The 65,534-nt window shown below is 37.1% G+C and overlaps 2 protein-coding genes across 2 annotated transcripts; both read right to left on the bottom strand.

Annotated features, from left to right (window-relative positions):
• Nucleotides 1–5,007: 5,007 nt before the first annotated feature.
• Nucleotides 5,008–39,447, bottom strand: LOC129747804 (homeobox protein BarH-like 1). The gene is made up of 3 exons (XM_055742161.1): nt 39,203–39,447; nt 6,447–6,748; nt 5,008–5,185 (listed from the first exon to the last, which is right to left on the bottom strand). The coding sequence occupies exons 1-3, from the start codon at nt 39,402–39,404 to the stop codon at nt 5,015–5,017; spliced, it is 675 nt and encodes a 224-aa protein (XP_055598136.1). The 5' UTR covers nt 39,405–39,447; the 3' UTR covers nt 5,008–5,014.
• Nucleotides 39,448–45,650: 6,203 nt separating this feature from the next.
• LOC129745147 (nuclear factor related to kappa-B-binding protein) lies at nt 45,651–56,338 on the bottom strand. The gene is made up of 10 exons (XM_055738061.1): nt 55,847–56,338; nt 55,004–55,760; nt 54,767–54,940; nt 51,951–54,704; nt 50,816–51,821; nt 50,510–50,747; nt 50,230–50,428; nt 49,858–50,142; nt 49,624–49,792; nt 45,651–45,929 (listed from the first exon to the last, which is right to left on the bottom strand). The coding sequence occupies exons 2-10, from the start codon at nt 55,757–55,759 to the stop codon at nt 45,724–45,726; spliced, it is 5,787 nt and encodes a 1,928-aa protein (XP_055594036.1). The 5' UTR covers nt 55,760; nt 55,847–56,338; the 3' UTR covers nt 45,651–45,723.
• Between the last annotated feature and the right edge of the window lie 9,196 nt (nt 56,339–65,534).

Below are 65,534 nucleotides of genomic sequence, written 5' to 3'. Positions count from 1 at the left end.
TGCGATTACCAGTTTTGATCTAGAACTGGAAGCACTGAGTGATTTGATAGCTGCTTGGCTATCTGAACAGAAATAAATTGTTCTGAACATAATCTTCTTTTGAAGTGCAATTTGCACTCCATACATAATAGCATATAGCTCAGCCTGAAAGACTGTACAATATTTTCCTAGAGGTTGAGCATATTCTATGTTCAACTCGTGACAGTAAATTCCTGCACCTGCACGGCCGTTTGATAATGAACCGTCAGTATAGAATACAATATGAGAGGACATTTGGTCCTCTACGAAACCTGATAACCATTCTTGAGGAGAAGGAAATTTGGCTTTAAACCCCATGTAGGGAAAACTACTCGAGAGTGTTAAATCGTTTGGCGCTAGATTAAACTTGTTTAATCTAACTAATTCAGGCCACACATTTGTATGACTCGATGATCTTTCGATATTTCCTGACAGCCAGAGACCAACTGCTTGTAGACGAAAAGCACATGAGAAGGCTTCCTGTTTTAGGAACAAGTGTAGAGGTTTGATAGAAAACAGAGCCTCTAGTGCTGCAGTAGGAATTGTAGTGAACGATCCGGACATCCCCAAAAGACACATTCTTTGAAGGTGATTTAGTTTAGTCCGAACTGTTGCAACTTCTCCTTTCTGCCACCACACTAGACACCCATAGGCCAGAATTGGTCTTACTATTGTGGAATAAATCCAGTGAATATGTTTAGGTTTGAGTCCCCAGTTTTTTCCGATTGCACGTCGGCATTGCCCGAAGGCCATGCATGCTTTTTTGATTCTGAATTCGATGTGATCAGACCAGTTTAATTTGGAGTCAAGAATGACACCCAAATATTTAACTTGATTAGACACGGTGATTTCGGAACCATAAAACAGCAGAGGGCGCACCCCGCGGGTGATACGTTTTTTAGTAAATAAAACAATATTAGTTTTTAGAGGATTAACTGAAAGTTCTACATGAGAACACCATCGTTCAACAGAGCGCAGAGCTTGTTGCATTATATCAAATAATGTGCTTATGCACAAACCTCTTACCAGCAGAAGATAATCATCTGCGAATCCATAGGTTGGTATTCCACGGTCATTGAGTTTTCTCAACAAACCGTCTGCAACTAGGTTCCACAAAAGAGGTGATAGTACACCTCCCTGTGGGCAACCACGTGTGCTAACTTTTGTTATTGAAGCCTGTCTTAACCTTCCCATGCCGTTCGGGTCAATATGACCCGAAGCGCACATTTAAAATCTCTTATCTTCATTCCAATATACTGAAGAACTTGGAATTTTGACTGACCAAGTATGTTCTATGAAAATAATGATCAAATTAACGTCAAAAAATTAAAATTTGCGTTTTGAAAATCGGTTCATTGGGAAATGAAATATAGCTAAGCAAAACAAAAATTTGATATCTTTTTTTTAAGTTAGATTTGTTTTCTACCGGAAGATCTGAGATAGCGGTCAAAACTTTCATTGGACCCCAACATATCTATACACTGTCGGAAAGATGGATTCTTGACGATTTCAAACATCAATGAAACACTTAAATACAGAAAAGCTGTCAAAAGTTATGAGCATTTTAAAAATAAAATTGATTTTTCGGACTTTTTACTTTCTGAACCAGTTTCTGATAACTTGGTAATACATATCGACTTTATTTTAAAATTTTGAGTAAAAAGAACAAATTACCTACACAATGAATATAATATCATCAAAATCGGTTAACATTTACAGTCAGGAGAACGAAATCAAACTACAACTCAAATTTCCCGGAAACGGAAATTTTGCGAACGGCATGGGAAGGTTAAAGACGAATGAAGATTTCTGTTACTTAGCATTGCGCTAATCCAGTTAGTTATAACACTAGGCACTCCATGAAGTAGTGCCGCATCCATTATTGATGTAAACGAGACATTATCAAATGCTCCTTCTATGTCTAGAAATGCTCCTAGACATGATTCTTTCTGTGAAAAACTATTTTCAATATTATGTACTACGTTGTGCAGAAGAGTTAATGTTGATTTTCCTGTTTGGTATGCATGTTGTGTCGCATTAAGCGGATGTTGGACAAGGCATTCTTGCCTGATATGATGATCAATTAAACGTTCAAGTGCTTTTAATAGAAATGAACTTAGACTAATAGGACGAAAGCTTTTGGCTTCGTCGTATGATGATCGCCCCCCTTTAGGGATGAATTTCACGGCTATCTGCCGCCAAAGTTTAGGAATATATCCATGAGCAAAACTGCTTATCATTATTTTTCTTAATATGTGTTTGAAATGATCGAAACCTTTTTGAAGCAAAACTGGAAATAAACCGTCACTTCCAGGAGATTTGTATTGAGCAAAACCATTGATTGCCCATTTGATCGATTCTGTAGTAACTATTTTCCGAGCAAAATGCAAGGAATCTAGACTTCCAGAAAAGAACTCAGGCTCTATCGATGAATCTTGATCAACACATCCTGGAAAGTGAGTATTGAATAGACAACTTAATGTTTCTTCGTCGTTTGATGTCAAATCACCACTAGGGGTTTTAAGGTATGAAACCTGATAATCTTTTGATTTGGCTAAGACTTTATTTAACCTACTTGCTTCGTGCAAGCTTGAAATGTTTGTGCAGTAGTTCTGCCAACTTGAGCGTTCGGCAGCTCTTGTTGCTTTCCGGTAAGCTCTGCGAGCCAACTTGAAGGCATCAAAACCTTCCGTGCGCCTTCGGTTCCAAGAGCGTCTGCAGTTTTTTCGTAATTTACTGAGATTTGAGTTCCACCATGGTGTACTGTTTTTGTTGAATTTCAACGTTCGTAAGGGACACGCTTCTTCATAAGAATTAAAAATAATTTCGGTGGTTTTTGCAACCACTTCATCCAACTCAGAAGGAGTAGTAATTTCAGGTGTATATCCATGAAATTTAATAGCAATATGCTCCAAATATAGGTCCCAATTAGTTGTTCTTGGATTTCTGAATGTAATTGTTTCTAAAAACTCACCTGAGTGTTCAAAAGAGATAAACCTGTGGTCAGAAATCGATTCTTCATGCCAATTTGAAATTTCCTGAGAAATTGTTCTAGAACAAAGTGTGATGTCAATCACCTCTTCTCTGTCACACCTAACAAAAGTTGGTTTATTTCCTACATTTAGAATTCCTAATTCAGTGCTGCTTAAATATTCCATTAAATTTAAGCCTCTCAGATTGATATCTGAGCTACCCCATACAAAATGATGGGCATTGGCATCACAGCCAATTACAAGAGGTATATTTTGTGATTCACAGAATGAAATGACATTTTTTAAATCATCCGTAGGGGATGATTGTTCATATGGTGAGTATGCTGAACAGTAGATGTATTTTCTATCAGGCAGCGAAACCTGAACGACGCAAATGTCTCTTGTTGTTAGATTGGGTATAAGTGTTGCATTTAAAGAATTGTTTATCAATATACATGCACGAGGCATTATTCGGGCACTAGTCATTCCAATTACACTGAACACAGTAAAGTTTGGTTTGAGCAAATTCCCTAAGTAAAAAGTTCCATTTCGGAAATAGGGTTCTTGGACCAAGGCGATTGATGCAGTTCCATTAAGGATTAAACGACATAAGTTAAGTGTAGCAGTTCTTTTGTGCTGCAGATTTATCTGTGCAACCTTAATAGAAAGCATTTCTATCAAAGAATTCCACACATATTTCCATCACACAAAAGAATCACTGCACCTTCATATCAACGCATGAAGCGGGGTATCCCATACAGGATGAAAATTTAAAAATCGTGTGTATAATCTGAATCCCACGAGTTGCCAGGAAAAATACGGCCCTTTGCACCAGTGCCTGGCTATAGTGCAGACCTTAACAACGTTCTGCTTAAGATAGGATTATTATACACCCTCCTACCCCCACTTTGGGGCCCGCAGGCACAGAACCACCTTGAAGCGGGTGTTTACAAAATTTAGGAGAATACAACTCGTGCATGCGCATTAATAGCAATAAGCACAATTGGTGAATCCTCCCTGAAGAAACTTGGCTTGGAACCAAGCCAAGGTTCCCCCCTCCCAATGTGATAGTCGCATTTGAAGAATGACTAACGCATATGGGAAGTACTGGATAAGTCGCCTTTTACGACGTGGACCAGTATCCCAGTGGTAGTATTCTATAAGCCGCCACCACACAGCCATGAATTTTAGTCGAATAGTTGATTTTCAGCTGTTTTTTGAGTCTCCAACTGAGACTTTCGTGAATTTTTCGTGATTCTGCCCAAAAAATTTATTCAATGACCTTCTGTATTGGACGATATCTCAAAAACCACTAGCCGTTCTGGGGTCACAAAAATTTGCACATGTAAACATTACACTAGTAAGTAGCATCATTGAAAATTTTACCAAATTTCATTCATGCAAGCAAAAGTTATTGACAAAAAAAAGTGTTACTTTTTTCGAAAAAACTCCTTATACACATTTTACCCAATATATTCAAGAAAGGTCAAGCTTACGAGTTTTCGGATGAGATAAAAAAAATATGCAATATGTCATAATACGGCTGAGATGTGACCGATATTTTTTTTATGATTTTGAGGAGGTGATCCAAAACTTATGACCGTGACACGACTGAGGCTAACTGACTCAAATTTTATCTACTAAATTCTCATCCGGTTCCAATTTTACCTTCTGAACGTTGTTGATGATAGTTTAATTTGAAAAACTTTGATTTGAACAAAATTCGGTAACACGATTAGAATGCTTGGAATAACAGAGACTGCTTAACAAGTCGTATAATTGATTAGAATTCAAACTCTTGGATAAGAAATAAATAAGAACATAAAATATGCAGAAACTGAAAGAATTTCGGAAAAGTTTGGATAAAGGCATACTTTAAGTTCTACCATCAAATAACTTTAGATGTGTCATACAATTTTTTATTCAAACTAACAATATTAAGGCAACTGAGAATAACTTTACAGCTGTAAAATATACTTACTTCTATATTGACTTTTTCGCATTGACTGTGCTTTATTTGGACTTCAATCGATAATAAGTTCTTCATCACTCTCATCTTCACTTGAAGATTCTGGAGTTTTTCCACTCATTTGATACGTACATTCGCTGCTATCCGACTTGGTGGTCTTTGAGCCATACATGGGTTTAATAGATTTACGCCATTTCATTCGTCTATTCTGGAACCAAACTTTTACCTAAAAGAGGATTATGAAAAATGAAACTATCAACAATTTTATCAACCATGGGGTCCTGAAATTGAAATCTGAATTCTCAAATTTAAATCTGAAATACGAATATGAAGTCTGAAATCTGAATAGGATATTTGAATCTGAAATCTGAATCTACAACTTTAAATTTGAATCGAAATCTGAATCTTAAATCTGAAATCTGAATCTGAAATCTGAATCTGAAATTTGAATCCTGAATCTGACATCTGAATTGAAATCTGAATCTGAATTCTGAATCTGAAATCTGAATCTGAAATCTGAATCTGAAATCTGAATCTGAAATCTGAATCTGAAATCTGAATCTGAATCTGAAATCTGAATCTGAAATCTGAATCTGAAATCTGAATCTGAAATCTGAATCTGAAATCTGAATCTGAAATCTGAATCTGAAATCTGAATCTGAAATCTGAATCTGAAATCTGAATCAGAAATCTGAATCTGAAATCTGAATCTGAAATCTGAATCTGAAATCTGAATCTGAAATCTGAATCTGAAATCTGAATCTGAAATCTGAATCTGAAATCTGAATCTGAAATCTGAATCTGAAATCTGAATCTGAAATCTGAATCTGAAATCTGAATCTGAAATCTGAATCAGAAATCTGAATCTGAAATCTGAATCTGAAATCTGAATCTGAAATCTGAATCTGAAATCTGAATCTGAAATCTGAATCTGAAATCTGAATCTGAAATCTGAATCTGAAATCTGAATCTGAAATCTGAATCTGAAATCTGAATCTGAAATCTGAATCTGAAATCTGAATCTGAAATCTGAATCTGAAATCTGAATCTGAAATCTGAATCTGAAATCTGAATCTGAAATCTGAATCTGAAATCTGAATCTGAAATCTGAATCTGAAATCTGAATCTGAAATCTGAATCTGAAATCTGAATCTGAAATCTGAATCTGAAATCTGAATCTGAAATCTGAATCTGAAATCTGAATCTGAATCTGAATCTGAAATCTGAAATCTGAAATCTGAATCTGAAATCTGAATCTGAAATCTGAATTTTAAATTTGAATTTGAAATTCGAAATATGAATCTGATTAATGATTTTAAAATCTGAATCAGAAAATTTTATTAAAATTGTGGATTTTGTTCAAATGAGCGAATCAATGATTTCATCATCTGATCGTAAAGTTCAATAAGTTGTGCATAATAAGTAGTGCATTGAGGTTAACAGAAAAAACAAATAAAAAACTGATAACTATTACCTATATTACCTACTTGTGAATCGTGTAATCCTAGATTTGCAGCGAGTCTCTTCCGGTCCGGGTTTGTAATGTACTTTTGCTTCTGAAACGTTCGCTCGAGTCCTTTCTTTTGAAGATTGCTGAAGACCGCACGAGACCAGGATCGTTTTCCCTTGGAGTAGCTGTGATTCGCATTTTCTCGACTAGGTTGAGAACCTAGCAGCGAAGTTCGTTGACGCTGAACACCAAATAAGCAACTGACCGTTTCGCTTCCTATGTCTAGGCCGGAAGAGTGAAAGATAGTTTTGTGCTTATTTGGAATTTCTAAAGGGTCGTCTGAAAAAAAACAGGTAGATTTTAAATATTAAAAAATCTTCAATGAAAAATTTGTTTAAACACTATACACACATTACACACTATACTGCAGCAGCTAAAAAATGAAGAATGCTGATCAGCTTTTCAAACTTTTCATTCAAAAATCTAAGAGCAAGTTCACTGGTGTTGGGAAAAAGTGGTAGACATTTTTTCACTTTTTGCACATTTTGAAAATTTTGCCATGCAAAAACATTTTCAAGATCAGTGGCCTTCAAGTTTTTTAACAACACGTGTTGCAGTTTTGCATGCTGTGATACAAAAATAGCAATATTTCTATCACATATGGCTGAAATGGAAAAAGTGCTGTAAAAAAATACAACGCCCAAAGATCTTGAAAACAGTTTTGCATGGTAAAATTTTCAAAATGTCAAAATTTCTACCACTTTTTCCCAACACCAGTGAACTTGCTCTAAGAGTATGAGTGGGGAAGTTTCATTTCGAATTCATTTAATTTGTGAAAATATGGCATTTAGCTTTTCACAGTTTTTACATGATGAAATATCAAAGCAAACCGTGAATTTTGAAAAATCAAGTAAGTTAACTTCTTTTCTCTATTCCTGAAAAGCAGAAGGGTTAACCTATAATTTGCTTCGTTTTTCTGGTAACTAATTTCAATTTCATCCGAAAAAAGTATTTACTTACTTATGTTAATAAATGTACATATTTATAACCTACTAGGAAGAAATATTCGAATTTAAACAAATTGCTGCAGATAATTGTATCAGTTTAAATTTATTTCCACGCGTTTCTGAGTTAACCTAATTAAAGCTGAGTTTTCGTCAATTGATGAATGGTACGAATATTCAAAACAATTGAAGCGTAAATAAACTAAACTGGCGTGCCTACCTATAATAAGTCACCGGAGAATGTTTTTTACACTTGTTACATATCTTTCCCGACACAGAGCTGAACTCTAGTTCATGTAGAGTGATCTCGCATGCTCTATCTCTCTCCACCTGCCTTCTACTCTATGGGTAACATTCGGATGGTGTCAAGTATCATTCTACGCCTCTTTATTTATTTACTCACTTTTTCCCCTCATTAAACAAATATTCGGATAGCAAAACGGACCAATTGAGTGGTCGTAAGATTCAATTCTTCGTGGTAAGATTCAATCCGTAGATACTTACTAACCTAACTCTATGATGGCCTTTGATAAATATGAAAGTGATTACAATAGAAGAGGCGTGGAACAGGTTGACTTCAACAATTCTTTGACACATTGTTGAAATTAATTTTTGTCTAATTTTCATATTCAATATCAAATTTACGGTTGCACACATCAATGAAAATTTTTATTCATCATCCAAATCAAGAGTTAGACATTCCTTTTTGTAAAATAAATCAACAAAATCAATCGATGGTTCCTTTCTGGTTTTGTTGAAATCTTTTTTCTTTAGATGGCGACCGTCAAACATTGGCACTAAATACTTAAGAAGTAATAATCTTTTCTACTCATGGATCATTATTTCATTTGTCTACTTACTCAATTGATCCAGCTGTTTTTTTTTAAACAATGCCGTTATAATTCATTTTTTAAACACAACTTTTTGTCCCGATCATTATTTTTTTACTAGCTGACCCGGTAGACTTTGTTCTTTCATATATCTACTAAATATATGAAATAACAAGACTATTATTTAGTGAACAGGTTTTCATGTTGAGATGTTGGGTTTTTTTTGGCTGGAAAATTTTCAAGACTCTGGAAACATAAATTCAAAAGTTTCATTTGTGCCTGAAAGTTATGAAATGTGACAAGAAGCACATGTTTAATTCGATTTACTGTCAAGAAATTATCAGACAACTGGAACGTTATCCAGATGGTGTTCACTTCTTAATTGCTGTTCACACTAAACGGGGCGAAAACGTTGGGAGTGAACTGTTCATGTTCTGTAGGAAATATTGAAGCTAAGTATTTCCTACATATAATATGTTGGAAATTTAGTTTCAACATAACAATATTTTTAGTTAGTTCATAAATATTTGTGCTTCGTTAACAATTTGCATAAATTTTGATGAAATTTAGATGTTTTATCATCTTGAGTTTTCATTGGTGATCTTTTGAAATTCTTGGCGTTATTTCAGTAAGTTAAAAACATTGAATTCAAAATATAATTCCAATGAGTTTATTCATAGAATTTTGGCATTTTTTCAATAGACTTTCTTTTTCCATCATAATCAGGTTATTAGAGGGTTTTTTGAACTTTTATGTTTTGAACTCAAAGGAATTGTGTGTTCAATTTTTGAGAAACTACGAATTAATTATTTTTCTACGGTTTTGATAAGCCGGAAAGAATGCCTCGTATATTAAATAGTAATGTTTAAGTGAAACACTTTGCGTTCTTTTTTTTTATTTGAAATCCTATATAAGTTGTGATATTTTTGTACATTAAAGATTTCAATCAAAAGAACAAAACTAGACAAGTTCATTTTCAGAAAAGAGATTAAGGTTCGTGTTTAGGTTACTTTCCAGAAAAATACCATCTTCTGTGTAATTTTATCAAAATTGAAACATTGAAGATTTTTCTAGAAACTTACTTTTAAGATTGTCTATAACTGATGTTTAAATGACTTGATTTTTTTTTGTATTTGAAATTCGATCGAATAAAATGCGTTCAGAAGTACCGTAAATTGACGGAACTTAGTTCACCGGGGTAACTTTGATCAACATGAATATTGTGAAGATAATCATCATTATCTAAGTGAAGTTAAAATATCTGAAAACTGTTTTCTACATTTGAGAGCCTATGAATTGAGTTTTAAATAGGCTAAATTCGGTTTGAAGTTGGAGATTATCTATATTACTTAAAAAAGTAATTTTAAAGTTTTAAAATATCTGTTTTTGAAGACTCACAAAAAACACCTCTCCTGGTAAAATGATCGCATTTAGAAGCGAATGGGTTGTTTCATGTGAAGGTTTAACTTTTATTCCTTTGTATAGGTATAGTTTTAGTGTTATTTTTATGGTAATTCTGTGATAATTTTTGGATATTAAAAAAAGGACATTTTTATATGAGAATGCCTGTTTAGAACAAATGACTAAAAACTCTATCAAATAGTTAATTTTGAAGCAGAAAAAAAAACATGGAAACAGGAGGACCTAGAGAATTGCATGAAGGTAAAATTTCATTTAGGTTTGAGGCCAAAAAATTCAATTGAGTCCAAACAGAAAATTACTGTTCATGATGTTTCAACCTTCTGTGCTAAATAGTATCAAACCAATAATTTTGAAGATGTTGAGATACGTTAAAACCATAGTGATCAAAGTTACCCCGAAACATGGAACCTGGTATTGTAACAAACATTTAGTTATTGACACCAATGTCGTTTGAATATTCTGCTATCAATGATAATGATTTATACTCCTTACCTCAGTAAGTAATTTAAAACTTAAGTGTTACAAAAAAGTAACCCTTTGCGAAATGATGAACTATTATAATCAACACTGTGAAGCCATTGACTTTACAACATCTCGGCATAAACTCAAAGAGTATTTTAAGTCATTGAACTCATGAACATAATTATTTTTATATTTTTGTATAGTTTTTTAAGCCAAACCAACAATGTATGTGTCTACTAATGATTGACGAAATAAATAGAAATATTCGAAAATGAATTAAAAAGGTGATCAATGTTTCCCCAGTTTACGGTAATAAAATCAATCAATTATTAACACAATTATTCAAGCGTTTGTAATTTTTCAATCAAATTAGTAAATTATAATAATATTTGTGATTGGTTTGCGAAAAATTTCAAAATTCGTTAAACAATTATTCAATTCGATCCATAAATTTATTGTTTTTATTTGAGAAATAAATCATTAATTCTAAATATTTACAAAATGAATTTAGGTTTTCCAGTAGTGACAAATAATGTTAGATTAAGATAGGGAATAATAATAAATATGAAAAAGATATCAACTTATTTCATTAGGCGAAAGTAGGGGGTAGAAGAATACCCAAGTAACCAAAAGTTCCATAGAATGGTCTCTTAGAAGCTTACTCAGCCCTGATTGAAGGCTTTATAGCGTTCTATACAGCCGAAATTTTAAGTTCTTATTGATACTTTGAAGTCCCATAAACAAAGCTGAGTAGAAGGCTATTCAGCTTTAAACTTTGAAAAAAAAAAATCATTCAAAAATAAAAAAGGATTTTAAGCCGTTTTTCTTGCTTTGAATTCTTATTGAATTTTTATCTTGTTATTTATATGTGATTCTGTTTTCAACAATTTTAAACTTACTTGAAAAATTTTCCTCTTATAGATTTGAACTTGAACCTGCGGGATGAAAGCTGAGCACCTTACCTTTGTACCATGGCTGTTTTCTGATTTAATGGTATTTGAAACATGTATTTGAAATAATTTACGGATTATCTTTTTAAAAGTAGGCGGGATTAAAAATGGTAAACAACAAGAAGTTGTAAACATGAGCCGCCGTACGAAAAAAAATCCTTGCCTTCAAATTTGCAAACCATGAAACGAGATCACCGTGTGAGTAATCAATTTTTCCCGTGTCGAACCCGCAATATTTGCCATTAAACGTTAGTGCGCGAACTGAATGTTAGTTTTTTGTGATATTTGTATCTCATTGTATAACGTTTATTTGCAGTTCAAGAAAGGAATATACCTAAATATGAGGGCCGTCAACATGCCGCTGCAATTTCCATTACAATCCCATTTCGAAGAGCTGCAGAAACAGATTCAATAGGAGGAAGTTAAAATTTGTTTATCGTTTTTTATGTTTTTAACAGAAAATATCTGTATGGGAGAGTGAGGAATCATGGGCCACTTTTTTCGTTATTCCATAACTTTTTTATTATAAAAGATAAAATAAAAACAAAAAATGGTATGGTTTTTTACATTTTCAAGTTATCGTAAGGTATTTTTTAAAAAATTTTTAATAAGTTATTTTCTCCAAATTCTGACTGTTTTAAATAAAGCAATATTTTTTGGATTTTGAAAAATGGTGTAGAATCGTGGGCCACCAAATCCAAATTGACTAAATAACATGCAAAATTTATGAGTTGACCCAAATCTGTGATTTCCTAATTCATTTCGTTATTTTAAAGCAATTTCAGATGATGAAATAAAAAAGAGAGCTGTGTAGATTCCAAAACCTGGCTGGCGAACGTTTTGGCTAAATTTCTTACATGGGATGGACAAAATATTTTCATAACTCTTCATTTGGCATAAGAAAACTTTACCGATAGGTAAAATGTATTTTAAGTTCTGAATGTGTATAAAAACATAAAAACATAGGTGGTCCAAGATGTGTGGCCCACGATTCCCCACAAGCTATGATTTGCAAATTGGTTGCGTTTGTGTGACTGATTGATGTTTCATCAAAAATTCCTTTTCCATGTGAAAGATCATGACAAAACTAAGATCATAAGCGTATGAGCATATTTTTGTTATGCACTTTAGGTTCCCCAGCGATGAAATTAGCGGGTGTTTATTTTTAATTATGTAAGTAAATTTTTCTAACTTTTTTTAGCTTGATAAATAAAGGAAGCATATGATGCGTATTTCAGTCAACAACATATAGGAACATATGCTCACGCAAAGCGACGACGATGACAGTTGGTTTGAGATTTTTATCTCAACACACATCTGAGATATTAAAAGTGGCCCACGTTTCCCCATGGCCCACGATACCCCACTCTCCCCTACATTTTAGATTGGCTGAAACCAGAAAACAAAACTTAAAAAATAATCATAATGGCATGCTTTTACGGGAAATCTTCGAATTCAACATTGAATAATATGAGTTCAATTGACCCACATTTTAAAAGTGTCCATCGATGAATTTCCCGTCGCGATAACTTGCCTTTGATACCAACTGTTTGTTGTAATGTACTAGGATGTGTCGATGCTGTTGCTGTGAGAGTTGCTTTTATCGAGAAGGAAAATAAGAAGAGTCGGAGTCCGAATTACTATGTTTCTACTAATGCGGTAAACGTATTAACTATGAAATGTAGACGATAGTGAATACTCATAAGTAATTTAAATATAAAAGCTATGAATATCGCTGATAAATATACATTTCCAAAAAAATTTAACTTTTTTTTATGTTTTCCCTGCCCCCATTGTCCATCGACGTAAAGGATTTTTTTTTTTTTTGGGAAAACATCTTAATGAACATGACAGATTGAACTGCCACCAATTATGAAAGGCTTTGAAAAAAATCCTTTGCGAATGTGAAAAAATCATGTAAAAATATTCGCACAACTCGGACAACACACAAAGTCTATAAAAGTTCTGCATGGAACTAAAAAGTTCATTAGAAGTTCCATATGGAACTTAAAAGTTCGTTGGAAGTTCCGCATGGATCTAAAAAGTTTGTAAAAGGTTCATTAGAAAGCACGATATTCAAATATAATTTTCAAATTTTGAAAGTCGTTAAGAACGCACAAAAATAATCTATGATACTTCTAAGGACTTTCCTGGTTCGTTAAGAAGTCTAAATTGAGCATTTTTGAAAAATTGTTGTTTTTCCTCTCGAGTACCTTTTACTCAGCCAAATGTGAACTTTGAATGCACACGATTAAGTAACTATGCGACTTTTGGTTACTTGGGATAGGCTTGATAGTTTTTATCACACTAGTCAAAAATGTCTCCCGATTATGTCCTTTAACCGAAAACTCCAAACCAAAATATTTTTGCTAGAACACAGCAAACATTTTTGTAGGTGTATTGCGCAACGAACTTCTTTACGTTTCGTACGAACGTTTCATTTATATTATAGAATCATCGCATTAAACTCGAAAAACAGCATTTACCTACCAAAGTGGAGGCGATATTCATACATATTTTTAACTTCTGGCTTAAGCGATAAGAATTATACAAATTTGACGATATCCAACACCTTGTTATACATCCTAAAAGTATGAGAGAGCGAGAGCAAGTTTTGCTCTCAATGCATGCAAACCGTTGCCAGCGACAATATTTGCTGCTTCTCTCATTGGACAATTTTTCCAAATGGAACATCTGATTTTAGCAATCTGGTTGACCTGCTATCACAGAGAGAACAACAAGGTTGTTTTCTCACTTGAATCCCGCGCGGTAGAACAAATTTGTAAACATGGCGGACTTTTTATCATTTCCGATTTATACCGACTTTAAGCAACGATTTTTACGATCGTTTACTTATTTGGTAGAAATTTGGTGGTAATCTATCTACACACAAAATTTTCGAGGCCGGAAATTAGCAAAATTTTGCTCAAATTTGACCAGCTAGAAACTTAGCAATCAATTTAGCAATATTTTTTAACTAAAATTTTAGCAAACGAGTACAAAAGTTAACCGCCGCAGTTTTTACTCAAATTTCTAGCAAAAACCGGAGAAAAAGATTGCCCGGATCCGTAATTTCATGTTTCTTTATTTTTTCTCTGGAGAATCAGGGGAATGTTTGAATATTGAATAAAATACACAAATTTCATTCACTTATAATTTATTTTTCACATTTTTTATATTTTTTTTCACACTTTTCCTATTTTGGGAACGCACCTACTGGCGAGCGAAATGCCATGCCACCTTCGTCAAAGAAAGCACCGGGGTGTTTGCCGGATGCAGCTTGTTGAATTTCCAGTTGTGGTCCTTCTTCATTACCGGCCTGTGGCGCGCTTCATGTTGCGGTTTTATCCTGGTAGAAAAAAAAAACAAACACACAAATTAGAAATTGAGAAATTATAGAATCTGAACACTTTAAGATCAGACCTTACCCTGTAAGCATCCGGTGTCGATTCAGCTACCATTTCGTTGTGGAGTTTGCCACCACAAGAACCATCAGCAACGAACATCCGGAACCGCACTTAATCGCGACAGCTTTTTATTTTTCTCCCTACTGGCGCGGCGGTTGGTGTCTGTGAACAAAGCGGCTGAAAAACCTTCGTTTTACTAAAATCAAGTAAAATGACTTTTTTTATTACTAAAATCAAGTAAATTTAGCTTTTTGCTAACTCAACAGTAAAAAAATATTTTTGCTAACGGGAAGTAACAGCGAAATTTTGCTAAGTGGAGCCCCGAAAGTTTTGTGTGTATGGACTACTATTATAGAACGTGGCTGGCGCCGTTATTGATTTTTAAAGAGAAAGCATCAGGTTTGAGCATTGTGAATGTGCTGCCAATCCCAAGTTCCATTCATTTGCTCTTTGAACAAAACTGATGGCCTCGGTCAATCAACCATTGGTGGGTGATGTGGAACTTGTTCTATTTACTGAGCCACGCCTGGGATCGTGGAATTCGAAATGATTTTATTTTCATAACGATATTTTTCAAACAAAAAAAAAATAATTTAAACTTGCATTGTAAATTCATAAGAAAGAAATTGTTGCATTTCGGATTCAATGATTAAAGGTGGATGTTAGTGATGTTAGTAGACAATCAAGTTAAGCTAAGCTAACAGGTTTTAATGTTGAGCTGTTCATTTATGCGTCTTTTCTCTCTTTACTCGTCTGCTAAGAAGCATTCCGTGGATCATTCAGTAGATTTCTGTATACAATGGCGTTATATATTTATAAAGAAATTCTCCTGTAGCGTTTTATGACAGTTAATCCTTCGAATGTTTGAAAATCTTATCAATTTCGTGGACAGAAGTCTTTCAAGATTTTCAATACTCTTTTGTTCATTTTATTTAGAAGTAGAATGCAAAACGGACCCATGTTGTGTGTCGTTCCTGATTTTCGAGTGATAAATTTCTTCAAATCATCTCGTAACAACCCACTTTGAAACTCATCGTTATCACCAAAAATTCTGAAGATAACCTCAGCCTTTATCCATATATGTACTTGTAGATATGTTTAACATGCAACCAACATTTGCAGCCAGAAATTCGTTTAAAAAATATTCAAGTTATTGAACATTAGCTTAGCAGGTAAACTCTTTTTTTTTAAGTGTAAGAAGTTGGACAATCAAATGGATAATCTATGCAACTTGTAATGTCAAACATGTTTGTGTTTCACATTTAATCATAATCTCTTGAAAAATGTGCGCATTATGTCGTATTTCGTATTGATTTTAATTTGAACTTCTTAGTTTGAAAACTGCAAATGTGTCGATGTAATAAATCAGCTTGGTATGCCAAATTTTATGAAAATTGTGAGTGAGCTGCTAATCCCAAGCAATTCATCTGACCTCTGAACAAAATTGATGGCCTCGGTCAATCACGCACAGTAAATTTTTGCCTCGGTTTCCAGCAAAAAAAAAATTGCTGGAAACGTTCAGCAATCCAAATGTTTGCTAGAAACCGCAGCCGCAGCCCGTGGCGTAGAGGGTAGCCTTCAAGTCTTCTAAGCCAGCGAGCATGAGATCGAATCCCGGTCACGGCATACAAAGTACACTTTCTGTGGGTTGGTGGTTTTAGCATTTGTAAGATGCTAGCCATCATATCCTCGAAAGATGTACGTTTAGAGTTAAGAATAAGGAATCTCTTCGAGGAAACATCAAGTTTCATTGAGATCCTGTATGTGTTAAAAAAAAAAAAACAGCAATCGGTTTTCAAATTGCTGGACTTTCCAGCAATTGATCTAGTTTGCTGGAAAATCAGCAATCGAGTTGTCACATTGGAGTTTGTTTGTTTTCGTACGCTGAAGCAAGGTGAGACTCTACACACAAAATTTTCGAGGCCGAAAATTAGCAAAATTTTGCTCAAATTTGACCAGCTAGAAATTTAGCAATCAATTTAGCAATATTTTTTTGCTAAAATATCAGCAAATATGGGAAAAAGTTAGCCGCCGGAATGTTTTACTGAAATTTTAGCAAAAACCGGTGATAAAGATCGTGCAGGATTTGAGCCTGCAAGATTTATTATTTTTCTTCTGGAAACACATGGAATGTATAATATTTTCAATCAAATACAAAAACTGTGTGATTTTCATATTATTTTTATTTTTTTCGGAATTTGCACTAAACACTTTTTTGTCACTAACATTTCGATAACTTTCCAGCGGGGAACGGGTTATTTAACGCCTATTTTCGGATGGTTACATCTACGGCCTACATGAACCATTCTTTCCGTACATTCGCGTTGATGAAGTACCGTCACTAGCAGCAGCAATCTAGTCGAAAAAATAGAGAATTAAACACATTAAAACCGGAAAATCTATTTTCCGAATGTAATGTTACCTGTATGCTTCCGTTGTCGATTTGGCCACCTTTTCGTTGTCCACTTGGCCACCAAAGGAACCGTCGGTATCAAACTTCCAAACAGCACTGACTTTTTTCTTAGCGGCGGCAAAAACGGCTGCTGCCAAAATCAGAAAGCGGCCAACGAACTTAGTTTTTACTAAAATCAAGCAAAAATCCCTTTTTGCTATCGTGTCAGTAAAACGAGTCCAATTGCTAATCGAAAGTAATCGACTATTTTTGCTAAGTGGAGGCTCAGAAATTTTGTGTGTACACACAAAATTTTCGAGGCCGGAAATTAGCAAAAATTTGCTCAAATTTGACCAGCATTGCTAAGTTACGCAATCAATTTAGCAAAATTTGCGAACTGAAATTTTAGCAAACGAGAGAAAAAATTAGCCGCCGCAATTTTTGCTCACTTTTTTAGCAAAAACCGGTAGAAAAGAGCCCCGGATCTGAAATTTCAAAATTTATAGTTTTTCCTCTGCTAATTCGAAGGGAATGCTTGATCATTAAATAGAATGCACGAATAATTTCACTTTTAATTTATTTTTCACATTTTTTCGGAAGTTCATTTACCACTTTTCGTTGAATTGAAAGTAATTCGTTCCGTTCCTGAACGCACCTTCCGGCGAGCGAAATGCCAAGGGCCGACCCTCATCAACGAATGCACCTGGGTTGTGTCGGATGCAGCGCGTTGACATGCCAGTTGTTGTTGTTGTTGTTGTAGTTTGAGTGATTATGGCTTGAGGAACTATGCCTCATATCCGCCAACTAGCTTAGTTGTTATGCTTTTGTAACGACTTTTCGTTACACATCCAAATGTGCCATTTGAAGAAACTTGAGAATGTTTTTTAGTTCATCCTCCTTAATAATTCCATTATTTGGCTGGAGTAGTTGTGGTAGGGTTTTATAGTTATCCCAATCGAAGTGATTGCGTACGTGGGTGTACTTAACGCATTCAAATAACGAATGAGTAGTAGTCTCCGGTTTATCGCAAAGCTCACATTTTTCTGATTGCTCTATTTTCATTATACCGAGCCAGTATTTAGAAAAATCATGTCCTGCTAATATTCGATTTAATAATCTTATTTGTTGGCCATCTAGCTTGGAGAACCAAAACCATGGTTTCAAGGGGAAATTTTCGAAAAGTTCGTAGAATTTTTTTCCTTTATTGTTCAATTGTACCAAACTTTTATACCATTCGTTTGTTTTTACTTCCAGTTGTTTTTGTAATTTCGTGCTACGTCATTCCAGCACAGTTTGTTTACTAGAATGGCATTACTCTCAACTCCTTGTTTTGCCAATAGATCTGCTTGCTCATTTCCATATATACCCACATGGCTAGGGATCCATTGCAGCACGGCTCCAGTATCCATGAGATCTTGACAAATTTCTCCGGTTAGTTCATCCCAGTCTTTGAGTTCCACGTGAGATTCCAACAGCCAACACGCCGATTGTGAGTCTGTTAGAATTACTGTTCGCATACGTTCTAGCTTGGTAAGTTCCTTAAGAGCACATCGAATCGCGAGTAGTTCAGCTGTCATAATGCTTGTTGGCTGATCCAGTCTGAGGCTTATTCGTATGTTACTTTCCTCTTCATAGACTCCTACTCCACAACCTTGGTTTGTCTTGGAGGCGTCTGTGAATATTTTCCTCCACAGGCAATATTCGTTTCGTAAGTACTCCAGTCCCATTTGTCGAATAGTTTCATTAGCCATGTTTTTCTTATTGATAGGCATCCCTTCTATGTGATGGCGTATATCTACTTGCGCATTCTGGGCATGATAAGGTCCGTAAACCCTTTGGACTTCTTCGATATTATCTAAGTATAGCCTTTCTAAGAATGTGTAGTACTTATTATCTAGGCGGTTTTCTTTGTCGAGTTGTATTAATTGTTTGTATACTACATCCTTTCTTCGGAAATGTAAAGAGATTCTTTTTTTTGTGGTTTGGTACCTTTTTAACTTAAGTGGTTCCTCATTCGAAAGGGCTGCTAAGGTGTTTATGGGTGTTGTTTTAGAGCAACCTGTGGCTATTCTTTGGCACTGACGGTGGGTCACTTCCAATAATTCTTGGTTTGAGAAACTGGTGTCTGCATATACTGTGCTAGCATATGAAAGATAGTTCCCATAGAGAGCTTTATTGAAAAGAATCATTACTTTCGGTGTGGCTCCTTTTTTAATACTTCCAATGATCTTCAACATGCTTTGCCTCTCTTTTATTTTCTCTTTCATTGTCCTTACGTGAATACCAAAGTTAAGATTATGATCAATGAGTATTCCCAGATATTTGTAAAACCTTACATTTTCTATGTTTACACCTTTAGCTGATAATTTCAAGTCAATGTGTCTTCTTTGAAATATTATAGCTTTCGTCTTGTTCAGGTTCAGTTGGAGGTCCATCATTCTGCTACAATCCATGAAATACTCAATCACTCGTTGTGATTTCTGAATAGCTTCGTTTTGACTATCAGCAAATATTATTTTTACAAAGTCGTCTGCAAATTGTACTGTAACAACATCTGTTTCAACTTCTGCGGAATGCAAAGAAGCGGTATAAATGTTAAACAAGGTCGGTGAAAGGACATCTCCTTGCGGTAAACCTTGTGAAATAGTTGTGTAAGTAGGACCTTGTTCAGTTTGTATTATCAATTTCCTGTTGTTTAAGAAGTTATAAATCCACGTGCAAACATCCTTATCAAAATCCAGCTCGGTCATTTTTGTAATCAATTTATTCACATTTACGTGATTGAATGCGTTTGTGAAGTCAAAGAAAACTGCTATGCATACTTTTCCTTGTCTTCTACCTTCTTTGATATGATTAGTCACAAATTCCAGGCAGTCTTCGGTAGATCTTTGCTTCCTAAATCCTAAAGAAAGATCTGGTAAAATTTGTTTACTCTGCAGATGATCTTGAATGCGACGTAGGATGATAGAATTGATAGATTTCACTATTGTTGGTAAACAAGCTATCGGTCGATAGTTAGCTACATTGCTTAGGTCCCTACCTGGTTTGGGAATCGGGACTATACGGATTTCTTTCAGGTAGTCTGGTAATGACCCCTTTTCTAGGTACTTGTTAAGTTCGCTAACTATCTTCAGCTTAGTTTCTGTGTTTAGAGTCTTGAGCATTTCGTAAGTTAAACGATCGGTGCCCGGTGCTGAGGTTTTCTTCTTTTTGTTAATTATTTGGTTCCATTCTTCTAACAGAATTCTGTTTTGGGGTGTTATAGGTGTCGAGTTTTCTTGTATCTGGCTTATATCAACAGTCGGTCCAAAATTGATTCTGAGGAATTGTTCTGCGTTTTCTTTAGAAATTAGGATTTTATTATTTTTGGGTTTATTCGTTTCATTGTACTTGAGTCGTCGTACTAACAACCAGTTGGCTTTAGTATTTCGTGGATCGATGTCTTTTGTAATTTCAGAAAGCTTTTCCTTCATAAATTCTTTTTTTTGACGAAGAAACTTAGCGTCAGCCTTTTTCATTTGTATAAGGTTCGTTTCATTTGAAACCATATTGAATTGTCTTCTTGCTTTTTGTTTCTCTTTGTAGAGAACAGTAAGCTGGTCGCACCAATAATATTTAGGTTTATAGGTGCTTATGCCAGAATTGCGTTTCAATGATTCTTGGACCAATTTCCCAAAATTTTCAAATGAGGAGAAATCCTCAGGCTGAATCGACGTTAGTTCCTCATTTATTTTAGTTTTGTTATAAATAAGCCGATCTTTTTTCGCTTTTACTGTAGAGATTTCAATTTCAATTAATAAATGACCTGACCCTCCTAGACTGTGATCTTTTACTTGCCAAAGACACCCATTGAAGAGACTCGGGGAACATAAGGTTAAATCCAGTGCACTGGGAGTAATATTCACGGAAGCTGGTCTAAACGTTTTACTTCCGTCATTTAGTATTAAATATGGTGTATTACACACGATATCATAGACTAGACTCCCTTTATGGTTTGTGGAGTCGCAACCCCAAACTGTGTTGTGAGAATTGAAATCTCCTCCAATTAACACATTGCTTAGTCCACTTATTTCTCTGAACAGACAGTTTAAATACTGAGTAAGCTCAGAATTTGTTATTCTGGGGTTTATGTAGGCAGAGATTATATTGAGGTTCAAACTGGGAATGCTTATTCCAACTACCTCAAATAGGTCATATGTGCTCAGTGTAAGATCCAAAAAGTTGTAACAATTTTTTAAATATATACCAACTCCTCCTCCTATTCTGCCATGTCTCAGGTTTAAAATTTTATGATAGCCTGTGAGACTCAAAGAGCTTATTTCATCCTGGTTTCCCCAGATTTCTGATATTAAAGCTGCATCGAACTCATTGGAATGTAGTTCATACAGCAATTCATTTTTATTTCTTTTTAAACTTTGTATATTATTCTGTAGTATTCGGAAGTTCCTCATCATTAATCATATCTCCCGTAATATCTTCGCTTATTTCCATCCCAAGGATCTGACCGATCGCTTTGTATAGTTCAACCATCATAGAATACGCTCCCGAAGTTTCATTTCCCGAAAGAATTTCTGTTAGCTTTTGAAATGAAGAACTCATCACTGCCCTATACGACTCTTTTTGTTTAATCATTTCCTTCAATTTATCCTCCCAGCGTTTCCTTAATTCCAGATGTTGCTCCATCGTAATTTCATCTGTAGCTACTACCAATTGCGATGTAGCTCTACGTTTTTTATTCTTAATGGACTCATCCCCACTTTCCTTGCTAGTTCCGGCTATTTCATTCACTAAATCTACTTTAGTATATTCCTTCCTGTTTGGTGCTACCTGTTTACGTTTACCTAAGTTGTGACGACTAGGTGCAGCTGGCATTTTAGATTGCGTAACTGCCTTTGCATAACTCTCATATACGGTTGGAAACTCATTTTGATCTGCTAAAATGCTGAAACCGTTTTTTGTTGCTACCCGTAACTCATCTTTCGCTTCTTGATATGTAAGGTTTTTGTTAGCCATGATGCGCTTGATATTCTTTTGCTTCTCTCGCTCTGGACATAGCACTTCTGTCGCTCTATGCTTTCCGTTACAGTGAACACAGTTCATCTCTCTTTCGCATTCATCGGATCCTTTGTGACTCTCACCGCAGTTAATACACCTTTGTCTGCCCTTACAATGTTTAGCAACATGGCCGAAACGAAGGCACTTATTGCACATGACTGTTTTCGATATATATGGTTCAACTCGAATGTTAACGCCGTACAAACGAACTATTCGAGGAAGCTGACTGCTCCGAAAGACAACCCCCACCTTAGTAATTGGAAACTTCTTACCTTGGTCTCGGCGGAACATACGAAATACCTCGACTATTTCTTTTTCGCTTACCAGATCCTCTTTGAGTTCATCATCAGTATCAAACGGGATGCCTCCAATTACACCTTTAACGGTAACAAACTCCTTCGCAATATAAGCTTTCAATTTTCGCAGCGCAAAATTTTGGCAATGGCACATCCGGTTTGCTTCCTTGAGATCGGAAAGATAAACGATCACCTTATTCCGACCGACTTTCTTTATATCTAGCACCGCCTTCATAAAGCCATTCTGGCTAAGAACTTTGCCCACGGAGATTTTATTAAGCCCAACATCGCTTTCATCACTTTCATCACTTTCTTCAATTTTAAGCACAACAACTCTATACGGCCCTTCATCATTCTCCTTATATGAAAAAATTTCAAACGGTTTTTTCACTCCGCCATCTTGGATTTTAGCAACCGATTCTTCTGGCAATTGCACATTTTTCTCTTTCGAATTTTCCCCATCTTCAATCGGTACCCCCTGTGGGGCACCGTTCCAGACACTCATCGTTTCACTATTCAAAATTTTCTCAGTATTCGATAATTCCGTTCGTCTTCACAATTATCTCAAAACTTTTAATTTGCGCGAGTAAATGAAAAAAGCGTCCGACTTGCACGACTGATCACGCGAGAATGTGGACATGCCAGTTGTGGTCACTGTTTATTTCCAGACTGTTGCAAAAAGAAAACCATCGTGTTTACCGGCAGTTGCAACCTGGTAGGAAAAACAAACAATTTGGAATTTCACAATCGGAAAATCGGTACACTTCAAGATCGGCCCTTACCTGTACGCATCCGGTGTCTATTTGACCACCATTTTTACGTTGAACTAGCCACCAAACGAACCGCAATCATCGAATTATCGGAACCGTACTAATCAATTCGATTTGTTGTTTTTCTCCCAACTGACGGCGGCTGCTGTCTATGAACAAAGCGGCTAGAAAACCTTACTTTTACTAAAATCAAGCAAGATTAACTTTCTTATTACTAAAATTGAGTAAATTAAGTTTTTTGCTAACTCGAAAGTAAAAAAATATTTTTGCTAACGGAAAGTAACAGCGAATTTTTGCTAAGTGGAGCTCCGAAAGTTTTGTGTGTATTTTACGAATTTTGGTTAGAATAATATAATTATTTTTATTTTCCTCTATATTCTAGCAACCAGACATAAGTCAAGGGTGAGTTTTTATTGGACAGATTTCATAAAGATACTAATCAGAACTCTTTTCTCAGGTGGCGAATGTTCAACACTTTGGCACAAAGCTGCCACTCCAGGGCCGTGTTGGAAAATTTAAAAAATAAGTTCTTGGAAATAAATCCAAACAATTTTAAAATGAAAGAAACAAATTCTTTTTCATTGCTCATTTTTTTCTTTTTTTTCTCAGGGAACATTGCTCATTATAAACACAGGCAGTAATCAATATTTAATTTAGAATTGAAATATAAATTTGGTACTAAATACAGCCGGTTGTTTTGAAAGAAATTGCTGGCTTCCAGCAATCTGGATTGCTGATTTTCCAGCAATTTGAATTGCTGGAAACCAGCATTAACGTTTGCTGTTTTTATCAGCAATTTAAATTGCTGGAAATTTTGCTGGTAAGTCAGCGGGACAAAAACCAGCAAAATTTTGCTGGTTTCCAGCAAAAAAAATTTGCTGTGCGGAGTAGCAACCATTGGTGATATGGAACTTGTTCTAATGAATCACGCCAGCGATCGTGGAACTCTGATTGTTAACATAATTTGATTTCGGAATAAGTAATGAAAACAATTTCCAAAATCATGCATTTCGGGTTTTACGGTTTAAGGTGAATGAGTGTATGTAGTTAATCAAGCTAAGCTAAGCTAAAAAATAAACAGTAAAATACTCGGATTTATTCGAATTTTTCGCAAAATGAAACAAAACACTTAAATGCTGTCACTATTAGTTTTTAATTTCTTCCGACAACGCAATTTTTATAGTAAGTTTTCATCAAATTAAACATCAACATTTTTTTTAACGACTCAATCGCAGCTGATGTTCTGCTTTGAACGCAGCTTTCAGAAAAAATGTGGATAAAAAAAATTGTCACCAAAACAAACAAAAATAAAATAACTTTGTGTGGTCTATAAATGCGATTTCTATCATCTGACAAATTGCGCCAGAGGGTTTTCAGATGTTCCCTAAAATTTCAAATTTGGTACATTTTTCGACCTAAAAACACATGATCTTATGCAGATTGAAAATAATTATAAATATTTAATAGGGTTATTTGAGATTATATTTTTTTCGAGCAAAAATTCAACCATGTTTAAGATGCCCGAAGCATTGAAATTTTTTAACGATTCATTACTAGTCTGTTCAATGAAGTCTAGTCGAAACGGGTCGAAACAAGTAGAAATGGATTGACAGTTGATCACCTGTCTCTTTCCAATTGACTTCGACCGATTTCTACCAGGTCGAAACGAATCCTGCTGCCGAGCTGGATTGGTTTCGACTGATTTCAACTTGCTCCATTGAACAACGACCTGACTAGTTTCGACCAAAACATTGGCTCGTTGAACATCTACAAGTTGACAGAAACCAGTTGAAACCGATTTTTTACCAACCGTTGAACGAAGCTTACGATAACGATAACGATTCACAATTTTATTACTTTATTGACAATATTAGGTGGTATTATTATTTTTTATCTGAAAGCTGATAAAATTTCAATTTGATTTGTCGTGCTATTTTATGATTTGCGTTTAAAAATTTCAAAATTAAGTACATTTAAAATGGTTTCACGTAAAAATCGAACCTCAAATATCTTGAAATCTAATAATTTTAGTTGGGAGTATCGAAAGGCTCCCGGCACAAATCCATCAGAAAAATTTAATAATATCCCCATATCGTAAATCCTTCTGAATTTTCTTGATATGTAGCGTTTCGAACTACAAACAAATTTCAGGAAATTTCAGCCAAATGGTGAAGTTTTAATAATTTTGTTTGTTTAACCATTTTTTACTTTTTATGAGAACGAAGCAAGCTTTGGACGAGTGCGGACGGAAAATTTTCTGCTGTCGGAAATTTATATTTTTTTTTACAAGTTGAATTAAAATAACTGATTTGTTTAAATTTAATTGAAAATCGAGTGCATTTTGTATTGATACTTTCCGTGATGTGATGAATAGTTATAATAATATGAATAGGTTTGATTATACAAAGTACGTGATTCGAAAGGACCAGTGTTACGCCACCCGCATCTTTCCTGACCTATTTTTCAGCTAGACGGACATTCAATTTTGAAGAAGCATCTCATGTTCATCAGTACATTTGATTGAAGAAATGATCAAAATTCAAATGGATTTTATTGGTAGAAAAGGTGATCCAGTTGAAAAGTTGAAGAATTCACGAAGCCATTTAAGGAGAAAGATAAGTAACCTTTCATCGAAAAAGTTTTAGTATCCTTTTAAAATGGTATGAGGTAAGATGTTAAAAATGTGCATCTTTTTTTTTATTATATTTCAACAATCAAAATAACTTAACTCTATTAAAGGGGAGTTGGTGGGGGGTTGGACAGGGCATCGAACGATCCGAAAACTAATATACAATGGATTGTGGGTTCAAGCCAGCCGGAGTATCTCGGCAAATTTTGAATCATGATTAGGTTACTTAAGTACCTTTTCAGAATTCTTTATTTGTTTCGAACAGTTGGAAGTAAGTAAGATGAGTCAAACCTGTCCCAAACCAGTGGTAACGGACCCATTGGTTGTGCTGCAATTATTGTTTGTGAGTTAAGCATGGACAATATTTGAATGTGTGATCGAGACTTCCCGTACCGCCTCGGGTCGAAAGACCTATCAGCCACTGGTGGGTTCAACTACATACATACATACATACATTAACCATTTGTTAGTTTTTATCCAAACACAAGTTTGATCGAAAGACGTAAAAACAAAATCTCTACACACAAAACTTTCGGGGCTCCACTTAGCAAAAATTTTCTGTTACTTTCCGTTAGCAAAAATAATTTTTTACTGTTGAGTTAGCAAAAAGCTAAATTTACTTGATTCTAGCAAAAAGAAAGTTCATTTTGCTTGATTTTAGTAAAATTAAAGTTTTCTAGCCGCTTTGTGTACAGACAGCAGCCGCCGCCAGTTGGGGGAAAACAACAAACCAAAGTGATCCAGTGCGGTTCCGGCAATTCGATGCTTGCGGTTCGTTTGGTGGCTGATTCAACGACGAAACGGTGGCCAAATCGACACCGGATGCTGCAGGTAAGGGCTGAACTTGGAGTGAACAGATTTTCCGATTTTTAAATTCAAAATTGTTTGTTTTTTTTCTACCGGGTTGCAACTGCCGGCAAACACGACGGTTTTTTTGCAACAGTTCGAAATAAAGAGGGACCACTACTGGCATGTCAACGCGCTGCATCCGGCACAACTCAGATGCATTCATTGATGAGAGTCGACCTTTGGCAATTTAACGGAAAGTGGTAAATGAAGTTCCGAAAAACGTGAAAAATAAATTAAAAGTTAAGTTATTCATTAATTGTATTTATTAATCGAACATTCCCTCGGAATTTGCAAAGAAAAAACAATAAATTTTGAAATTTCAGATCCGGGGCTTTTTTCCACCGGTTTTTGCTAAATAGTGAGCAAAAGTTGCGGCGGCTAAATTTTTCTCTCGTTTGCTAAAATTTTAGTTCGAAAAATTTGCTAAATTGATTGCTAAGTTTATAGCTGGTCAAATTTGAGCAAATTTTTGCTAATTTCCGGCCTCGAAAGTTTTGTGTGTACACAGTAAATTTTTGCCTCGATTTCCAGCAAAAAAAAAGTGGTGAAAACGTTCAGCAATCCACAAATTTGCTGGAAACCAGCAATCGGTTTTCTAATTGCTGGATTTTCCGCTTTCGGTTGTGTTCCTTTCTTTTTTGCTGAAAAATCATCAATTGATCTAGTTTGCTGGAAAATCAGCAATCGAGTTGTCAAATTGGAGTCTGTTTGTTTTCGTACACACAAAACTTTCGGGGCTCCACTTAGCAAAATTTCACTGTTACTTTCCGTTAGCAAACATATTTTTTTACCGTAGAGTTAGCAAAAAGCTAAATTTACTTGATTTTAGTAATTTTCAAGTTTATCTTGCTTGATTTTAGTAAAACGAAGGTTTTTTAGCCGCTTTGTGTACAGACAGCAGCCGCCGCGTGTTGGGAGGAAAAAGAAAACTGACACGATTGAGCGCGGTTCCGAAAGTTCGATTCTGGTGGTTCTAAAGGTGGCTAAGTGAACTACGATATACTAGCCTAATCGACGCCGGAAGCGTATGGTCAATTATAAACTATACAGATTTTCCAACTTTTTAATTTCAAAATTGTTTATTATTTTCCTACCAGGTTACAACTTCAAAAAGAAATCCTCAACAGTCTGGAAATGGAAAGGGCCGAGACTGAAAATTCAAAGAGCTCCATCCGACACACAACTTAGTGCATTCGTTGGTAAGAATGGCATTGCATTCCGCTCGCCGGAAGGTGCGTCCCCAGGATCGAAACTTCTGTTCTACAAAGTGTCAAAATTTTTAAGAAAAATGTGAAAAATAAATTAAAAGTGAATGAAAATTGAGTATTGTATTTAATAATCAAACATTTCCTTTAAATCTCCAAAGAAAAAACCATAAATTTTGAAATTTCAGGTCCGGGCGATCTTTTTCTCTGGTTTTTGCTAGAAAAGTGAGCAAAAATTGCGGCGGCTAAATTTTTCTCTTGTTTGCTAAAATTTTAGTTCGAAAAAATTGCTAAATTGATTGCTAAGATTTTAGCTGGTCAAATTTGAGCAAAATTTTGCTAATTTCCGGCCTCGAAAGTTTTGTGTGTACGCCGAAGCAAGGTGAGACTGTATTTCACGAATTTTGGTTAGATTAATATAATCATTTTTATTTTCCTCTACACACAAAATTTTCGAGGCCGAAAATTAGCAAAATTTTGCTCAAATTTGACCAGCTAAAATCTTAGCAATCAATTTAGCAATTTTTTCGAACTAAAATTTTAGCAAACGAGAGAAAAGTTTAGCCGCCGCAATTTTTGCTCACTTTTTTAGTAAAAAACCGGAGGAAAAGACCGCCCGGACCAGAAATTTCAATATTTATGGTTTTTCTTTGCAATTTCGGAGGGAATGTTCGATTATTTAATAGAATACAAAAATAAGTTCACTTTCAATTGATGTTTTCTCTTTATTTCGACACTTCATAACACTTTTCGTAAAATGGAACTTATTTAGTTCCGATCCTGGGAACGCGAAATGCCAAGCGATCGGCACCGGGGTCGTGCCGGATGCACCGCTTTGAAATTCCAGCTGTGGTCCCTTTTGATTTTCGGACTGTTGCACTAAAAATCCGGAACCCCGTCGGCAGCAGCAACCTGATAGAAAAAAAACATCAATTAAAAATCGGGAAAATTATACACTTCTTTATGGACTCTTACCTGTACGCATCCACTATCGATTTGGCTACCATTTTGTTGTTAACTTAGCCACCAAAAGAACCGCCAGCATCGAATTTCCGGAACGGCACTGAATCACGTAGGTTTGTTTTTTTGTCTCTATCGGCAGCGGCTGCTATCTAGAAATAAGGCGGCTAGAAAACTTTCGTTTTACTACATTCGAGCAAAATAAACTTTCTGATAACTAAAATCAAGTAAATTTAGCTTTTTGCTAAATCAAAAGTAAAAAAATATTTTTGCTAACGGAAAGTAACAGCGAATTTTTGCTAAGTGGAGCCCCGAAAATTTTGTGTGTATATTCTAGCAACCAGGCATTAAGTCAAGGGTAAGGTTTTATTGTACAGGCAAAAAATCCATAAAATATACTAATCAAAACTATTTTTATAGGTGGCGGATGATCAACACTTTGGCACAAAGCTGCCAGCCCAGAGCCGGTGTTAGAAAGATGTAAAAAAAGATATTTTTTTTGGAAATAAATAAATCCCTTATTGAAAATAGGAGAAAATCATTGTTTTAAATGCACAGCCAATATTAAAATTCAATTTTGAATTAGAATATAAATTTGATTCTAAAAACTGCCGGTTGTGCTGAAAGAAATAGCTGGTTTCCAGCTGTTACCGCGACTATGGCCGACCCTAAATAGGTGGGGGCTTATTGACACAAACCACTGTCGCCGTGAGGGCAACGACTGACGTTCAGGAGAAACTGCAAATCATCATCAGAACGTTAGGCAGAGTGGAGAAAACTTGCGTGGTCATCGTGGTCGAACTTTTGATTAAAACTTGTAGTTTCTTTAGCTTACCATATTTTGATTAGATCGTAAGTAACTTTCCCTTTATTAATATTGAACTAAAATTTAATGGATTGAATTATATACAGAAAACCTACAAAGTGACAAAATATACAAACACTTGGATTGTTAAAATTCGGATAGTTTACTAAATGTAAGTAGTCATGTTTCTTTATAAACCAAGAATTGGAAATAAAAATTTACGTTTAGCTTTTAGCTATATTCCTACAAAATCGAGGATTTGCTTATCGATTGATATCCGTCGCAATCCAACATTCTAAAAGATTTATATACAAGCAATCCCGCATTAACGATGGGAAGTTGTAGTAAGGCCTCTTGCAACCTTCCGGACGACACCCGGATGGTCCAGTGCGATAAGTGTGACAGTTGGTGGCACTACGGCTGTGTCGGTGTAGGCGAAAGTATTTGCGACAAGGATTGGCTTTGCCCCAACTGCACCCAACCTCAAAATCCGCCACTTATCGCTGACGACGACGATGATGACGACATCTCCACTTGCCTTTCTATATTGACGACCAGCTCAGCCCGACGTCTGGCTCAACTCGAACTCCAAAAGCTTGAGGAAATGAAAGCTCTGCAAGATCAACAGCTAGCACTCGAGCGTGATCAACAGGAGCGACGTTTGGAACTAGAGAAATTGCAAAAAAAAGGAGAAATGGATAAAAGAAAACTGGCACTCGAACGAGACTATCTCGAACAACGGTTCCGGATGTTGAGACAGGCAGCAAATGCGGAAGAAGAAAGAATGATGAACAAATCCCGACGCAGCAGCAACAGTAAGCTCGTCCAATGGAAGGTAGACCAACTTCTGGGAACTGTATCAAATTCCACCTCCACCTCCAGAGACCGGTATTGCTACTAATGCGATAGCAGCTACGACAGCTTTTACGGGTCCTCAAGGCAATCTTACCTCGACTGATCGTCCGATTTCTGATATTCAACAGCTAAACTCAATGCCTACCACCGCCCAGACGAATATCGATTACACGTTATTGAACTCGCCTAGTGTGCCGCAGAACAACCTGACTAGCTCACTTGCCAGAGCTGTGCCGAAAACTATCCCAGTTACTACGTCGGTACTTCCGAGTTTTAATATCTCGCCTACACCAGTCGGTACCAGACACTCTGCTTACGACGTTTCAGCCAATATTTCTGCGAACTCGATTCCCTATTACAATCTGATACCATCCATCTCTAACAGGGAAGAACGACCGACTGCAACCAACGGTTTAAGTGCGCCAGCGTCTCGGGTTGGTTTTGCTCAAAGTTTTATGTTACCTACATCGATAGCTTCTACTACATATACCGGCAATGGATGCTACAATAGGGAAAAACAGACATCCACGGGCCTTCCAGATTATTCGAATATAATCCCGAGCATCGCGCCAGCTTCATATTCACAACCAGCAAACGTCGCTTTACCTCCGGCACGCCCATGCATCCCCGTACCAACTGCCACGCCAAATGAAATTAGAAATCCAGCCTTGGAATACGCGCAGCACTACGCCTATCCTTCGTCCCCAGTACAGATAGTGGCAAGGGAGCTACCCGTTTTCTCTGGCGACCCCGAGGATTGGCCTCTCTTCTACAGCGCATTCAAGAACACCTCCCAAGCTTATGGACTTTCGGACGCTGACAACACGATACGCCTCCAACGATGCCTTCGAGGAAATGCATTGGAAGCAGTTCGGAGTAAGCTGCTTATTCCCGCCGCGTTACCGATGGTGATAGAAACACTCAAACAGCTGTATGGTCGTCCTGAAATTTTGGTTCACTCTTTGATACGAAAAGTAAGAGACGCTCCTGCACCCAGATCAGACAAATTGGAATCTCTGATATCGTTTGGCTTGATCGTACAAAACCTCAAGGACCATCTCGAGGCAGCACAACAACAGGCACATTTAAACAATCCTACGCTTCTATTCGAGCTAGTGGAGAAACTTCCGGATAATTATAAAATGGACTGGGCATTATAAAACAACAGTATGAAGTAGTAGATTTGCGCCACTTTGCTCAGTATATGTCGGTCCTGACCAAGGCAGCTAGCGATGTCACTATACCTGCAGGAATTCGTTCATCATACGGATCAAAAGCGATTAAGAACAAGGAGAGACATTTTGTCTACGCTCATGACATCAGCGAGGAAAATGAAGGAGATAATTCGGATCAAAAACTGCACACGCAACCAGAAGAAAAAGGCTGTAAAATATGTTCGAGGATGGGGCATAAGGTTCGAGATTGTGAGGAGTTCCGGAAATTGGATGTTAACGAACGTTGGGAACTCGTGAACAACCTCTTTTTGTGTCGCAACTGCCTTTTCCAACACGGCCGCCGACCTTGCAAGTTGAAAAAGGTGTGTGGGGTACAGGGTTGCCAGTTTAAGCATCACTCGCTTCTTCATGTTTCCGGGGAACAGGCACCCTCTTCGAGCACATCTGCTACGGTAAACTATCATCGACTGGAAGGACGTCCTTCGCTTTACCGCATACTCCCCATAACTCTACATAGCCCAGCGAGGTCAATAAAGGCGTATGCATTCCTGGACGACGGGTCGTCAATAACGTTGATAGAGAATAGCATCGCTGATGCATTAGAGCTGGATGGAGCTGCAGGTCGTCTGTGTCTTTCATGGACCGCTGACATTACGCGAGACGAGCCGAATTCAAAATGGGTATCCCTGGAAGTATCCGGAGAATCTAACTCCCGACGTTTTCCTCTGACAAACATTCGCACCGTACAGAAGCTGTCGCTTCCGGTACAAACTTTGAAATTCAAACAATTATCTTCTCGTTTTCCACATTTGGCTGGACTTCCGGTGAGTGACTATGATGATGCTATTCCACAGATATTAATTGGGAACGACAATGCTCATCTAGCGGTAGCGCTTAGAAGAAGCGAAGGAAAATTCGGCGAACCAATTGCGACCAGATGCCGTCTGGGATGGGTGATTCATGGACCTGTTACGTATCATCCTCAGTCGGTAAATAACTTCAGTCTGCACATTTGTAATTGTTCCTCTCAACTTGAAGATCTCCATAAAATCGTCAAACAGTCATTTACATTTGACAGCATTGGAATCTCAAATCACTGTGATCTTGAATCGGCGGAAAATCAACGAGCACGTGACATATTGAAAGCGACGACTAAGAGAGTAGGAGCAAGATTCGAAACTGGTCTTTTATGGAAGTATGACAACTTCGAACTTCCCGACAGCTATAACATGGCTCTTAAAAGAAACCGGTGTTTGGAACGAAGGATGAAGGCTGATCCGATTATTGGAGAAAGTGTTGCAAGACAAATAATGGAATACCAGCAAAAGGGCTATTTGATCAAGGCGAAACCTGCGGAGCTTAAAGCAGCGGACCCACGTCGAGTTTGGTATTTGCCGTTGGGTTTCGTGGTCAACCCAAAGAAGCCCGGTAAGGTGAGGATATTCTGCGATGCTGCTGCGAAGGTCAACGGAATAAGTTTGAATACGATGTTGCTCAAGGGACCGGATCTTCTAGTACTTCTTCCCAAGATACTGAGTGGGTTTCGCGAACGTAAAATTGCCGTGTGTGCCGATATACGCGAGATGTTCCATCGTGTATTTATTCGAGACCAAGACGTACAGGCGCAGAGAATTTTGTGGCGAAGTGACCCGGACAAAGAGCCAGAGACTTATTTCTTGAAGGTAGCTACCTTTGGAGCTGCAAGTTCACCATGTTCCGTCCAATATGTTAAGAATCTAAACGCTCGACAACATGCTGAAGAATATCCAGATGCGGCTATATCCATAACTGAGCGACACTACATGGATGACTATCTGGAGAGCTTCGACAGTCCAGAAGAGGCCATTAAGAGGGCACTTGAGGTAAAACTCGTACACGCAAAGGCCGGCTTCGAGATCCACTCTTGGTCGTCAAACTCCACCGAAGTTCTGGAAGCAGTGGGTGAAAAGGACCCTTCGGCAGTTAAAAAAATCGATGCAGGTGATTCAACTCAGACCGAAAGAATATTAGGTATGCTGTGGTTACGGAAGGAAGACGCATTTACATACTCATCGAATCTGGGACATGTCCCGGAATGGCCGACCAAGCGAGAAGTCCTTCGTGTGGTCATGTCTCTTTACGACCCGTTGGGCCTACTCTCCCATTTCACCATACACGGACGAGTCCTGATCCAGGATGTTTGGCGCAGCAAAAAGGCGTGGGACGAGAAGGTTCCTGAGGAACTTCAAATCCGGTGGCTACAATGGGTCTCTCTATTCAATCAACTCAACCTGATAAGGATTCCTCGACAGTACTTCCCATCGCGGAATACTGCCGAGATTGGTTTACTTCAGCTTCACGTCTTCGTAGATGCAAGCGAATCTGCCTACGCTTGCGCCGCATACTTGCGATCCGAATTTCACGATAAGGTGTCGTGTGTATTAGTAACCGCTAAGTCCCGAGTCGCACCGCTCAAAACAGTGTCGATACCCAGATTAGAGCTCCAGGCTGCAGTGGTTGGAAGCAGATTGATGGAGTATGTGGAGCAGACATGCTCATTGAACATCTCGCGAAGGATCGCATGGACAGATTCTCAAACTGTATTAGCGTGGATAAACTCAGATGTAAGGAAATATAATCAATACGTATCTTGCCGAGTGGGAGAAATTCTCGAAAAAACGAATGCCAGTGACTGGAGATGGGTGTCATCTAAGCTTAACGTAGCAGATGAGGCCACCAAGTGGGGATCAGGGCCAGACTTGTCGTCGGGTAGCAGGTGGTGGTCGGGTCCTAGTTTTCTCTACGACGTCGAAGAAAAATGGCCAACACAACATCCGAAACATACGGACCCTAACACAGAACTGAAGATGCGTAAACCAGAAATCATCACCGTTCATCACGTAACCCATGGCAATCTTCTGGACATCAAATGGGAACGTTTTTCCCAATGGAATAGACTTGTTCACGCTCTAGGATATGTTCATCGTTATTTCAACATTGTTCTCTGCAAAGCCAAAAAACTAACAAATCCAAACATTATCTTTGGCCGAGACGAATACCTGGCGGCCGAAAGACTGATATTTCGCACTGTACAAAAGGAAACGTATCCAGAAGAAATACGGGTTCTAGTGCAAAGTTCTCCTAAAGATGATCGGACATTGAAACGTAATAGTCCTCTGGCCAAACTCTCGCCTTTTCTCGACGAGCATGGAATAATGCGGATGGAGACGAGAATCAGCGCCGCTGCGTTCCTATCGTACGAAACTAGAAACCCTATAATACTTCCGCGAGATCATCGATCAACCAAGTTACTTGTACTATGGTACCACGCAAAGTATTTACATCAAAACACCGATACTGTTATAAATGAAGTGAGACAAAAATTTCACGTTCCAAGACTAAGATCTTTGCTACGCCAAGTCCAAAAAGAATGTATGCACTGTAACGTCTACAAAATTAAGCCTGTTGTTCCACGAATGAGCCCACTTCCCACCGCCAGACTAGGAGCTTTCTTCCGTCCGTTTTCGTTTGTAGGCCTCGATTATTTTGGACCTTTGACTGTGAAAATAGGCCGCAGCACCGTAAAACGATGGGTAGCATTATACACATGCTTGACTATTCGAGCAATACACCTCGAGGTTGTGCATTCTCTGACAACGATTTCGTGCAAAATGGCCATGAGGCGGTTTGTCGCTAGAAGAGGATCACCGATAGAAGTGTACACCGACAACGGTACCAATTTTTGGGGAGCGAGAAACGACCTGATAGAGGAGTGTAAACAGATAAACACAGAGTTAGCATACATTTTTACGAACTCGTCCACCAAATGGTACTTCAATCCTCCATCCGCGCCTCACATGGGAGGAGTTTGGGAACGGATGGTGAGGTCAGTCAAAACAGCCTTTTTCGCGATGTCCACATCAAGAACACCAAATGAAGAAACCTTCAGCACTGTCCTTATCGAAGCTGAGTCCATAGTCAATTCTCGTCCGCTCACTTTCATATCACTGGATTCGGAGTCACAGGAGGCACTGACGCCAAATCATTTTATCCTACTCAACTCAAGTGGGACTGTTCAACCAAAGATGTCAACCTTAAACCCTAAGGAAGCTACCAGAGATGACTATAACCATAACCGACATCTTATCGATATCTTTTGGCACCGCTGGATACGAGAATATCTGCCTACAATCGCAAGGCGAACGAAATGGTTCGAGGAGACGAAGCCACTGGAGGAACAGGATTTGGTCGTGGTGATCGACGAAACAATTCGCAATGGATGGGTACGAGGACGTGTACTTAAGGTCATCAAGGGTTCAGATGGACGCATACGTCGAGCTGTTATACAAACCTCTACCGGAACGATTACGAGACCAACGGCCAAAATAGCGCTTCTTAACTTAACCAACAGTAAGGCTCCTGATAATCACTTGCCTTACGGAGGGGAGGATGTTACCGCGACTATGGCCGACCCTAAATAGGTGGGGGCTTATTGACGCAAACCACTGTCGCCGTGAGGGCAACGACTGACGTTCAGGAGAAACTGCAAATCATCATCAGAACGTTAGGCAGAGTGGAGAAAACTTGCGTGGTCATCGTGGTCGAACTTTTGATTAAAACTTGTAGTTTCTTTAGCTTACCATATTTTGATTAGATCGTAAGTAACTTTCCCTTTATTAATATTGAACTAAAATTTAATGGATTGAATTATATACAGAAAACCTACAAAGTGACAAAATATACAAACACTTGGATTGTTAAAATTCGGATAGTTTACTAAATGTAAGTAGTCATGTTTCTTTATAAACCAAGAATTGGAAATAAAAATTTACGTTTAGCTTTTAGCTATATTCCTACAAAATCGAGGATTTGCTTATCGATTGATATCCGTCGCAATCCAACACCAGCAATCTGGATTGCTGAATTTTCAGCAATTTGAATTGCTGGAAACCAGCATTCACGATTGAGGTTTTTTCAGCAATTTAAATTGCTAAAAAAAAATGCTAGAATCGTCCAGCAATCCAAATTTTTGCTAAAAACCAGCAAATAGCAAACGTTCTCCGTCCTGCTGATTTTTCCAGCGCTTGATCTGCATTGCTGAAAAACCAGCAATCGATCTGTCAAACATGTTTTTTTTGTTAGTTTTTTGCCGCTGAGTGTGGGCTGTTTGTCGTTTTAACAATGCGGTGACGAAGTTGCATGGTAAAATTATATTTGTAAATGACTTTTTAATAAATATGATTGACTTTGTTTTCCCCCACATTTCAGCGATGAGGTGATTGAACTCAGGGGAAAATACACCTTAAATTAATGAACACACGCATTTCGATTTATCCATAGCCTGAGAAGCATTGGAATTCAAAATAAATTAGAATCAAAATATTCACACACAAAACTTTCGAGGCCGGAAATTAGCAAAATTTTGCTCAAATTTGACCAGCTAAAATCTTAGCAATCAATTTAGCAATTTTTTCGAACTAAAATTTTAGCAAACGAGAGAAAAATTTAGCCGCCGCTATTTTTGCTCACTTTTTTAGCAAAAACCGGAGAAAAAGATCGCCCGGACCTGAAATTTTAAAATTTATGGTTTTTCTGTGGAGATTTAGGGGGAATGTTTGATTCTTAAATACAATACTCAAATTTCATTCACTTTTAATTTATTTTTCACATTTTTCTTAAAAATTTTGACACTTTGTAGAACAGAAGTTCCGATTCTGGGGACGCACCTTCCGGCGAGCGGATTGCAATGCCATTCTTACCAATGAATGCACTAAGTTGTGTGTCGGATGGAGCTCGTTGAATTTTCAGTCTCGGCCCTTTCCATTTCCAAACTGTTGAGGATTTCTTTTTGAAGTTGTAACCTGGTAGAAAAATAATAAACAATTAAAAAGTTGGAAAATCTTTATAATTTATAATTGACCCTACCTGTACGCTTCCGGCGTCGATTAGGCTAGTATATTGTAGTTGACTTAGCCACCTTTAGGAGCGCCAGAATCAAACTTTCGGAACCGCGCTCAATCGTGTCAGTTTGTTTTTTTCCTCCCAACACGCGGCGGCTGCTGTCTGTACACAAAGCGGCTAAAAAACTTTTGTTTTACTAAAATCGAGCAAGATAAACTTTAAAATTACTAAAATCAAGTAAATTTAGCTTTTAGCTAACTCGACGGTAAAAAAATATTTTTGCTAACGGAAAGTAACAGCGAAATTTTGCTAAGTGGAGCCCCGAAAGTTTTGTGTGCACGGTTCTTTTTTTTGCTGATTTTTCAGCAATTAAGTTTGCTGATTTTTATTGCTGGAAAACCAGCGGGACAAAAACCAGCAAAATTTTTGCTGGTTTCCAGCAATTCACAATTTGCTGTGTACACAGTAAATTTTTGCCTCGATTTCCAGCAAAAAAATTTGCTGGAAATGTTCAGCAATCCAATTTTTTGCTGGAAGCCAGCAACCGGTTTTCTAATTGCTGGATTTTTCAGCATTTGGTTATGTTCTTGCATTTTTGCTGAAAAACCAGCAATCGGTTTTCAAATTGCTGGACTTTCCAGCAATTGATCTATTTTTCTGGAAAATCAGCAATCGAGTTGTCAAATGAGAGTCTGTTTGTTTTCGTACGCTGAAGCAAGGTAAGACTTTATTTCACGAACTTTGATAAGATTAATACAATTATTCTTATTTTCTTCTATATTCTAGCAACCAGACATCAAGTCAAGAGTGAGCATTTAAAAGATAGGTAGATATTTCATGAAAAAAAAAACTAGGTAATCAAAACTCTATTTTAGGTGGCGGATGATAAACACCCCGGTGTTTGTACATTAAAATAACATGTGGTTTTGGGAATAAATACATATACATGAAAAACGGAAGAAAACAATTGTTATTTATTTCTTGTCATACCACAGCCAGTATCCAATATTTAATTTTGAATATAAATTTGATACCAAATACAACCGAATGCTCTGATAGAAATAGCTGGTTTCCAGCATTCTGGATTGCTGATTTTCTAGCAATTTGAATTGCTGGAAACCAGCATTAACGTTTGCTATTTTTTTCCAGCAATTTAAATTGCTGGAACTTTTGCTGGAAAGTCAGCGGGATAAAAACCAGCAAAAAAAAATTTGCTGTGTAAATCACACTTCCTTTCAGGACTATGTACAAAAAATATTCTCGAATTGTTTTGAAATGGATGGCATTTTTGTCTATTATTTTTTAGGCATTCAATGAAATTTTTGAAGGTCTGTTTGTTTGAAGTTTTACAGGATAAGTCAATCACTGCGTTAATTTTCACGCAACTTTCCAAGCCCGTCTACTTTCCTGTTTACTTTTTTCTACAAATCGGTATCACCGTTTGATAGGTTTCTTGTCATATATGAATTCAGGTTTACTCTTGGAAGAACTTGATAATAATGCCTTTTTTTGAAAAAATAAGCACAAAATATTTTTCAAAACTAGTCCACGGTACCGAATTTATATTTATGAAATTGAAATTCTATGGCTTCTACTGTACTTACATTAAATATGACAATTTTTGAAATATTCAATGGAAACTGGACTTTTGAAGGATTAATAGAAAATCACTGTTGTGTTCACTTTGCACAAAGGAAAGCAAAAAACCACGTGCATTAATTTTATTGAGACAAATTTTATGCTACAAACTGCAAAAAAACTCAAACCACAGAAAGTTTTAATGAGTGTGAAAATTAAAAAAAAAAACCGTTTCAGTTGAGCGGATATTCAAGTAGATAAATTCTTACCGATTGCAAGCGTTTTTATTCGCAACGGCAGTGGCCGTTTGATGCTGTTGGGTGAGGCATGATGGTGACTGATGATAGCAGCAGCAGCATGATTGCCATTATTCACATCTTCGGATAAAAGTCTTGCCACACTGAATGTTATGTTGCTGCTGGCTTGATTCGAATCCCTGGAAATATCGTTCACTTCACTGCTTTGACTCATCGGATGCCAAATATTTGTACCGGCAATGACATGCAACAATCTTAAGCGCGCTGCGTAGACTACTTACTGGTTTAGCTGGCTGAATACTTAAAACTTTGCCCGGGTCTACACATATTCCAGTCGTCTGGAAACACTCTTAAATAAACCATTATTGGAGGCGGAGCACCGAGAATAGAATAAACAAACTTTTGAAGTTTATTGGTGTATGGATAGGTATAGATAGGGGCTGAACCGAACCGGAAGGAATGTTACATTGAATAATTAGTTATTGTGCTATGCTGTGCGCATGGATTAATGCAAACACCTTTCTCAATTACCAGTTGATTTTGATTAGTGGTTTGGAGTTTTTTTTCTTTCAAGCTCAAACCAATCCATTTGGGCAATATTTGTTATTAACAATGATATCAGTTGGCGATTTTTCTGCATGTGTTTTTCAATAAAATTTCTACTCAATAGACATATCAGTTTAAAAAGTACTTCATTTTTCCCGCTTTTTGTGAAATATTATTATAAGATTATGATTATATTCTATAAAAGCAAGTTCACTAGAGTTGGGAAAAAAGCGGAAGAAATTTTGACATTTTGTAAATTTTACCATGCAAAAATGTTTTCAAGATCTTTGGGCGTTGTATTTTTTTACAGCACTTTTTCTATTTCAGCCATATGCGAAACTACAACACGTGTTGTAAAAAACTTGAAGGCCGCAGATCTTCAAAATGTTTTTGCATGGCAAAATTTTCAAAATGTGCAAAAAGTGACAAAATTTCTACCACTTTTTCCCAACACCAGTGAACTTGCTCTAATGTTGACTGTTCGTTCAATCCGCCCAATTCTCAGTTTTGATTATAATTGATTGATTACCTATATTTTGTTTTCGTTAAATAAAAAAGTAACACATGAATTGGAAAGTGAGAGTGGGCGTTGCCGGAGTGGAATGTCGAAAATTTTCCTCCGAAGAATTTTTTTCTCATAATTTACCCGAAAAAATAGAAAAAAAATGTAATTACAGTAGTTTTTCGATTTTATCACTATTCGATTTTATCAATACTCGCCAAATTCACGCTCGATTTTATCACGGTTATGGTTTCGAGTTTTTCACGCTTTTTTATAAATCATTCAGAAACCATTTTTAGGACCTAAATTTTCGTTCAAAAGCCTGGAGCGTTTTTGTTCATGATATTTTTATGGTTTATGTTATGGTATAAGTATTCAATAATATGAAAACACCATTGAACTGCTTACTTTAGCTGTATAGTGTTTAAAATCATCATTTGGATTTTAAAAACACTTGTAATAATCGTCATAAGTATTTCAACGTTACACTAATGCTAGTGTTTTTATTTGTGCTTGGTTAGGATCTCTAAAACAGTAAACTTTTTTGGTTATGGGAATCATATAAAGATGTTGGTGAATTTACGAGTTTTTGACAAGTGATAAGTGTCTCTGATTTCTTTTTTTAATTTGTTTATTTGAAAGGGTGGCGTGCGTAATCCTGATGGGACAGCTTTAAGTAATGTCTGAATGGATAATTTTGGAAGATCAAAATGATATTCTGCTAGCTTTGCCTTAAAATATGTTAAAAGACAAAAATTTCAGTTTTTATACATATAAAAAACAAAGGATTATCTGCCCATAAATTAAATTTCGAGAAACACACTTTAAAAGCTCAAGTTGAGCAAATTTCAAAATATTTTTTTGAAAAGGTCGTCTTTTTAGTTAATCAAAGGTGTGATTTTTTTTTGGTTTTTTTTAACTTTTTTTCAAAATCGACATAAGAGATAACGACTGTTAAATTTCCATAAAAACTGAATAATTCACTTTAATTAGATGAAGACTATCAAATTGATATTCTACATGGTTTTATTTCAAGAAAAATCTTAAAATTGCTATGGAGAAAAATAATTTGAACTGAAATCGATACTTTATGTTTAGAAATCTTTGACAATTACATCTTATGTTCAAAATTTATTGATACAAATTCCACTACTGAAAACATTGTAAATTATTGATTAAAGACAATAAAAATACCCTTTTCCACTTTAATTTTTAGTTTCGCCAAATTCACGGTTTCGCCATATTTACGGTGAAATTTTTTTTGACCGTGATAAAATCGAGAAACTACTGTATTCGTTAAAGTGGGGTGCCTTTTACTAATCTCAAGTTAAGGAAAGTATATAAAGTAAAATTTCTCCGGAAAACTGTGTTTCTCAAGTAACGGACCTAGGGTGGTGCTGGGTCCTCCGGACCGATATTTGGTCATTTTACATCGAAACACGGAAAGGATCCAGATTCAGCTAAGTGTTTTCCCTTGTTTTCTCTAGATAGTTTTTAAATTTTTGATTTAACAAGTGTTTTTGGCTACATACTTCTTAATTGAATCGAAGTTTTCAAAACTTTGACGGTGATTTCACAGAAAAGTTTAAATATTTCCGTAGACATTGCCACGGAATTGTTTTTTTTTTAAAACTTGTGCACAAGGCTAATGTAAAAGCAGCATATATTCAGGATTTTTTTTTGCAGAAAACCCATGAAGTTATGCAAAAATATTTTTTGATAAACTAAAATATTTTTTCGAAACGGTTACCAGCTCGGTTAGGGTTCCTGTGAATATAAAATGAAACTACGTTTTTAATATTTTAATAATTTTTTATTAACAATTCACTGCAATTTATAAAGGTATTTTTTACTAATAAAATGAATTGTGTCAGAAGAACGTAGTTCAGGAAACTTAATTATTCCGTTCTTTACTACTGCTCGGATATTTCCTAATACAAGTTTATGATAGAAGCAAAATTAAAATAAAAGAGGATTACCAATTAATTAAATATAAGATAAATCATAGATTGGAAACGCATCAACAAATTTTGGAAAAATTCTTTAAAATTCACAATACATATTTATTACAAAATGGAACAATAACGATTCTTTTTTCATTATTTCTGATCATATATTTATATCATGATCATGTTAGTCGTAATTAAAATTTTAATAAAATCTACGTAATCAAGCAATCGATTGGCAAAGAAAAAATGTATGAAGAAAAATCAGTTTTTAATGCTTCTTTAGAACACTATGTTTCAGAATTTTTTTTTACACTTGAGATTCAGTGCCACCCCTTCCTGTTGTCCGATTCCGCTCAAATTTGGCAAATGGCCTTCTGATGACTCCTTTAAATCATCCAAGCCTTTTTTTTGCAAGAATTTTGATTTTAAAGTAGGTATTTATTAAGACAAATTTGATAAACTAAATAAAAAATATCTTGATTTGTGATATTTATTAAGGATTAAACCGAGAATAGCTCTTCACATGATGATACAACCAACATGTTTTGTTCAGTAAAGTTTAAGTGCACAAAAATCCGCATCTTTTAATGGCATTGATATTAAAAATATTTTACGCTTGGTACACATTTTGGTGAATTGAATACTAAATTTTTGGACCAAAAAATTTGTTTTTCTTGGAAATAGCTTGCTTGTTTTACATTTTGATACAAATTTGGATCCTTTTTCATTTTTTACGTGTAGTATTTAACTCAAACAAAATTACAAAAATATTAAATAAATAAATTTTATGAAAATTGTTGGACCCAGAATTTATTTAAAATCAAATATTTGAAAGTGGACTTTTTTCAAAGATCGCGCTTGCGGAACCTCTAAACATGATTTTTTTTAGTCAGCCCTATACAAAAGTTTGTTCTGCACATTCTAATCTACCATTTGGAGGGTGAGCCCCCAGATTCCCAGAAGTTATGCAATTTTGGGACACCCTAATGGAGAGGTGAACTCGGTCCTAAAGCACAAGATTGTTCTTTCAACCCTTCTCTTTTTTCCAAACTATCTATTCACTACTAGGACGTGATCAGCGCCGTTATTGATGTTTAAAGAGAGAGCATTGGAGCATTGTGATTGTGTTGCCAATCCCACGCTCCTTTCTTTTGACCTCTGAACAAAACTGATGGCCTCGGTCAATCACGGAGTAGCAACCATTGGCGATGTGGAACACGAAGTTCATTTTATTCAGCCTAAAATTTAAGTTCTTATTGAAACTTCGAAGTTCCGTTACAGATTTGAACGGCCTTCTGTTCAGCTCACAAGTAATAGTTTGATCAGAAAAACAAAAACAATCTCTCCTCTTCTCTCTTACTTCGGTCACCATCAGCCCATTTGGTGCTGCCGGTTTTTCGGCATCCATCTTTATTCCTCCCATCACCTCAATTCATCTGACTTGATTTGACTTCATTGCTTTGATTTTGACTTTGTTCTATACGCACGCACGCCGGCACGCACGCTAGTTCTGCTACACATTTGTTTTATTTGCTTACTCAAGCAATCAAACAACCTAATGAAAAATTAAGTCCTGATAGATGTTACCTTACCAGCAGCTTAAACTCGAAGTGGTTATAAACTTCCCTATAGAATACCCGCAAGGGCAGCTAGCGGCCAGTATCGAAGACGCATGTTAATTATTACTCAGAAACATTACGAAACGGCATATAAATGAAATATCCGTTAAAATAATATCGGTTTAAAAAAATGGAAATCCATGTTTATAACTATTAAGCATAAAATTATACGAATTCTTGAGTTTATCTATAGATATTGAATTCATGAATTGCTTCAACTGACTTTAAATGTGTGATAAATTTGTTGTAAGTAAAAACAATTGGACGAAATTATTCAAAGTAAAAAAATACTGTTTTCAAATACAATCCTTACAAATTATTGATTATATGCCCTTTTGTGATATTCGTTCACATTTTATATTCATGAAATGGCGGACATGTCTCAAAAAAGGCTATTTGAGGAACGTTTTGCAACTTCAAGTCCAAAGAAGGTTATTTGAGACCCAATTTGTAACTTTTATATTGAATGAATGCGATTGATACGTCACAGAAAGGCTATTTAAGAAACTTTTTGGAACTTCAAGTCCAAAGAAGGCTATTTGAGATGATCCAATTTGTAACTTTTATACTGTATGGACGTGATTGACATGTCACAAAAGGGCTATTTGAGGAACTTTTTGGAACTTCAAGTCCATAGAAGGCTATTTAGAAGGTCCATAGAAGTCTCTATTTGTTACTTTGATACTAAGTGATGCGATGACCGTGTCACAAAAAGGCTTTTTGAAGAACCTTTTGTAACATTCATGCTCACATTTGAGAAAATTTGGTACAAATTCCCTTTGGAAACTTTGTTCAGCGAAATTCGAACTTTGGAGGCACGCGTTTAAGTAGGTATGGGACATCTGGTTGCTTGGGTTGAATTTGATACAACCGTCATAATGATAAAATAAAACTTGAATAAATTATGAATGAATTATGATCTACTACTTACAACTATAAAAAAAGGCATTTCGGGTTCAATGATTAAAGGTGGATGAGTGTAGTCAATCAAGCTAAGCTAAGCCAATTGATTGATAATATTTTGTGTTAAACAAGCAGCTTCTAAAAATCAGCTGATTTCGATTAAGGCTGGTAAATATAATGTTATCCAATCTCGAGGACTCAGAAAAAGTAGGTTTGAGAAAAGGGGGGAGCCTTTAATGCGTGTTTTTATTTTAATTTCTACAAAATATACTTTAAAAGAAATGGTAAAGCTCTGATTTGGTTGGATAACTCAAGGGAGAAGTTAGAACACTTTACTAAAATCTTCAAAACAGACATTTTTAAGGAAGAAAAAGTAGCCATGTAAAAGTTTTGGTTGGAACTCATATCCGTATGCGAAAAAAAAAACTAGATTTAGCTGTCGGTGGAATCCGAAATCATGCGAAAATCTGAAAATTTCATATGGGGCAATCTTGTTTGAATCTTGCTTATATTAAATTCAAATACAGTTACCCCGTATCCAGAAGGTGGTGAAAGCTGGCCGGATACGCTGGGCGGGACATGTTGCGAGAATGCCGGCAACTGTCCTGCAAAATAGGTGTTCGCTACGAATCCGGTAGGAACAAGACGAGCGGGGGCGCAACGAGCGAGGTGGTTAGTCCAAGTGGAGCGTGATCTGGCGAACGTGGGGTGCCCGAGGAATTGGAGAACGGTTGCCATGGACCGAGTGAATTTTAGGAATTATGTCGTGAGGCGGAATAATATATAAGTTTAAAAAAAAAATAAATAAAAAATAACAGTGAAATCATATTATTCGGCCAAAATAAAATGAATTAATAACTACTTTTTTGACCTAAGTCTCAGCGTAACTTAAATAAACGAACTGGTTTTTCGGCTTCAATTTCAAGTAATTAAACACACACTTAAAAACCTCTAGAATAAATAGTTTATTGTTTTTTTTTTCTGCTTAATATGATACACATTTAGGTAAAACTATTATTTTTTGCCTGGATTTACACTAAAGTCAACATTGTCATTGATACTACTGCTATTGTTACTATTTCCGCTACTATACACGTGGAAAACTCTGCTTCCACCTTCATTTGTGGTATCGTTCAACGTTATCGACGCAGCTGATTTGGTGACAGCGACTGACGGGCTGCTCTGCTGAATGATGCTGGGCTGTGCACGAATAATTGACCCTACGGAATAAACAAAAAAACGCAATTGTATCACCCACTTTGAGATAATTTTAGAGTTCAATATGTTTAATTCACTAAAAAAAATAAAAAAAGGATGCTGTTAAATGTATTTGGCCAGATAATTTTCAAGAAAGAAATGCTTCGACAAAATATTTTTGACGTGTTCAATGTAGAATCTCGATTATCCGAGGTAATGTGGGGAAGGAGCACCTCGGTTATCACGAGGTAGATATACAATATTTAATACCATTTATCATATTTTTCCGTAAAATCAGCATTCCATTCCAGCAATTTTTCCATTCATTTTTTTATATCATCCAAGGGCTCTGTAAACATGTATAAATCTGATGAATTGGATGTCGGAACTACCACCTAAGTGAAATTCTGGAAATTTTTGGAGGGTTCCAGAAATTAATTCCGCTACTTATGCAACACTCGCTAAGAAGTTCATATTTAAATTAAAAATCATCCTGACCGCCCAAGATCATCTTCACGTTGTGGTCCCATCGGCTACGCTGAATGTTTTGCGTAGTTCGTTTGATAGCTTCGGTCTCTTTAAGCTTAGTAAAGTTAACTAACGTTATCTTACGTCAATCGCAATTTGCGTCAGTCTCCAACTCCTTTGCAAAGCAGTCATTAACCGGGCGAGCCCATCACTGACTGCCTGCTATGTGTTGATGTCATCACACATCTTCTGCAACATGCTGTTCGCTGTCGTTTCTGGTCCGCAGGCGGCGAATATAGGCACGTTCCTTTTCAAATCTTGGACAATAGAATACCACGTGTTTGGGTGTCTCGTCCACGTCACCGCATGTAAGGCAGACCGGCGAGGCCGCATGTACGAACCTGAGGCCAGTCAGGAATTGCGTCATGTAGAAATCCACTTCGCCATGCTTTCTCTCCATCCACTCCTTGATGTTTAGGATCAAACGATGGGTCCACCTTCCTCTTTCTGAGCTGTCCCACAGCTGCTGGCAGTTGGCCATGGAGCTATTTCTGGCTCGTGTTCACACGTTTTGCGTGCCTCTATCTTCGTAGCAATAGGAGTCCTCCCCCAACAAAACCGAGATGGGCATGACTCCCGCTACAACGCATGCAGCCTCAGACTAAACGGTGCGGTATGCACTGATGACCCGCAAATTCATTCGTCTTTGTACACTGTTCAGCTTCTGCTGGTTACACTGGATGTTAAGACCAGATTTCCAGGCCGCCCCTCCATACCGAATGATTGACGAAATTATCCTTCGCTTACTTCGGATCCTCGAGTTGTTCGCCATTATCCTCGTGAGTGCGACCGTTGCTGTTGCCGCCTTCTTGCATACAACATTCAAAGTCATCATTTTGACCAACATGTGGCTTGTTGATCAGGAATAAATATTAAATTAAATTAAAGCTTTTGATCATGGGTGACCAAGATTTTCATTAAAATGTCCTTATTTTGAAGCCAGCAGACTGCAGAAAATGAATTTCTTTGAGAAAATTCCGCATAATGGTTCCGATTGTGGGCTCCTGAATGATGTTCAACGTAGCGCTAGAAGGTGTTATTCGATGAGGGGTGGGCGAAATGCGGGACATGATCTGCTTAGCCAACGACATTAACATAGTCGTCATAGTCATATGCGGCTGAAAATGCCAAATCGGGCCAAAATATGACGGGTCCATCATGCTGCTTGATCATCGGAAATAAACGCTTCTGGAGGCATTCCTTGATATAGTTCATGGTTTCCGATGTGACGTACGGGCTAGATATTTTTCCGCACTCGCAAATAACCAACCACACCATAACCTTCATGCCAAATTTTTTGATGAAAATAGCCTTCCCCGTTTCGAAGATAACTTTGTCCTTGCGTACAATTGTGGCCCAGGAAGGGTTTCATAGTCTCTTGGCTTGACAGAAGCGGCTGATTTGGGTTCTTTTTAGGTTTTTTTCTGCTTCCGGTACGTCTTGAGCCCAAGTCGCCCTTTAGCATCATATCACGCATCACGGATGCAGCCTGTGCGAACTCGAGCGGCGGAACAAATTGACATCTGCTTCACCACGTTGAGTATGTCAGGTTTAAGCGTTTCACATACATTTTCATCAAATGTGGTTCACCGCATTGAATCGCATTCGCCGCATCGCATTGCATCGTATTCACTATGTCACTTAGCCAATTTCACCACGGTGAACATGATGAAACCGGCGAACCCGAGCAATCGAGCTCTGCCGATCAACTGCTGGACCTTCTATCGAAAACACAATGTATATACCGCATGTGATCTTTCCCGCTATTGATCTCTCTTGTTTCTCTAACCCCACCCATCGACTCGTTCGATTTTCGTTCTTTGATAGCTTATGTTTCTTTAATTCTTTCCGTCATCTACGAAAATGTGATTATTTTCAGGTACAAAGATGTACTAAACGATTTCATAACATCATGCAGAATTGACTCCAGGATCAGATTTTCGGCCACTCCTCGGTTCATCTTCAAATGTACAATGTTAACCATTGTTTTAATAGCAGTCCCTACCGCTCCGACGCTCACATCCGCTCATTTTCTCAATGAGATTCCACTCAAAGTACCCCACTTGTGCACGACTGCACGATACTTTTTCTCTTCTCCGGAGTAAAACCACGCATTTTGAAATGAAATCACAAACTAAGGCCGATGACATAGTGAGTGCGATGCGATGCGAATCAGCGGAAAATTTACGGACGCAGCCTACGCGAACTCGAGCGGCGGAACAAATTGACATCTGCTTCGCCGCGTTGAGTATGTCAGGTTTAAGCGATTCACATACATTTTCATCAAATGTGGTTCACCGCATTGAATCGCATTCACCGCATCGCATCGCATCGTATGCACTATGGCCGATGACATAGTGAGTGCGATGCGATGCGAATCAGCGGAAAATTTACGGACGCAGCCTACGCGAACTCGAGCGGCGGAACAAATTGACATCTGCTTCGCCGCGTTGAGTATGTCAGGTTTAAGTGATTCACATACATCTCCATCAAATGTGGTTCACCGCATTGAATCGCATTCGCCGCATCGCATCGCATCGTATTTACTATGTCATCGGCCTAAATGTTTTTTTTATGTAATCACGTACAGAATTGTGCAAACAAAAGGACGCAGCCAGTAGAATTCGAAAAAAATATTCGATTCAAAATGACCGTTAACAGGTGTGCTTATATTCAGGAACGTCTCATCACTAAAACATCGTCAGGAGAATCATCAGATATGGCAATCGATAAAGATGAACCTCGCGTCAACGCAAACGATAACCTCAAAACCCTTTCAAGGGATCTCCTCAAATTCCTCCAAACCCCCCCCCCCCCAACTCCCGTCCCCTACTTCCAACCCTTTTCAACCCCCCCTTAGTATTAAAAAATATGATCCCCGGCTCAGAAAAACTTGTAATAGGTAAATGGCCTTAAATATACGTTATTGAATAAAAAAAAAGGTGTGCTTATAATTTCCTGAACAGTCTGTAATGTCGTGAGACGGAAAACCATGTAAATAAAAATAAATAAATAGAGAGTTGTTTAAATCGACTGTTTTCCGCGAGATTTGAAATAACATAAACGTTATTTTACCAGTTATCCATACGTTTCCTATCGCATTCGTTCTTCTTTGTTTGAAAAATAACGGTGCCAATGTATTTTTAGTGCTAGGAACATAAAATGATTAGCAAAATTTCAAAATGTTACCTTTTTGTTGACTGTTGACGGGTATTACTTTTAGCCGTTTTATATTAAAAGCTCCGCCTTGAAATCCAGGTGGTACAATAATTTGCTGTGTAACAAGCTGCCTCCCTTGGGTGGCTAGAACGACTCGTTGAGGTTGCTGGTTGACACGTATGTCTACCTCTGATGTCGACTGAAATAAAAAAAAACAACCTCATAGAAGGAGCACGTTGGAATTAGCGCAAACCAATAACTAACCTTAGCAGTATTGCTAACAACTGGGGCCTTCACGACGACGCTATTGATTGTTGTTTTATCACTGGTATCACTGTTTATGCTTTTCACAATCCCGCTGATTGTATTTGGCGCTGGTGAAGTATTGATGGGAGATTCGACTTTAGGTTGTTGTTGGGCAAACGTAAATTGCATCTGTCCTGGATGTCTTGGAACGGTCCTGACTTTTACCAACTGATTACCAAGCAGTAGTTTCTGAGGTGTTCCTGAGCCGGTGGCCTGCTGTGCACTGACAATATTCACATGACCCTAAAATGAATAGCAAACAATAAGTAATACTTACTGTTTAGTAAAGAAGAAATTTGGCCATCAACTGTAAGTATTTGAATAATTTACCTGTGATATAAGATTTCCTGGAATTTTAACAGCTTGTCGACCATACACAATACTTGTAGATTCGGATGAACTCGATGCTGGATTATGAAATATTATACCAGAGCTATTTGGTTGATTGGTATCGGCCCGAACAGCTGGTTTATGGATTATCAGAGGATTTCCTCCAATAGTGGCAATATTTATCGGTGAATTGATGAAACTACAAGAACAATGATTTTAATTAAACCGTCAAATAAGTATCTTAATACCTTTCATCTAATTTATGTGGCAGTTGTCTCACCTGGCATCGTTTCGAGTCTTGGCAGATATCACCTTTTGTGTACCAGTTATTTTCGTAAAAACTTGTTGCGAATGTTGATTTTGCGAAGCTTTCTGCAAGTTGCTTATAGAAGTGGTTTTAACAACATTCAACTGTCCTGATTCTTTGGCATCGGCATGTGAACCGGAGGCAAAAGTTATGCTACCACTATTGATGATGGCACTATGACTAGTGCTAAGCACTGGTGTGGTTTTTGTGTCTGAAAGTTGAATAAGAATGTAATCAATCTTATTAGTGCTATGACATTGAAACAAAAAAAAAACTTACCTATAACACTGTTTGCAATTGTGGTCACAATCGATTGTGTTGTGCTTTGTCCAGATGTTTGAGCAACTGATATAATGTTTCTGTTTTGGGAAATTACGGCGTATTGGGGTATACTAGATCCTGTGGAACTATTATTAGATAATTGTATCAGTTGCGTTTTGATATTTTTAGCGTCTGCAAGACGAATGGCTGTAGTTTCTCCGGTGGTTATTCTTTGTCGTTGTAGCAAACTATCGAGTGAAACAATTTGATTATCGCCAATACTTTTGACAACTTTAGTCACTACTTGAGGTGTCCCTTGCCCTACACTGACTGTGTTTGCCAAGGAAGAACGTATCAAACTGGTTGTGGATTGGCTCACTGATCCGGCCGGTTTAATAACACGTGTCACTATCGGCGAAGAAGATGTAGATTGCAATAAAACTGATTGCGTTTTCGAATCATTCTGTAACGGCGACGCTTTCAGAGTTGCCATATCAGACGTATCCGCCTTGAGCATCGGTTTTGTGTTTTTAGTTATCAGAGATTGCTGAACGGTCTTTTGTTGCATCTGCTCTTTGATAGTGGTTATAATTGGTTGAATCTTTGTACCGCCAGCAGTGTTCAGGATATTATTTGTTGATTTGATTTGAATGACATGTGGATTAGCACTGACCGTTTGAATTGTTGCACCGCCGTGACTTGAAGAAAACGACGAAGCTGCCGATAGTGTAAGAGCAGGAATTTTGTGAAGATGTTTTACTATTTTACTTTGCTGTGTGTTCAACGGAGAATTTGTGATTTGTGTGGCAGTGCTAGAATTTGTCGGTTGTTTTAGAATAACTGGCTTGGATGTAAACACCTGCTTGTGCTGTTGCGCTAAAAGATTTTGTAAGATCTGCTTCTGCTGCGCCGGTGTTAGGACTGATTGCTGACCTTTGATCGTATTGATTGTACTGACGATTTCACCACTGGAAGAACTATTCACATTATCGGTTTTTAATACCATTGTGCCCGGAGGATTATTCTGTAATAAATATGAAAACAAAAAAATAATTTAGCTGTTACAATTTTATCAACTTATCAATTTCAATTAATCAAAAAAGATTAAAGGACTGATTGAACTTTGTTGAAACTCTTTTAAGAAAGTGCTTACCAGCTGTCCAGTGATAGTGGCCGTTGTTGTTATTGGCGGCTTGTTGATGATCGTTTGAATGTCCGATTGAGAGAATGCTTTCACACTCGCTAGCTGGGATTGGGAAGTGAGAGCTAAAACACTTCTGCCTTGAAGCAACGTAGCTGTTTTGAGAGCCATCGAAACAGCCGGGGCCTGCTGCTGTTGCTGTTGTACGTTTACACTTCTGACAGCGGCAGGCCGGAATGTTGTATGCTGTATGGTATTGCCGGCCTGGAGTGTGACTGGAGTTATAAAACTTTGTCCCCCAGCAGCGGTTACCTGCAGTGGAATTGTGGTTGCCGTCGGATTAGAAACCGTCGGTATGGATACCGGTGTACTGCTGATGATGAGCGATTTTGGAGCTAGAATATTTTTCTTGGTCACTACAGTGTTGGGTGATCCGGCTACAGTTTTTAGCGAAGTTTGATTCACTCTATCAGGGCTCAGGTCAACATTAACGAAAGGTTTGTTAGCATTTGTAACGAAATGCGTAGCCTGTGGCGATTTTTTCAGTTGTATCGATTGTATTTTACATGACGGGCTTACATGTATGGGAATTGCTTCCTTAAAACCAATGGTACTTTCTGAAGGAGTTTTCCTTAAAATGGTCATAATGGAATTCTCAACGCCATCAACCGATTTTTTGGGAGTGATATTTGTGTATAACAACTGAGATGAGATTTGTGGCTCTAAATTAACAGTCTCATGCAAAGCATTTGGCTTCGTCTCCGGTTTGAGTGTTGTTACTGGTAAAGATATTCCTGTAATAATTGAACTGTCCGGCAACGTGATACAGCTTGTAGTGGAAGTTGGAATTGTAACTGAAGGTGATTCAATCATTGCCGGTTTATTTACTAATACATCTTCCAGATTAGCTTCACTTTCTATAGAGGTTTGCACAGAAGATACAATTGGAGTAGTTGGCGTCTTACGAGGGGTTGTGGCCTCAACAGCTTCTTTGGATTTACTTTTTCGATAAACAGGTTTTTTGTGTTTGGATATGCCTTGGTACTGATGATGAAGACGTTCAAATTCTTCTTCGGTACGATTACGATGAAGATAAATCCAAATTTTCCGTTTAGTATCGTACTTAACACATGGATCATGTTCAGTGTGCATTCTATCGAGCGCTCCACTAACAATAGTCTGAAGTACTTGATCCGTTGCCGTCGGAGAGATGTACTGAGAAGATTTCAACAGCTCGCAAATATCTGCTCGGGTACCTTCGCCGTTTGGAAGTCTCGCTGTAGCATCACGAACTAGGGTAAGAATCGTCACAAAATTTGGTCTATCTGCAACTAACATGTTGTGACCACGAGCTTTGGATATACCGGGAACTTGAGTGTAGATACCTTTCACTGGACCTACCACACTGTTGTATGAATGCTGTTTGTAGGTAAACGCCAGATGAGGGTTTTCGTAACGTCGTTTTTCTTGTTCTCGAAAAACGGCAACTTCTTGCTCGGTAGCTTTGCGCACCGACCAATCTGTGGGATGCCTAGGGGGAGGAGGTGAAATACTTCGCTCGGATGAAACATCTTCGTCGTCCACGAAAGAACTTGTACTTGGGAATGTAAATCTTTGCTTGGTACTTATGACTTTCGGTTTTGACTGAGCTTTTACTCCCATGTCTTGTTTACGACTCAACCAATACTCACACAATGCCATAAGTCGATGATCAGAATCTCTCGAAGCACCGATCCATTGATAGATATTTATTTGTGTTTTGTACTCGATGTATGGCACGAAATCATCTGGTTGATCTGAAAACTCCCCAGATAGGAACAATATAGCGGATTGGAGCAAATCGTCCCACTTGTCTTCAGCCTGTTGATACCAATCATTCAAAGCAGCAATAGGTGTTTTCAGCCACAAGTTAAGTTTTATTTTGAGTTCATCGGTTGTCATACGATGGTCAGGGTTAGAACAGAACATATCTCGAACTAACGACAAAAAACATTTATGAGTTTCCTGCATGAGTTCTGGCATAGAATCATCATGCGACTGCACTTTGGTTTCACCCAAAATTTCCTTATCATTTGATTCATTCAGTTCCATATCTTTTTGTTCTACAATTTCTTCCAATATTTTTACGGATTCTATCACTTCTGCCGTATCTTGTCGCTCAGTTTTAAGTACTTCTTCATTATTTTCCGTTGGTATCATTGGTATTGACGGGATATTTTCGTTCTCATTTGGTACTATGTTATTGGAAGAAGTATTTTCGGTTGATACAATCATTGATTTTTCGTGATAATTATCTTCCACGTTAGGTTCATGGACAACCTCTTCAGTCGTTAGAGGTTGATCAACAAACAAGTTTGGTTGCAGTTCGAAAGAAACCTGTGGTTTTTCGATACATATGTCTGGTAATTCGTTGAGCTTATGGTTTTTCTCTTGTGCCACTAAAGGCAACGTTTCTTCATTGTGAAACAGGTCCGGCGAAGATCGACTATTAGTACTTATGATATTTTCCGGTTCTGGTTTCGATGAAATTAACGGTATGTCGATCTTCACCTGTTCGGGTGCGCAAATTTCTGCCGGTGATGTGACTCGAGACGGAATTATACATGGTTCTATCATTTGCTCTGGCGCTATCACACTAATATTGACAGACTCTTCTGGCAGACTAACTTTCGGTAGCGGCATAATCCGTCGATATCCAGAGGATGCCTGAGTTCGGCTCACCACATCCTTCAGTTTAATTTCTTGGCAATCCAAGTCCGGATGGTCCTGAAAAAAAAAAACAAAAAGTGAATAACGCTTGTTAACTTGAAATTCCTTATAATACAAACCGGTTCGTCAATTTTTCTACGTTTATGAGAAAACAACAAATCTCGATAGTGTCTTTCAGATATTTGAATTTTGCCATTGGATCCGATCATATGGCCGGTTGCTATTTGTTGCTCGGCTTTCGAAGCCTGAGTGTTGATAATTCTATGATCTGCACCAGGACTGGAAGCTCCACCCTAAACCGTGTAAAAGAAAATGTTGAAAAAAAATTATCTGTAAATGTTTTCTGATAAGGTTACCTGTACAGGACCGAAAAGTCGTCGCTGTTTTCGAGGCAAGTGATTGGCGAGGAGTTCTGAATTTCGCTCTTCATCAGATAATAATTCCGAAAGCCCTAAGAGATCCGAAACACCACTAATTTCTTGTAAGTAGCGCCGTTTTGCTCTCAACGAGTTGATTGAGGGATGAAACACAGAACTATTCCGATTGAAAGCACGCCCGCCAGCATCCGGATGTTGATAAAGATTTCGCAATGCTTTCTCCCGGGAAACAACCAACCTTTGGGCGAGGGCAGACATACGACTGCGCTCTTGGAAACGTTGTTCTCTTCGTTCAGCCTTTGCTATACTTTTATTAAATATAGAAATCTCTGGCCTACAGTTTCCTTCCTCTAGGTTGTGTTGCAGTCTTTTTAAAGGGCAATGCCCGAAACGAGTTATCCGATTAGTAAAAAGTGCATCGATGGTACTGTTTTTCTCATATTCTATGTTTTCACTGAACGTCGGAAGATATGAACTAAGGTGCTTCCGTATGGGGTCAGACAGATTATGCCACGTTTCGAGTGAAAAGAATTCTTCAAATATTACTGGATCCTCACACAAATCCTTTGGTAGATTGATGACTTCCGTAGTGATCTTTGTTGCTTCGTATTCCTTCTTAGTCGATTCTTTCTGCGATACATTTGAAGAGTCGGTCGAAGACGACAGATTAGACGAAGAAGAATCCTGTGAACAGTCCGATTCCGAGAAGTCTTGGTTGGAGCTGTTTCGATCCATACTACGAAAATAAAGTTATTGAGCTATTGATCTGAATATTACAATTATATACAATTAATGTACGGATGTCAGCAACTGAATACTCACCTGAATTTTGCACTTTTCACCTTACTTCAACTTTCAATAATCATAACAAACCGATCTTTTTTTTATATTTGCAAATTAATAGCGATTTTCCTCTTGAAATCAGAGCCACGTGTGTTATGCAATTTACATTTGACAATTTTTTATAACCACATTCGAATACAGTTTTCGTCGAGAAAATGTGAAATAAAGCATTCCATGTCGTTCGCGTTTTTTCTGCGTTTAAAATGGTATTCTGTTTGCCCGTTCTGACGGCAATAGCACTTGAACTAGAAGTGTATAGCAGAGAATGGTCATTCTAAAAAGCAAACAATCCGTAGTAAGATCAATATCTTGAAAGAACCTGTTTGAACTTTATATTTAACACCTTCACAGCACATTTTTAAACATCACCCGTACGGAAGATTTAAATTAGGAAAATACGCATAATATTCTTTAGTACTTGACTGATATCAGTCTTTTTCTCTTCGTTAGCACTCTATAAAGCACCACTGGAAACATCAAATCCGTTTCAAGAAAATTAAATAAAGGGTGACATTTTATTCATCAAGCGTCAACAACACCGTCAACACCCGTCAACTGACCATCAAAAAAGGTTGCCACACTGACAAATCATTCCACACATTATCGAAATAAGTTGACCAACACATTAAATGTAAGGCCAGTTCAATAGCCAATTGAAATTGGTTTCAATCGATTTCGATTGGTAAATGGTTGTTCACTCAGCCAATGTTTTGGTCGAAACTAATCGAATTGACGTTCAATGAAGCCAATCGAAGTCGATCGAAACCAATCGAAATCGATCAAGCCCGAGAGCAGGATTCGTTTCCATCGGTTTCGATCACACTAACACACATGCAGTTGTTTACTGCTGATTCTATTTGTTTTCAATTTTCAAGTGTGAAAGTGATGGCAGTGGGCGGTGCGGTGTTGGTGGTGCTATGCCAATGGTGCTGTGTGAGAATTGTGCAGTGTAAGTGGTGTCATGGTGTCGAAGCTAGTGTGTCAGTGCCGAAAGCACCGTGCCCGCTATCACCGAGGAGGAAATAGTGAACAATAAGGCCATGAAGAAAACCGTCGGAGGAATGCACCCAAGCGGTAGAGTGAAAGTGTAAATCAAATCAACTGCTTTCCGGCAGCGGAAAAGATGCCCTCAACCCAGTCAGTGGCGGAGGTGCCGTTGCTGCTGCTGTAAAAATCCCCACTGAGAAGAAAAGTAACAAAGTGATTTATGTAATGTGAAAAAATCCTATGACTTTTTTATTATATGTTTTCAGAGCTTCCCACCGAGGGGAGGAATAAAAAAATAAAAAATTTAGAATAATAATACGAATTTTATTTTATAACATTATGAAGAACCATGTTGCAGGTATTTGTTTTCCAATTGGATTAATTTGAGATTCATTCATGGGTGGAACTGATAGTTATTTCCTGGGTCCGGGCACTTCTCCAAGTCGAACGATAAACTTTCTTATTTGACATTTTCCGCTTGTATTGGTAAGAATTTGCCTTTGAAATTGCCAAAATGATAGATTAATTACAATTTGCTAGAGAAAACCGTCTTTTCAAATTCCGAACGAAGCTGATATAAAATGACATCTGAGAACTGAGAACACTGCGCCAGTACGTTAGTATTGGTTAGTGGCTGTTCAATCAACGGCCGGATAGAAATCGATTGGAGTCAATTGAAAAATCAGCTGTGCAACTGTCAATCCGTTTCAATTGATTTCGATTGAGTTTCGTTGAACACACCAGTAGTGAACCTACACATAAGAGAAGCGACGTCTCAAACACAAAATTCCAATCGATACAAAAGAATTGTCAAAATCGATTCCAATCGATGAGCATTTTGTCGCAGAGCTTTTACCTTTCTTATTGAAAACTCAACCAAGGAAGGTATTGTGATTGTTGTTATAGTTCAAACAGATAATTTTTAGCTGGTCATATGAATTTATGATTAGGTGCAATTTTTTTCAATGCTTTGGTGAATCTTGTTCCTAGTTAAAAAACTAACTGATTATTAACGAAATTCAAGTCATTCATACCGTTTATCGCGATACTTCGGGCATCGAGTTCAATGTTGTTTTGTTGGATTGAAGGAGCGTTCACTTTAGAGCTCGAACATTGAGGCAGAAAACTGCAGTTCTGAAGTCTTTTTTGTCCAAGATTTCGGCGATGTTGCCACATATTTTATTTTAGAAAGGATCAGATGTCGTTTCTCTTATATGAAGGTTCACTAATTAAATGTATTAACCCTTCGTTTCATAAAGTAACAAATTTGCAACAATTAATGTATGGAAAAAGTGAAAAATCGTATTTTATTTTAATTTTTTTCTTGATGTACTCATCATTTCCAACTGTTAAAAATGAGTTTTAAGGAAAAATAAAAAATCATAAAATGAAGGGTTAAACGGTATTTCCCATTAATGTACAGCAGTACCATTAATGGGAAATACCCTTTAAGGATACGAAAGGTATGCGTTTCACCCATTATGCAAGAAGCGTTTAAAACGAGAAATGTGTGAAAATATCACTCTGTTCCAGACTTTTTCGATTCTCTTGATTTTGGCTCTGTTTTTCTCATCTCCTTGTAAAACGCCTGGGAGAAATATGCATTCTCACACTTAAAACGATCAAGCATAGCAGCCCACATTTTGTTGGGGAGCAATGAGCATTTTAATCACAAGTCACCCAATCTCATTCTCGCTAGGAGAACTTTTCATTAGCTTCTCAGTAACTGGCTGAGAAATCAACGATCGCAATTGAGGCACTTAGGATCAGAGGGGTGCAAGTGATTTTTTATCAAAACTGAGATAAACTGTTTTTTGGATAGTTAAAGTATAGATTAACATTCTGTAGAAGACACAGGTCAAACGAAAAATTATTTCGATATTTTTAAGCTATTTATAAAACAACGTGTCAATGAAAATCCTGTTTCGTTTGGTGTCAGAAGGGTGCAAGTGCACTTGCACCCTTCTGACACCAAAGGATTATACTTTTAGGCTGATTTCATTAGAACGTATACATTTTTGTCAGTTGAAAACAACATCATCTAGCTCCGAATAGGATTTTCTACTGGTTCTGACCAGGATAATCCAAAGTCCTCAGATAGAGAAGTGATGAAAATAGATTCAGGTGTAACTTCGTCGGCATAAAAAACTCATAGTTATGTATACAAAAAATTCTAAAATATTTTTTTTATGGCAAATTTAGCCAATGCTAATAGGGATAAAAGGCAAACACAAAACGCACTTAACAATATTTTTTTGGCAAATATATCTAAGAAAAATCTTTCGGATGAAAGCTCAGAGGATTTAAATAACTGTTTAGGAAAGAGGCCTGGTATAATTAGACCAAAAAAGAAAAATTAAACATCCACGGTTCGTCTGGAAAATCAGAAGGTGCTGCTGCTGCAGTTGCTAGCGAGAATGAGTCCATTCCTGGAGAGTCAACTGGCCATTCATCAAGACCTCAAAGACGCCAACGAAATCAGTCAGTCTGGAAACTCATCTTGCGATAAAAAGCTACGAAACCAAGGGGAAGCGTACGTTGGTTCTACCGGAAAAAGCGACCAGCTAAACAGTTAATTCCAATGAATGAACACATATGCAGGTATTCTTGTGTATCCACCATTAAGGAAAAAGAGAGATTGAAAGTTTTCAACAAATTCTGGGAATTAGGATAGTGGAACTTGCAAACCTCGTTCATTATGAGTTGCATAGAAATTTGAAGCCCGAAAACGTAGAAAATTAAATGTGTGAACAAAAACAAAACATCTAGTATCATACTGAAAATACTCGTTACATACAGGTTCCAAAAGGATGCTATCATATTGTTTGGAGTCAGAGGGGTGCAAGTGTCATTCTTGGGGTCAGAAGGGTGCAAGTGAAAAATATCAATAAAAGTAGTTCGCCGTTTTAACATAAATATCGCAAAAACTTTGGTTTTTCTTTCAGAATCTTTCATTTTAGACCTCATGAGACACACTCCATCGAAAATTTAGTAGAAAAATTGATTCGATAATTTTGATTTTGAAAAAAAACTTTGAGGCCCGTTTTCTCGAAATCATCATTTCGGCACTTGCACCCCTCTGATCCTAAGCGCCTCAATTAATTTTGGAATATGTAGTAAAAAATGACCTTTTTTGTCGTTGATTTACGATGCTCACGGCACATACACATCTTCTCCTATTAGCTCATAATAATCTCTGAACTTTCTACTTTAAGTTGATATGTATCATTTTTTTAAAATCCTTACCATAAATCGGAGAAAACCAGGGGTGGAAAACAGAAGAAAAAACAAAAAAGCGCTCAAAGGTCAAATTTATCTGATAAAATCACCGACCAGTGAGGCAGGCATCACATTTTGTTTCATTAGAGCAAGTCCAATGGTGTTGGGAAAAAGTGGTAGGAATTTTGTTGGCTGTAGCACAGATGGGAATTTTTCTATCGCGAAAAATAGACCAAAAATGTTGGCCGTCCACCGGTGTGATAGAAAACGAAGGTATAAAATTGGGGGCAACCAGCGATGCCAAGTGCATTTGCTGTTCAGTATTTTTACTATTTTTCCTATTTCGAATTGATCGTTTAAAAATTGAAATCAAATTCACTTTATTGAAATAGTAGTGCTAATACCATTCTTAAAACTTTTTCTAAGTTGTTGAGAGAGTTTTGCATTGGATAAGTATACAAGTTTCACCTAACTGAGCATGTCTCATTTATGAAACAACAGCTTTGTTGATTTTGTTTGGTTCCGGCACGATTTTTTTTTCATAAACGCTTACAAATCTTTTAAAAAAGTGCTAATTTTCTGTCGAAACGTAAAAAATGCTGCATCAAAATTTCTATTTGCCTGACCTAGGTTATTATATGGTAGTGGTATTGTAACGTTCTTCCAATGCCATGAGTAAAATTCTCGAAATTGTATGGGCAAGTAGAGCACAAATGAAAGTGAATTTGGTCTTTGATGGACTCTTCGAATTTAAAGGTTTGCATATAATTTAAATTAAGTGTTTTTGTTTGGTAACTGTTAATACAAACTTATATTGGTCGTCCGTTTCATTTCTTGTTCCTTCTCTGAAAATCCAACCAGATCCCACCTGTGGAACGTTCCGATATCAGAACCGTTCCTGACCTTGTTTCAACAAAGAGATCAGTGATCCAATCCACCGGAAGCCAAATTTGGTGCATTCCGGCAGCACAACCTAAAATTTGGAATATGAGGTTTAATTATAAAATAATTTGCGTTTGATATGATTGACACTCTACGAATTAACAGCGAGGGTTCCGTTTTCTAAAGATGATGGGCCATTAAAGGCGGCGTTCGAACCGGTCATTCCGACGGAAGAACATTTTTCAAATAAAAAAATGAAATTCCTACTCCCGAAACCGCTCAAACAAACAAAATTTATTTACCCAGCTTTCTGGCATCTCTGCGCCTCGAAATATATGATAGCCAATTTAATTGGCAAGGGCATGACAAAAATTGGCTGCAGGTTTTAAAGAGTTGATTAACTTCTTTGTAATTCGTATCAATTTAAGTGATAAGAGAATTGTTTACAAAAGAAAATATCACTTCATGTTAAAATCCTGAAATTGGTCAATTTCCTTTATTTTCCCCTCAACTGAGGTTTTGAGCATAAGAAAGATGGCAGCACCGAAGCGTTTCATGCACGAATACGGTATTGCAACGCCGACTGTATCACTCGGTTCGGTGTTGCAAAACATCGTGTTTATCTATCACCCTCGGCCAAAAAGTGTTATACGATACAAATTTTGCAGCGCGAAACTGTTCGAATATCAGATTTTCCCAACACCGGTGTACGGCAAATGTGTTGTGATGTGTTGTAAACCTTCGAAATTTCTATCTCCATCTGAACCAGTGAACTTGCTCTTAGAATGACCATTATTAAAGCTTTTTTTAAGTCGTTGAGAGAGTTTTGCATTGGATAAGTTTACAAGTTTCACCAAACTGAGTATGCCTCATCTATGAAACAACAGATTTGTTGATTTTGTTTGGTTCCGGCACGAATTTTTATCATAAACGTGTAAATTGCTGGGTTTTCTCAAGATTATCTTAAAACACTTGTTTTAACTTTAAGATCCAAATCGAAAGAGACCGGATCATTTATTTCGATCGCTAAGGAAACCTTCGATCTCTTCTTTTTATGATTTCTATTTACAAATCTTTAATGTTGGTATACATCCATAACAGCTGATTGCTTGCACGCTCATTTTTCAGTTTTCATTTATGCCTTACACTTACAATTCTCCCTTCTTTAGAATAAAGCTTAATAATTTAATTCAATTCAAATCAAAATTATATAATATAACAAAATAATCTAAAAGTATACAAAATCATTTGCTTTTAAAATTTTCCTTCTTCTTTCAGATCTTCTTACGGCCACTGAATGCGATGATGACTCTTTAGGACCCAGGATAAGTTCGCTGCTCTGCAAATGTGGTGCCCCTCTTGACGTCGACGGTTGAATTTCAGAAGGCGAAAATCCATGAAACGCCTCATCTTCGGACTCTTCTCGACGCCTTTTGGATATCCTTGTGCTAAAATTTGTTGCTGAGTTATCCTGAGCCTGGAGCTGAAGCGCCGCATTGCGCCTTGGTTCAGTTTGCGCTCTTTTGATCTGCCCCCTGTGGGCCGAGATCACGTGCGCTCCCAGAGCAATCTGGAAAACATTTTGAGACAATCGCTTAATAAAAATTGCATTTAACCATCGCTCTATATTTCGTTCGTTTGGATTTCTATAGAAAACCTTGTCTCCTCTTTTGATACTAGAAAAAGGATCCGATTTCTCTTTTTCGTAAAATGTATAGCCAAAACCTTCACTCACTCCTTCTGTTCGATTTCCAATCTGGTTATCGTCTTTATTTGACATCGATGTCAGTTGCATTTTAAAACTATTCTTCGGGTTTGTCAAATCTAGTAAGGTTTTCGGTTTATATTTGAAAATTCTTGCCGATGGAAAATCTTCCCCTTCCGACAAGTAACTATTCCTGTAATTAAAAAGGAAATAATCGAGTCTATCATGTATATCCATATTTTTCATTTCTGAATCCAACCAGAATTTTTTTAAAATATCCTTCACTACTCTCACCAGTCTTTCAGCCTGGCCGTTACTTTGTGGATGATAAGGAGGACTTTTGTATACTTTGATCCCTTGCCTCTCCATGAAAGAAATAAATTGCTGAGAATTGAACGGAGGCCCATTATCCGAAACAATAACATCCGGTAATCCAAACCTCGCAAAAAATTCTGTGAACTTTTTCAGGACCTTAAATGCATCCGTTCCTAGGTTCATTAGGTACACCTCAAGCCACTTAGAAAAACTATCGATAATCAATAGAAAATTTTGTCTTTCGAAATAAAAAAAATCTGTATGGATGCGACTGAAAGGTCTTGTAGTGGGTATCCAGTTGAAAGTTTCATTTTTCCCCTGAACTACAGCCATTTTCGCACATGTCTCGCATCTCTTAACAAAATCCTCTAAATCTTTGTTTATTCCAACCCAATACACGCTTTTCCTTGCTAACTGTTTCATTTTAATAATACCCACATGATTTGCATGTAACAGCTTGAGCATTTTCTTTTGTAACGCTTCCGGTATGACGACCCTTTCCTGGAAAAGTAAAACTCCCTCAAGTTCCTCCAAATCATGGTGCTGCGAATATAAGTCCTTCAACTCTTTTGATAATCTATCTGGCCAACCATTTTTCAAAAACAATTTAATATTTTGTAGAAATTTATCATGTTTCGTCTCGGCCGCAATCAAAGAAAAATCCACCGGAAGTTCGCTTGTAAAATTGATACTTTTAACAAATTGATTGTCTACTTTTTTTGGAACCTCGACATCCAATGGGAATCTTGAGCAGAAGTCCGCGTTACCCATTTTCTCAGACGGCTTATATAAAATTTCAAATTCATAGATAGATAGTTCCATTATAAAACGTTGAAGCCTAGTAACAAAAATGGTATGCCGACCCTCCTTGCCCAAGATTCCTAGTAATGGCTTGTGGTCAGTGAAAATAATAAAATTTTTTCCAAATAGGAACTTGTGGAACTTTTTAACAGTCGATACTATGGCCATGGCTTCAAGGTGTAAAATAGGGTAAGACTTCTGGGAAGAGCTCAAAGAAAAGGAAGTGAACCAAATCGGCTTCTCAACTCCATTGATTACATGCGAAATTACTCCGCCAAGTCCGTAAGAACAAGCATCCGCCGAAACCACTATTGGTAAATTAGGATCATAAAAAACCAAAAAGTCTGCATTAAGCAGTTGTGTTTTACTATTATTAAAAGCTCGATCACAATTTGAGTCCCACACATATCGAACGTCCTTTTTTAATAAATTGTACAAAGGACTTAACTGAACAGCCAACTTTGGAAGAAATTTTCCATAATAGTTTATCAAACCTAAAAAAGCTTTAAGCTCCGATACATTTTTAGGCACTTTAGCTTGTTGAATTGTGGTCACTTTTTCCGGGTTTGGCTTCAATCCCTGCTCACTTATAATATGTCCCAAATAAGGCAATTCCGATACGAAGAATTTACACTTTTTAAAATTAATCTTGATGTTTGCCTTAGACAGTTTCTCAATAACCATACAAATCCTTCTTTGGCAATCCTCAAAATCTTTTCCAGCGATCAAAACGTCATCCAAATATACGAAAACATAATCGATTCCTTGCAATACAGTTTCCATTATTTGTTGGAAAATGCTAGCACTAGAGGAAGCTCCTTGAGGTAGACGGTTATAACTATATAAACCACGCAGAGTATTGATAACAACAAACTTTCTAGATTTTTCAGATAAACTCAATTGTGTATATGCTGTTGCTAAATCCAATGAACAGAATACTTTTCTACCTGCCAACGATGCAAACAAATCTTGAGCTGTAGGCAATGGATATGTATCTCGAATGAGCACCCTATTAATTGAAACCTTGCAATCTATGACGAGCCTGATATTATTGTCTTTTTTAATAACTACAACCACTGGAGATGCCCATAAACTGGTTTTAATTGGTGTTATGATTCCGTCCTTCTCAAGCTTTTCTAAATGTTCAACAACTTTGTCCCTAAATCGGTAAGGAACATCATAAGCTTTTCTAAAAATTGGTTTATCCTCTCTGAGCACTAAGTCCGCTTCAAATCCTTCAATAGGTGAAGAAAAATCGTTGTCAAAAACATTGGGATACTGAACTTTAATACAATCAATAAATTTTTCTGTTTTATTTTCCACCTCAATTTTGTTAAGTTCACAAACATTCGAAATTCTCCTTCTCCAACCAACACAAAGAATATCCAGCCAGTTTCTACCAAGTAGTGGTATAAATTGATGATCTCCATCCAAAATTATCAAACTCAAACGAGCTGACTTTCCATTGAAAAAAACATCGACCATAATCTTCCCAAAAATTTTCAAAGTCGAACCATTAATAACCATTAGCTTCTTGTCACTATTTTCAACCAATAGCTTCCTGAATTTTCTAATAAAATCAACTTTACTGATGACGGATACTGCTGAACCGCTATCAATCTCCATTTCAATAAATTTATTATCAATTTGAACAAGTTGGAGACAAGGTTCACTAACATTCGTTATTGATTTTATCATTAAACATGGATAATCACCTGACTCATCGCTGCTGCTGTAGTCGACCCTCAGTCTCTTAAA

Source organism: Uranotaenia lowii, chromosome 2 (genome assembly GCF_029784155.1).
Source record: "Uranotaenia lowii strain MFRU-FL chromosome 2, ASM2978415v1, whole genome shotgun sequence".
Classification (NCBI taxonomy): domain Eukaryota; kingdom Metazoa; phylum Arthropoda; class Insecta; order Diptera; family Culicidae; genus Uranotaenia; species Uranotaenia lowii.
The sequence above is the reverse complement of the archived record's forward strand: the minus strand, read 5'-3'. Positions and strand labels throughout refer to the sequence as shown.

Excerpts from the sequence above, each read along its gene's own strand:
- LOC129747804 (XM_055742161.1), bottom strand. The coding sequence starts at position 39,404 with ATGAGTCAAAGCAGTGAAGTGAACGATATTTCCAGGGATTCGAATCAA. Across the intron at positions 6,749-39,202 it reads AATAAAAACGCTTGCAATCG|ACGACCCTTTAGAAATTCCA; the intron begins GTAAGAATTTAT and ends GTTTTTTTTCAG. Across the intron at positions 5,186-6,446 it reads TAGGATTACACGATTCACAA|GTAAAAGTTTGGTTCCAGAA; the intron begins GTAGGTAATATA and ends ATCCTCTTTTAG.
- LOC129745147 (XM_055738061.1), bottom strand. The coding sequence starts at position 55,759 with ATGGATCGAAACAGCTCCAACCAAGACTTCTCGGAATCGGACTGTTCA. Across the intron at positions 54,941-55,003 it reads GACTTTTCGGTCCTGTACAG|GGTGGAGCTTCCAGTCCTGG; the intron begins GTAACCTTATCA and ends TACACGGTTTAG. Across the intron at positions 45,930-49,623 it reads CGTCAACAGTCAACAAAAAG|GGTCAATTATTCGTGCACAG; the intron begins GTAACATTTTGA and ends TTTATTCCGTAG.